Source organism: Triticum aestivum, chromosome 1D (assembly GCF_018294505.1).
Source record: "Triticum aestivum cultivar Chinese Spring chromosome 1D, IWGSC CS RefSeq v2.1, whole genome shotgun sequence".
Classification (NCBI taxonomy): Eukaryota; Viridiplantae; Streptophyta; class Magnoliopsida; order Poales; family Poaceae; genus Triticum; species Triticum aestivum.
The window spans coordinates 57,469,950-57,542,038 of NC_057796.1; positions in this window are offsets into that span (position 1 = coordinate 57,469,950).

Sequence of the window (72,089 nt, forward strand, 5' to 3'; positions counted from 1 at the left end):
ACATCAAGCTACCTATTCTGCACAACTCCAAATGAGCTGAAACTTCACGGAGAATTTTTATGGAATATATAAGAATTATTGGTGCAAATAACTACCAGTGGGGGCCCGACAGCTGGGCACAACCCACCTGGCCGTGCCAGGGCCCCCAGGCGCGCCCTGGTGGGTTGTGCCCTCCTCGGCCCACCTCCGGTGCCCATCTTTTGGTATATAGGTCATTTTGACCTAGAAAAAAAATAAGGGGAGGACTTCCGGGACGAAGCGCCGCCGCCTCGAGGAGGAACTTGGGCAGGAGCACTTTTGCCCTCGGGCGGAGCGATTCCGCCGGGATAACTTCGCTCCCGGAGGGGGAAATCATCATCCTCATCATCACCAACAACTCTCCCATCTTGGGGAGGGCAATCTCCATCAACATCTTCAATAGCACCATCTCATCTCAAACCCTATTTCATCTCTTGTGTTCAATCTTGTTACCGGAACTATAGATTGGTGCTTGTTGGTGACTAGTAGTGTTGATTACATCTTGTAGTTGATTACTATATGGTTTATTTGGTGGGAGATTATATGTTCAGATCCAATATGCTATTTAATACTCCTCTGATCATGAGCATGTTTATCATTTGTGAGTAGTTACTTTTGTTCTTGAGGTCACAGGAGAAATCATGTTGCAAGTAATCATGTTGCAAGTAATCATGATGGAGGTGACTAGATGAAATTCCCGTGTACCCTCAAGAACGCTTTGCTTATCATAAGAGACCGTTTTGGCCTGTCCTTTGCCTCAAAAGGATTGGGCTATCTTGCTGCACTTTTCTTACTACTATCGTTACTTGCTCGTTACAAATTATCTTGCTATCAAACTACTCCGTTACTTACAATTTCAGCACTTGCAGACATTACCTTACTGAAAACTACTTGTCATTTCCTTCTGCTCCTCGTTGGGTTCGACACTCTTACTTATCGAAAAGAGCTACAATTGATCCCTTATACTTGTGGGTCATCACCAGTTGTCGCCTGCCGTGGCCGAAGCTCCATTTGCGCGCGCCCCTGACCACGCTCGTCGCGCCTCTGGCCGAACTGGCCGCACCCGTGCGCGCCGTTGCCCCGCGCCTCGCTCGTGTTCACCTCCGTCCGTGCCCCACCGCGCGAGCCGCGCCCGCCGCTGCCCGCCACTTCCGTCCGTGCTCCCCTGCTATCGCTCTTGCTTAGCTGCCGCTGTTGCTAGGCTTGCGAGCGCCACCCTGCAGCTCCTCACGGCCGCCGCGCTTGGGCCTAGTCCCGCAACGCCAACGGCCACGCCCGCCCCCTGTTGGTTGCGCCCGCACCGCAAGCCACAGTCGTGGCCTCGCTCACCCCAGCTGGTGCCCGCCGCCCCCGCGCCCGTCGTAGGCCCGAGCTCCACCGCCGCCCCGCTCGATGACGCCGCCACCACAGCCCACCACCGGCTCCCCCACGACCACAGTGCGACTTGCCCGGGAGCGCTCATTCGAACGCCACCACTCACGCGAGTTCCCGTGGCCGGAGTCGGCCCGCCGGCGATCGCCGGAGCCGCCGGATTTGTGCCGGTGGTTACGCTGACGTGGCATCATTAGATTAGGTTAATCACGTGCTTAATTACCTCCCGTGTGTATGACAGTGGGACCCGCTGTTTAATTAGAACATTTAATTAAAGCAAATAAACTATTAGTTTTAAACTGTGTCACTGACACGCGGGTCCCACCGAGCTAGCTGACTGGTCAGCCGTGAACCAGTCAACCGCTGAGTCAGCAGTTGACTGGACCCACTGTCAGCCCCTGATGCACCTATGGGTGCACTACACCAGGTGCACCCAGTGTTTAACTGGAATATTTTTGTATTAATATTAATTTCAGAAATTTCAGAAAATGCTTTAAACTTTGATAAATCATAGAAAAAATCCATAACTCGGATGAAAATGTTTTATACATATAAGTTGCTCAGAACAAAGAGACGAATCCGAATATGCAGTCCATTTACCTATCAGATGCCTCTAACTATCTGAACATGGAACATTTCCCCTCCGGTCATTTGTCTAACACAGGTTAGGAACCGAGAAAACATTCCCGGTTGAATTCCCCCTTCACCTATTCGTGTAGACATACATTAGGTCACACCCGACACGTCATATTACCATGTTATGCTTTATGATGCTTTGTTTGCTTTATATTTATTGTTTCTGCCCCCTCTTCTCTCCGGTAGACCCCGAGACCGATGCTGCCACTATGATCGACTACGTCTCTGACAACCCTTCTTCCTTTGCAGCAGAGCTTCCAGGCAAGCCCCCCTTTTGATCATCTTGATATCGCCCATTCCATTCTCTCATGCTTGCATTAGATTTTGCTACTGTAATTGATTGCTCCTATTCTGATGCATAGCCTGTTTTTGCTACCTGCTCTCATACCTTACCTGCTTATTCTAAACTGCTTAGTATAGGCTAGTTAGAGATCCATCGGTGACCCCCGTCTGGTCCCAGTTGCCCCGCTTTATGTTCGATGACTTGATCAACATGATCAATGTCCAGGCCCCGACACCGCACATCACCCCCCTTAGTTGTACGACTCTGCAGAGTTACTATCGAGTGCCGAGGGTGATACCTCATCAGCACTTCTGATGTTAACCATGTAGTGTAGCTATTCGGTCGTGGTCATCGAGGGTGATTCCTCGTTGACCACTCCCGATGATGACTTTGTCGTGCAACCCCTCAAGTGTGGACCAACGAGGGTGATTCCTCCAAGTCCACCTTGATGGTTTCATCGAGAGGGAATCCATCGAGGGTGATTCCTCAGGTTTCCCCCTTGCTGTTTCAGACACACAGTTACTTTGACTTACTATAGAGCCATGATGACATCGGGTCGGCCCCGAGGGGTACCCGCGAGTGATGTGAAGTCAGGTTGATCTGGAGGATACTCGCAAGTTTTCCATGCAGCGCGGCCGGTCATTCTTAGCCCTTGCCGCAAGTCCGTTAGACAGGGCGACGGGGTCACATGATTGTGTCTCTACTCGTTACCGCACACTACCAAGACACTAACGGTTTGGATATTTGATCCGAGTAGGCCTCTGGCCTTTTCACACTAACCACCACGCGGAACAAGTATGGGCACTCTCGTCGTATGTATCAGCCGAAAGCTCAACGGACATCAGCGATGGAGCGGCGCGTGCCGGTTTGGACTGCGTAAGCACCTGCCTTTTTAAGGAGGTAGCTAGGTCTGCTCACCGGCCGCATACGCAACTTGCAGGAGTGCAAAGGGCGATGGGCCCAAGACCCCTGTGCGCTTAGGATGTAGACCGGCGTTATGGCCTCTCTGTTGAGCCCAGGTAGGATTGCGGTGTGTTGATCGGCCGAGGCTGGTCATGACTTGATGGGGTGTCCGGCCTGAGTTGATCGAGCGTGTTGGGTAAGTTGGTGCACCCCTACAGGGAAGATTGATCTATTTGAATAGCCTTGTCCACGGTAACGAACGCTCAGAGTTGTATCCCGATCGATACAACTAGAACTTGATACTGAATGCTGAGGCATGTTATGGATATGTGGCTCCGGGATTGCTTTCTAATTGCTCTCTGACTATAGCGCCAGAAAATCTCCTGTCTGCTAGGACTATGTCAGTATTTCCCCAAAGAGGAAGGGATGATGCAGCACAGCGACGCTAGGTATTTCCCTCAGTGAAGAAACCAAGGTTATCGAACCAGTAGGAGAACCAAGCACCACAACATAAACAACACCTGCACACAAATAACAACACCTCGCACCCGACGTGTTAAAGGGGTTGTCAATCCCTTTCGGGTAACGATGCCAGAAATGTGTAGTAGTTTGAAATAATAGATCGCAAATAAAATAAAGTGCAGCAAAGTACTTTTGTATTTTTGGTTTAATAGATCTGAATAAAAATGCAAAGGAAAAGTAGATCGCAAGCAAATATATGAGAAAGAAGACCCAGGGGCCGTAGGTTTCACTAGTGGCTTCTCTCGAGAAAGATAGCAAATGGTGGGTAAACAAATTACTATTGGGCAATTGATAGAACCTCAAATAATTATGACAATATCCAGGCAATGATCATTACATAGGCATCACGTCCAAGATTAGTAGACCGACTCCTGCCTGCATCTACTACTATTACTCCACACATCAACCGCTATCCAGCATGCATCTAGTGTATTAAGTTCATGGAAAAACAGAGTAATGCAATAAGAACGATGACATGATGTAGACAAGATCTGTTTATCTATTGCATAGATATAGATCTCATCTTTTTATCCTTAGTAGAAACGATACATACGTGCCGGTTCCCTTTCTGTCACTGGGATCAAGCACCGTAAGATCGAACCCACTACCGGGCAGCTCTTCCCATTGCAAGATAAATAGACCAAGTTGGCCAAACAAAACCCAAATATTGGAGAAGAAATACGAGGCTATAAGAGATCATGCATATAAGAGATCAAAGAAACTCAAATAACTTTCATGGATATAAAAAGATATGACTAATCATAAACTCAAAGTTCATCAGATCCCAAAAAACACACCGTAGAAAGAGTTACATCATATGGATCTCCAAGAGACCATTGTATTGAGAATTCAGCGAGAGAGAGAAAGCCATCTAGCTACTAACTACGGACCCGAAGGTCTACAAAGAACTACTCACGCATCATTGGAGAGGCACCAATGGAGGTGGTGAACCCCATCCGAGATGGTGTCTAGATTGGATATGGTGGTTCTGGACTCTACGGCGGCTAGATGAATATTTCGTAGATGTTCTTCGGGTTTCTGGAATATTGGGGTATTTATAGAGCAAAGAGGCTGTCCGGGGGCACCCGAGGTGGGCACAACCCACCAGGGCGCGCCCTGGTGGGTTTTCCCCTCCTCGGGACCCCCTAGGTGCAACCAGGGCCCAATATCTTCCTTCTGGTCCATAAAAAATCTCCGTAAAGTTTCGTGGCATTTGGACTCCGTCTGATAAGGATTTTCTGTGATGTAGAAAACATGGAAGAAACAGCAACTAGCACTTGGCACTATGTCAATAGGTTAGTACGAAAAATGATATAAAATGACTATAAAATGATTATAAAACATTCAAAATTGAGAATTCAGCGAGAGAGAGAAAGCCATCTAGCTACTAACTACGAACCCGAAGGTCTACAAAGAACTACTCACGCATAATTGGAGAGGCACCAATGGAGGTGGTGAACCCCATCCGAGATGGTGTCTAGATTGGATATGGTGGTTCTGGACTCTACGGCGGCTAGATGAATATTTCGTAGATGTTCTTAGGGTTTCTGGAATATTGGGGTATTTATAGAGCAAAGAGGCTGTCCGGGGGCACCCGAGGTGGGCACAACCCACCAGGGCGCGCCCTGGTGGGTTTTCCCCTCCTCGGGACCCCCTAGGTGCAACCAGGGCCCAATATCTTCCTTCTGGTCCATAAAAAATCTCCGTAAAGTTTCGTGGCATTTGGACTCCGTCTGATAAGGATTTTCTGTGATGTAGAAAACATGGAAGAAACAGCAACTAGCACTTGGCACTATGTCAATAGGTTAGTACGAAAAATGATATAAAATGACTATAAAATGATTATAAAACATTCAAAATTGAGAATTCAGCGAGAGAGAGAAAGCCATCTAGCTACTAACTACGGACCCGAAGGTCTACAAAGAACTACTCACGCATCATTGGAGAGGCACCAATGGAGGTGGTGAACCCCATCCGAGATGGTGTCTAGATTGGATATGGTGGTTCTGGACTCTACGGCGGCTAGATGAATATTTCGTAGATGTTCTTAGGGTTTCTGGAATATTGGGGTATTTATAGAGCAAAGAGGCTGTCCGGGGGCACCCGAGGTGGGCACAACCCACCAGGGCGCGCCCTGGTGGGTTTTCCCCTCCTCGGGACCCCCTAGGTGCAACCAGGGCCCAATATCTTCCTTCTGGTCCATAAAAAATCTCCGTAAAGTTTCGTGGCATTTGGACTCCGTCTGATAAGGATTTCCTGTGATGTAGAAAACATGGAAGAAACAACAACTAGCACTTGGCACTATGTCAATAGGTTAGTATGAAAAATGATATAAAATGACTATAAAATGATTATAAAACATTCAAAATTGATAATAAAATAGCATGGAACAATCAAATATTATAGATACGTTGGAGACTTATCACTTTCTCGTAGGGAGTCGAGAAAGGATCTCTGGGAGCTAATGTTACAACATGTTCGCTAAATATAAACTGCTATTCTATACTGTTCTGAATGTTGTAAGATGCTTGGAGCTTCTTGAAGATGCTAGTCTTTGATAGGCTGGGCTTTCCCCTTCTCTCCTGGCATTCTGCAGTCCAGTCCACAGATACTACCCATTTCATTGACACCGATGCATATGTAGTGTAGATCCTTGCTTGCGAGTACTTTGCATGAGTACTCACGGTTGCTTTGCTTCCTCTTTTTCCCCTTTTCCATTCTTCTCAGATGTTGCAACCAGATGGTGGAGCCCAGGAGCCAGACGCCACCTTCGATGGCAACTACTACTACACCGAGGGTGCCTACTACTACGTGGAGGCTGCCGATGACCATGAGTAGTTATGAGGCTTCGTACATCCCCAGTTGTTCATGTGTTTCACAAATTCTTTGGAATAATATTTGATCTTCCGATAATCCTCAGTAGCCTATTGCCCCCGTTCTTCCTTATCATCTTGCATTATGGTTAATTCCATATGTCTAACATTATTCATTAAACTCCTTTGAGATTGTCATTCTTATCCTATTGATTCGACATGTGCGAGAATGCACACATTCGTTAGTTATTCCCTGGTAATTATTTATCCTTGTGGCTCAGACTCCACTCCGGACATGAGCTGGTTCTCGGCAAATCAAACCTTGAATGATTGTCGATCTATGTCTTTTCAACTTGCTTATCTTTTGATTAGAGCATCTGCTTCTGATCCCTCGATTTGGAAATCATAATTCCTTTGCATTTAAGTTTTGAAATTATCCAGATATTTCTATAATTCGAGGCCTTTGCACCATTCCTTCTTCTGCTTGAGCATCAATACTAACATCACATTCTTTGTGGTCCACCATATCCTTTGGTGGATTATTATCTGACTGTTCCTGCCTATGCTCAAATCCTTTAGTTCTTCCCCTGATACATAATGCCTTTATTAAATTGTATCACCTACTTTTGCTAGCCATGCTCTACTTCCGAGCTTGAGTTATTTACTCCTGAACTTTGTGGAATAGATTCCTAAGATGCGCTATGGATTGAACCTATGCCTTCCCTAGTCCGTGTGAACCCAAGAGCTTTCACGAGTCATACTCTTCTGGTGTTTCGTCAGATATAATTTCAACACTACAACTTAATCGAAAGCAAGAAGTGAATGGAAGGTTATGCATTGAAGAAGTGGGAGTCGACCTTGAACTTCGTGTTCATGCCCATGGATCCGATGTGGAACTTAACATGGAAGCTTCTTGTGGTAATAATAATCCCCTTGTTATAAGTTCATCTGGTATCTATGTTTGGTCCTTTGCAACCGTGGTTCTGACCATGATTGTTCCCCTTTGATTCCATTTCTCGGAGAAGTTAAAGTACTTGTCTTCTGCAGATTAATACACCTGTCCAAACTCTATTCTGCCCTATCTTCGTGTATTACCCTCAAGTATCTCGAGAATATCAAACAACTATGTTGCTTCCTATGAGTCTTCTTCTAGTATTGCTTCTCACCCATTTTTAGATTTCTCCCGGGTTCTGAGTTGTTAGTCACTCGAGAACACCGATAGGTGAATCGATCCCGTACTCCGATTGAACAACTCTTAAGTAATTTTCATTGCTTACGAGTTTAATAGTCCTTCAAGTCATTCCTAGCCTGATCGACTATATCATTATAGTGCTAAATTTTAACTGTGCTACCTGGTCCTTCTTCTCGGAGCACAATTTTCTATGATGAGCTAAGCATACGCCGATCTTCCTCGTCATATCATTTCGCCTTGAACAACATGCTTGATTTCGAGTTTGTGTCGTACCCGTGGTTCCAATAACCTTTTGCTTCATCATTCCTTTTAGTTGATGTCATCGCCGATCGATTACATCTTCATGAAACCTCTTGACCAATATGTCGTGACCATCATCAGCATTCAGAGCTCTTCCAGGTTATTAATATGTCTCCAACGTATCTATAATTTTTGATCGTTCCATGCTATTATATGATCTGTTTGGGATGTTTAATGGGCTTTAATATCCTCGTTTATAATATTTTTGGGACTAACCTATTAACCGGAGGCCCAGTGCCAGTTGATGTTTTTTTTGCCTATTTCAGTGTTTCGTAGAAAAGGAATATCAAACGGAATCCGAACGGAACGAAACCTTCGTGAGGATCTTTCTTGGAACAAACGCAATCCAGGAGACTTGGCGTGGAAGTCAGAGACGCAACAAGGTGGCCACGAGGCAGGAGGGCCCTCCCAGGGGGTAGGCGCGCCCCCACCCTCGTGGGCCCCTCGTAGCTCCACCGACCTATTTCTTTCGCCTATATATACTCTTATACCCTGAAAACATCCAGGGGAGCCATGAAACCACTTTTCCACCGCCGCAACCTTCTGAACCCGTGAGATCCCATCTTGGGGCCTTTTCCGGCGATCTGCCGGAGGGGGATTCGATCACGGAGAGCTTCTACATCAACACCATAGCCTCTCCGATGATGTGTGAGTAGTTTACCACAGACCTTTGGGTCCATATAGTTATTAGCTAGATGACTTCTTCTCTCTCTTTGGTTCTCAATAAAAAGTTCTCCTCGATGTTCTTGGAGATCTATTCGATGTAATACTCTTTTGCGGTGTGTTTGCCGAGATCCGATGAATTGTGGGTTTATGAACTTGATTATCTATGAATATTATTTGGTTCTTCTCTGAATTCATATATGCATGATTTGATATCTTTGCAAGTCTCTTCGAATTATCGGTTTAGTTTGGCCTACTAGATTGATCTTTCTTGCAATGGGAGAAGTGCTTAGCTTTGGGTTCAATCTTGCGGTGTCCTTCCCAAGTGACAGCACGGACAGCAAGGCACGTATTGTATTGTTGCCATCGAGGATAAAAAGATGGGGTTTATATCATATTGATTGAGTTTATCCCTCTACATCATGTCATCTTGCTTAATGCGTTACTCCGTTCTTATGAACATAATACTCTAGATGCATGCTGGATAGCGGTCGATGTGTGGAGCAATAGTAGTAGATGCAGAATCGTTTCAGTCTACTTGACACGGACGTGATGCCTATGTTCACGATCATTTCCTTAGATATCAACATAACTATGCACTTTTCCATCAATTGCTCGGTAGTAATTTGTTCACCCACCGTAATACATGCTATCATGAGAGAAGCCACTAGTGAAACCTATGGCCCCCGGGTCTACTTTACATCATATAAGTTTCCGATCTATAATTCTAGTTTACTATTTATTTTGCAATCTTTATTTTGCAATCTATAAAAGAAAAATACCAAAAATATTTATCTTATTATCTTTATCAGATCTCACTTTTGCAAGTGGCCAGAAGGGTTTGACAACCCCTTTATCGCGTTGGTTGCAAGGTTCTTGATTGTTTGTGCAGGTACTAGGTAACTTGCGAGTAGTCTCCTACTGGATTGATACCTTGGTTCTCAAAAACTGAGGGAAATACTTACGCTACTTTGCTGCATCACCCTTTCCTCTTCAAGGGAAAACCAACGCATGCTCACGAGGTAGCAAGAAGGATTTCTGGCGCCATTGCCGGGGAGATCCACGCTCAAGTCAAGACATACCAAGTACCCATCACAAACTCTTATCCCTCGCTTTACATTATTTGCCATTTGCCTCTCGTTTTCTTCTCCCCCACTTCACCTTTGCCGTTTTATTCGCCCTTTTTCGTTCGCCTCCTTTTTCTTTCTTCTTGTTTGCTTGTGTGTTGGATTGATTGTTTGTCACGATGGCTCAAGATAATACTAAATTATGTGACTTTTCCAATACCAACAACAATGATTTTATTAGCACTCCTATTGCTCCTATTACCGATGTTGAATCTTGTGAAATTAATGCTGCTTTGTTGAATCTTGTTATGAAAGATCAATTTTCTGGCCTTCCTAGTGAGATGCTGCTACCCATCTAAACAACTTTGTTGATTTGTGTGATATGCAAAAGAAGAAAGATGTGGATAATGATATTGTTAAATTGCAGCTATTTCCGTTTTCGCTTAGAGATCGTGCTAAAACTTGGTTCTCTTCTTTGCCTAAAAATAGTATTGATTCATGGAATAAGTGCAAGATGCTTTTATCTCTAAGTATTTTCCTCCCGCTAAGATCATCTCACTTAGAAACGGTATTATGAATTTTAAGAACCTTAAACATGAGCATGTTGCACAAGCTTGGGAGAGGATGAAATTAATGATACATAATTGCCCTACACATGGTTTGAATTTTGGATGATTATACAGAAATTTTATGCTGGATTGAATTTTGCTTCTAGAAATCTTTTAGATTCGGCTGCGGGAGGCACTTTTATGGAAATCACTTTAGGAGAAGCTACTAAACTCCTAGACAATATTATGGTTAATTATTCTCAATGGCACACCGAAAGAGCCACTAGTAAAAAGGTTCATGCTATTGAAGAGATTAATGTTTTGAGTGGAAAGATGGATGAACTTATGAAATTGTTTGCTAATAAAAGTGTTTCTTCTGATCCTAATGATATGCCTTTGTCCACTTTGATTCAGAATAATATTGAATCTTTGGATGTTAATTTTGTTGGTAGGAATAATTTTGGTAACAACGCGTATAGAGGAAATTTTCATTCTAGGCCGTTTCCTAGTAATTCCCCTAATAATTATGGTAATTCCTACCACAACTCTTATGGAAATTTTAATAATATGCCCTCTGATTTTGAGACTAGTGTTAAAGAATTTATGAATTCGCAAAAGAATTTCAATGCTTTCCTTGAAGAAAAATTGCCTAAGATACATGAGTTGGCTAGGAACGTGGATAGAATTTCTCTTGATGTTGATTCTTTGAAACTTAGGTCTATTCCACCTAAGCATGACATCAATGAGTCTCTCAAATCCATGAGAATTTCCATTGATGAGTGCAAAGAAAGAACCGCTAGGATGCATGCTAAAAAAGATTGCTTTGTGAAAGCGTGTTCTTCTAGTTTTCATGATAATAATGATGAAGATCTAAAAGTGATTGATGTGTCTCCTATTAAATATTTGTTTTCCAATATGAATCTTGATAAATATGGGACTGGAGATGAGTCAACTTTAGTTAAAAGGCGTCCCAATGATTCGGAGTTTTTAGATCTTGATGCAAAAATTGGTAAAAGTGGGATTGAAGAGGTCAAAACTTTACATACCAATGAACCCACTATTTTGGATTTCAAGGAATTTAATTATGATAATTGTTATTTTATAGATTTTATTTCCTTGTTGCAATCCGTGTAAAATTCTCCTCATGCTTATGATATAAATAAAGATTTTACCAAACACATCGTTGATGCTTTAATTCAATCCCATAAAGAAAAGCTTGAACTAGAAGTTTCTATCCCTAGAAAACTTTATGATGAGTGGGAACCTACTACTAAAATTAAGATTAAAAATTATGAATGCTATGCTTTATGTGATTTGGGTGCTAGTGTTTCCACGATTCCAAAAACTTTGTGTGATGTGCTAGGTTTCCGTGAATTTGATGATTGTTTTTTAAATTTGCATCTTGCGGATTCCACCATTAAGAAACCTATGGGAAGGATTAATGATGTTCTTATTGTTGCAAATATGAATTATGTGCCCATGTATTTCATTGTTCTTGATATAGTTTGCAACCCTACATGTCCTATTGTTCTTGGTAGACCTTTCCTTAGAACGATTGGTGCAATTGTTGATATGAAAGAAGGAAATATTAGATTCCAATTTCCATTAAGGAAAGGCATGGAACACTTTCCTAGGAAGAAAATTAAATTGCCTTATAAATCTACTATGAGAGCCACTTATGGAATGCATACCAAATGTGGCAATACCTAGATCTATTCTTGTTTTTATGCCTAGCTAGGCGCGTTAAACGATAGCGCTTGTTGGGAGGCAACACAATTTTATTTTTGTTCCTGTTTAGTAATAAATAATACATCTAGATTCTGTTTAGATGTGGTTTTATGTTTTAAGTAGTGTTTGTGCCAAGTAGAACCTTTGGGAACAATTGGGTGAAGTCTTTGCGATCTTGCTGTAAAAAACAGAAACTTTTGCGCTCACGAGATTAGATGCCTTTTGTTTTACTGGAGAGTGCTTTTAGGTTGATTCTTTTTGCCGATGATTAATCGAGAAATTCCTCACGTCCAACAATTTATTTCAGAATTTTTGGAGTTACATAAGTATACATTTGATATATATTTCTACAGACTGTTCTGTTTTTGATAGATTCTGTTTTTCCGTGTGTTGTTTGCTTATTTTGATGAATCTATGGCTAGTATCGAGGGGAATGAACCATAGAGAAGTTGGAATACAGTAGGTTTAACACCAATATAAATAAAGAATGAGTTCATTACAGTACCTAAAAGTGGTGATTTATTTTCTTATACTAACGAAGCTCATGAGATTTTCTGTTTAAGTTTTGTGTTGTGAAGTTTTCAAGTTTTTGGGTAAAGATTTGATGGATTTTGGAATAAGGAGTGGAAAGAGCCTAAGCTTGGGGATTCCCAAGGCACCCCAAGGTAAAATTAAAGGACAACCAAAAGCCTAGGCTTGGGGATGCCCCGGAAGGCATCCCCTCTTTCGTCTTCTTCTACCGGTAACTTTACTTGAGGCTATATTTTTATTCACCACATGATATGTGTTTTGCTTGGAGCGTGTTGTATGATTTGATTCTTTGATTTTTAGTTTACCACAATCATCCTTGCTGTACACACCTTTTGAGAGAGACACACATGAATCGGAATTTATTAGAATACTCTATGTGCTTCACTTATATCTTTTGAGCTAGATAATTTTGCTCTAGTCTTCACTTATATCTTTTTAGAGCACAGTGGTGGTTTTATTTTATAGAAATTATTAATCTCTCATGCTTCACTTATATTATTTTTAGAGTCTTTTAGAACAGCATGGTAATTTGCTTTGGCTATAAAATTAGTCCTAATATGATAGGCATCCAAGATGGGTATAATAAAAACTTTCATATAGAGTGCATTAAATACTATGAGAAGTTTGATACTTGATAATTGTTTTGAGATATAAATATGGTGATATTAGAGTTGTGCTAGTTGAGTAATTGTGAAATTGAGAAATACTTGTGTTGAGGTTTGCAAGTCCCGTAGCATGCACGTATGGTAACCGTTGTGTGACAAATTTGAAGCATGAAGTGTTCTTTGATTGCCTTCCTTATGAGTGGCGGTCGGGGACGAGAGATGGTCTTTTCCTACCAATCTATCCTCCTAGGAGCATGCGCATAGTGCTTGGTTTTGATGACTTGTAGATTTTTGCAATAAGTATGTGAGTTCTTTATGACTAATGTTGAGTCCATGGATTATACACACTCTCACCCTTCCATCATTGCTAGCCTCGCCGGTACAGTGCATTGCCCTTTCTCACCTCGAGAGTTGGTGCAAACTTCGCCGGTGCATCCAAACCCCGTGATATGATACGCTCTATCACACATAAGTCTCCTTATATCTTCCTCAAAACAGCCACCATACCTACCTATTATGGCATTTCCATAGCCATTCCGAGATATATTGCCATGCAACTTTCCACCGTTTCATTTATTATGACATGCTCCATCATTGTCATATTGGTTTGCATGATCATGTAGTTAACATCGTATTTGTGGCAAAGACACCTTCATAACTCTTTCATACATGTCACTCTTGACTCATTGCACATCTCGGTACACCACCGGAGGCATTCACATAGTCATATTTTGTTCTAAGTATCAAATTGTAATTCTTGAGTTGTAAGTAAATGAAAGTGTGATGATCTTCATTATTAGAGCATTGTCCCATGTGAGGAAAGGATGATGGAGACTATGATTCCCCCACAAGTTGGGATGAGGCTCCGGACGAAAAAAAGAGGCCATAAAAAAGAGAGGAGAAGGCCCAAACAAAAAAAATGAGAGAAAAAGAGAGAAGGGGCAATGTTACTATCCGTTTTCCACACTTGTGCTTCAAAGTAGCGCCATGATCTTCATGATAGAGAGTCTCTTATTTTATCACTTTCATATACTAGTGGGAATTTTTCATTATAGAACTTGGCTTGTATATTCTAATGATGGGCTTCCTCAAAATGCCCTAGGTCTTCTGAGCAAGCAAGTTGGATGCACACCCACTTAGTTTCTTTTGTTGAGCTTTCATATATTTATATCTCTAGTGCATTCGTTGCATGGCAATCTCTAGTCCTCGCATTGACATAATTGGTGGGCATCTCCATAGCCCGTTGATTAGCCGCGTTGATGTGAGACTTTCTCCCTTTTTGTCTTCTCCACACAACCTCCATCATCATATTCTATCCCACCTATAGTGCTATGTCCATGGCTCGCGCTCATATATTGCGTGAAAGTTGAAAACGTTTGAGAATGCTAAGTATGAAACAATTGCTTGGCTTGTCATCGGGGTTGTGCATGATGGGAGCATTTTGTGTGACGAAAATGAAGCATGGCCAAACTATATGATTTTGTAGGGATGAGATTTCTTTGGCTATGTTCTTTTGATAAGACATAATTGCTTGGTTAGCATGCTTGAAGCATTATTATTTTTATGTCAATATTAAACTTTTTTCTTGAATCTTTCGGATCTAAACATTCATGCCACAACAAATAAAATTACATTGAAAATTATGTTAGGTAGCATTCCACATAAAAAATTCTGTTTTTGTCATTTACCTACTCGAGGACGAGCAGGAATTAAGCTTGGGGATGCTGATACGTCTCCAACGCATCTATAATTTTTTTATCGTTCCATGCTATTATATTATCTGTTTTGGATGTTTAATGGCCTTTAATATGCTCTTCTATATTATTTTTGGGACTAACCTATTAACCGGAGGCCCAGTGCCAGTTGTTGTTTTTTTTGCCTATTTCAGTGTTTCGCAGAAAAGGAATATCAAACGGAATCCAAACGAAACAAAACCTTCGCGAGGATCTTTCTTGGAACAAACGCAATCTAGGAGACTTCGAGTGGAAGTCAGAGACACAACGAGGCGGCCACGAGGCAGGAGGGCGCGCCCAGGGGGGTAGGCGCACCCCCCACCCTCATGGGCCCCTCGTAGCTCCACCGACCTATTTCTTTCGCCTATATATACTCTTATACCCTGAAAACATCCAGGGGAGCCACGAAACCACTTTTCCACCGCCGCAACCTTCTGAACCTGTGAGATCCCATCTTGGGGCCTTTTCCGGCGATCTGCCGGAGGGGGATTCGATCACGGAGGGCTTCTACATCAACACCATATATAGCCTCAGTTTACCATAGACCTTTGGGTCCATAGTTATTAGCTAGATGGCTTCTTCTCTCTCTTTGGTTCTCAATACAAAGTTCTCCTCGATGTTCTTGGAGATCTATTCGATGTAATACACTTTTGTTGTGTGTTTGCCGAGATCCGATGAATTGTGGGTTTATGAACTTGATTATCTATCAATATTATTTGGTTCTTCTCTGAATTCTTATATGCATGATTTGATATCTTTGCAAGTCTCTTCCAATTATCGGTTTAGTTTGGCCTACTAGATTGATCTTTCTTGCAATGGGAGAAGTGCTTAGCTTTGGGTTCAATCTTGCGGTGTCCTTTCCCAGTGAGAGCAGGGGCAGCAAGGCACGTATTGTATTGTTGCCATCGAGGATAAAAAGATGGGGTTTATATCATATTGATTGAGTTTGTCCCTCTACATCATGTCATCTTGCTTAATGCGTTACCCCGTTCTTATGAACATAATACTCTAGATGCATGCTGGATAGCGGTCGATGTGTGGAGTAATAGTAGTAGATGCAGAATCGTTTCGGTCTACTTGACATGGACGTGATGCCTATGTTCATGATCATTGCCTTAGATATCATCATAACTATGCACTTTTCTATCAATTGCTCGGCAGTAATTTGTTCACCCACCGTAATACATGCTATCATGAGAGAAGCCACTAGTGAAACCTATGGCCCCCGGGTCTACTTTACATCATATAAGTTTCTGATCTATAATTCTAGTTTACTATTTATTTTGCAATCTTTAATTTCCTATCTATACAACAAAAATACCAAAAATATTTATCTTCTTATCTTTATCAGATCTCACTTTTGCAAGTGGTCGTGAAGGGATTGACAACGCCTTTATCGCGTTGGTTGCAAGGTTCTTGATTGTTTGTGCAGGTACAAGGTGACTTGCGAGTAGTCTCCTACTAGATTGATACCTTGGTTCTCAAAAACTGAGGGAAATACTTGTGCTACTTTGCTGCATCATCCTTTCCTCTTCAAGGGAAAACAACGCATGCTCAAGAGGTAGCAGTTATCAATCGAATTCATGATGAGAAATACCATCCTTGCCCCCTCGATGAATTGTTGCTGAGCCCATGGGGCCCATCCTCATCTTTTCCTTGAAAAGATTGTACGACTTATTCTATAAGTTGTTGATGGATCCTTGTGTATCCAAAGTCCGATCTTTATTGGAGACCATGTCAATGCTATCTCAAAGCATGTCTGTGGTAATCCGACCTTCAATAAGAACATTTCGAGCTCAATGCTAAATTTTCATTATCAATTATCCAAAAACCATTGTATGGGTAATGTCATGAAATTCCTCTCCCCTTACCTAAATGGTTTTCTACTTTTATCCTGTCATGGATATCATGCTCTGCTTGTCCTTGGGAACTATATACCCCTGAAATATGTGTTTAAACACATTTTCCTTTCCATTGTTCTGTTTAAGCTGATAATTGCATCTTCCTTTCCATTGTTTTGATTAACCTTTCTTGTGACCTATATGATCTAAGCAGTAATATTTTCCTACTTATGCAAACACCTCGGCGTACAACTCTATCAGTAAGACCCTGTTACTATTGTCGATGACATTCCAGTAGCCACCGATGGACGAGAACTTTGCCTATTGGTCCGCCTTGTCATAATGAGCAGGAAAATGGTTCTCTTCGTCCCTCGCCCTTGGTACCAACATTGTTGCCAACATAACTGACAGACTATCCTCTGACATACCTTGCTATCATAACCGGGCTAGATGTCACTGCTCTTTCTACATTTAACCCACGTGGTGGGCCATAACCCACAGTTCCACGGGATCGAAACCTGACTCTCCTGTACAACCTTGATGTCGAAATATTCTTTACACTTGGCTTCGTATGTAACTCACGAGCTAACTTCCTCACCATGTTTCATTCCGGCTTCAGAGGCAACATTATTCTTCATTGCTCTGAAACCCTTCACCACCTATTTTAGGCATTAGCTGGATGCCTACCTGATTGAAACTTGTTGAACCTCCTTATAGCACTCTCAATATGTTTCCTGGTGCTTCTAGGATCTCCTTCCTTGAGATAATTACCGGATGCCAATCCTTTCGGACATCCGTGCTTATAGTTTCCCCTTTTACCCTATTCGTAAGTACGATGGAGTTTCTGAAGAAAGGGTGATGACTTCATCATGATGCCCTGATGCAGCGCATTGAAGACATCAACGATATGGATCAACCTCTTTGATGAGAGCAACAAGAACAAGAAGATCCGTTAGATTTTCGTAACCAAAACTTCCCCCTTTACTCCCCCTCTTAAATCTCAGGACGAGATTTCTTGTAGTAGAGGAGATTTGTAACACCCCCAGTGTCATGCTACAGAAACCCTCTGTGATTAAGCTAATCATTTTACTGAACAATGCTTGATCACCTTCGATTCAAATATCCTTTGAAATTTCTACTTTCAAATCAAATTCAATTTGCAAGTGAAATATGGAGTTGCACAAAAGTTGCTGCAAAGTAGTTCATCATTTAGCCTAAATTCCATAACAAATGATTGTTAAGGAAAACAACATCACCTCGAAGCCAAGATGGACTATAGCAAACAAAAGAGTGCGTTTTCAGCATTTTAAAATGCTATTTTTACTTGTGAAAAATCCAAATGGATTCAGTTGCCCCTCAAACTTTTTATGGCAGTGCCAAACAGTACAAGGAATTTAAGTGGCCTAGTCCCACAATTTTTCAAAGTATTTTGGTAGCCCAAACTTTTCCCTAGTTGTCTCTGTTTTAAATAAAAAGAAAAAACAGAAAACCAGAAACAAGCAAGGGCCTACTTGGCCTCTGGCCTATGGCCTAGCCCACCTACTCCTCATCTCCTTTCTCCTGCACACAGGGGAGGGCGTGTCGCTCATCCACCGGCACCTTGTGCGGCGATGCGCACACGTCAGGCATCCACCCGAGCTTCAGAGGAGATAAGGCCGACCCCAATCCCCCCTTGCACCCAAACCCTAGCCCACCGTTTTCCCCTCTCCATCGCTCGTTCTCTCCCTCTGCATTTCGTTGACGATGTTGTCGCCGTGCACTGCTCAATCCCGCGGCCACTGGCACCCCGAGCACTGAGACCTTGACTAAGAGGTACACCGCCCACTGCTTCTTCCTCCTGGACCACCAGCTGGAGCAGGGAAGCTCTCCTCCACTGGATCGCCTCGCTCCACCACCGTCGGCATCGCCGCTGCCGTCGCCCTGACCTGCAACACCGGTGCCCCCCGACCTCTCTAAGCACGCACCAACCTCACTGTGAGCCCCCCGACCGATTCCTCTCTTTTCCCCCTCGTATCCATCACCGTAGATGCCGCCCCACGCGCGTCGCTGCTCACCATGGTCGAAACTCGTCTGCGCATGCACGCTCTCTGCTTTGCCTCTGGCGGTTGCTCCTGCGTACTTGTATTGCTCTATTACTGCTGCTACTTGCCGTCACTGGCCACCACCGCTGTCGCCGCGGTTGCCGTCGCTGCGCGCCGTGTTGGCCCCCTGTCGGTGTCAAAACTAGCAGATCTCTGGTAGGGGGTCCCGAACTGTGCGTCTAAGGTCGATGGTAACATGAGACAGGGGCCCGATGTTTACACAGGTTCGGGCCCTCTCTATGGAGTTAATACCCTACTTCCTGCTTGATTGATCTTGATGAATATGAGTATTACAAGAGTTGATCTACCACGAGATCGTAATGGCTAAACCCTAAAAGTGTAGCCTGTATGACTATGGTAATGAATATCTCCTCCTGACTAAGTCCTCCGGTTTATATAGACACCGGGAGGATCTAGGGTTACACAAGGTCGGTTACAAAGAAAGAAATCTACATATTTGATTGCCAAGCTTGCCTTCCACGCCAAGGAGAGTCCCATCCAGACAAGGGTGCAGTCTTCGGTCTTCGTATCTTCACTGCCCATCAGTCCGGCCCATGGCTAACAGGGCGGACGCCCGAGGACCCCTTAGTCCAGGACTCCCTCAGTAGCCCCTGAACCTGGCTTCAATGACAAGGTATCCGGCGCGTGGATCTATCTTCGGCATTGCAAGGCGGGTTCCTCCTTCCAAACTCCAAGATAGAATTCGGACGTATTGTACGTGTCCGGACCTGTAACACAAGTTTTGTATACTTCCACAGAGGGCACAATAATTTATAAATCCAATCCACCGACAACTGGTCATAGCATGACGCCACATCACCGCCGGTACATTATTTTAAACCCTTTGTTAGCCTGCAGCCCCGGTTTTGAGGCGCGGCTTTATTAGCACGTCTTATCCAAGCCAAGATCGTGTCCCACTTATTAAGGGATTCCTATCAACACGGACGTGGGTAACCCAACCGTCTCTAGGGTACGACTCCTTGGAAACAGGCCAGTTTTAAGGCTCAGGAGTAGGCGTTTAGATACTCACGACCTTTATAAAGGGGTACAAACCCGTCTCACTCTCTTCCACTTTTGCTTCTTCCTCAGCCCTTGCTATCTCGAGTTCTAAAACCCAAGTTTCGACCACCACAAGCCTTAGTCATGTCCGGATCCAGCCTTCCCGGTCGGTGGGTGGTTTCTTCTGTTACGGAGGAGGATATTGCGAAGCTTAGGATGGCGAGATATCTGACCGCAGAAATTCTCCATCGGCACCCTGCCGAAGGGCAGGTTATCCCTATCCCCAGATCCAGCGAGAGGGTCGTGTTCATCTCCCACTTCCTCCGAGGGTTAGGCTTTGCCCTCAATCCCTTTGTTCGAGGGCTCATGTTCTACTACGGGCTGGATTTTCACGATCTGGCCCCGAACTCTGTTCTTCTTATCTCGGCGTTTATCATCACGTGCGAGGCCTTCCTTTGAATCCCTCCACGCTTCGGCTTGTGGCTCAAGACCTTCAATGTGAAGCCGCAGATGATAGGGGGGAAGCAGGCGGAGTGTGGTGGCACCACCGTGAGCAAGCTAAATAGCGCTCTTTGGCTAAAAGGATCCTTCACCGAGTCCTCTGACTTATGGCAACGGGAGTGGTTCTATATCACCGAGCACCATGGTTCCAAGTGGGCGGCTGCGCCTGTGTTTCAACCCAGCTCTCCGGTTCAGCTCGCATCATGGATTAATAAGGGGTTGGACTAGGGATCAATTGATGAGGTATAGACTCTGCAGATCCGCATCCGGAGCCTCCTCGAGAGGTACATTGATCTTATCAACGTTATTCAAGTAATGCTGGTTCGTCGAAACTTGCCGTGCCAGAGGCGACCTCTCTGCATGTGGGAGTTTAATCCCGAAGGACCGCGAACACTCCAACACTTCTTCGGCACTACGCACAAAGGGATGTGGAAATTAGTTTTCGGGAAACGAAAACAGTGGCCGGATACTACCGAAGACATCGGCCTTGACTGTAACCATCCGGATACCACGGTAAGTACCCGTCCGCGAACATTTCCTAATCAGGTATCCAGTGGTAAGACACTGAGCAAACCATCTCTTTCCAGGGCTGGATAAACAAAGCGGAACAAATTAGGTGTCCGGCCCCCCTTCCCGAAGACTCAGCGGACCCTGTGCTAACAAGGATGCTGGCACCGGCACCGTACCAGGCGCCGGTGGAGGAGGGCAAGGTGGAGAGCGGGAAGACCAGGGGTGGCCTTCGTTCCGGAGGTAAATTAGACACCGGGTCCGGAGAAATCGACATTTCTTCGCCCGAAGACAAAGGCGAAGGAGAAGCAAGCATCCCTTCTCCATATATGAGGAAAAGGGTCGCCTCCGAAGGTTGGGAGGAACTGACTCCCAAGAGGGGCAAGATGCTGTCGTCGGGCGGCTCGGGATTGGAAGGCGACGCTGTTCCACCGCTCCGTCGTGAGGACAAGGCGTCGACCAAATCGTAAGTGAATCTGGGGTGCTTTAATCACATCCGGTTCTTTTCCTGTTACCGAAGTGATATGTACCATTCATGTGTGTCTTTAAAGTTCGGCATAAAGTGTTCCTGAGCGGTCCTCTTCTTCAGGAGATCTTCTCCCAGAGATGATGGAAAGCGAGACGCCTCCCCCGGCCTCCTTGCCCAATAAGGCGGACGACTCCGAAGTGTCGTCTCAGAGGGTTTGTCTTGATCAACAAGTGGCGAGAGGGATGAAGGAGGCATTACCCGAAGGTGAACCCCCGATCGTCCGGGATTCGGGGGCCAACAATGAAGGCCCCGGACTATCCGGTTTTCAACCAGCGATGATTCTAGAGACGAGTGAACAGGTTCCTTCAAAGGATGGTCGTGCTCCTACAGCGGCTTCCAGAGACCCGGCGGCGCCGGATATGCTGAGGGATATGCTACAAAAAGCATCTGTCTTGGAGGAACAAAGTACCTTGATGGGTACGGTGGTTGAGAGGATTCTGTCCGCGAAGATTGGATTGAATGAAGCCTTCATGAGCCTACTAAGAGGCTTCGAGGTTTCTGATGTAATACTTTGGACTGTATTTTATTTTCAAAATGCACCTGTGTATAGGTAGTAGCCCCTGAGACTCGGGTTGGCTTCCCATGGGAGGCGATCCGAGGATCAAGAAGAGATGCTCAGGGAATAATCCGGTTAATTGGAACACAGGCTGTTTCTCCCCAGACGACTGCCCGGACTACGAATATTGCCGAGCTGCAGCGGAAGCTTGATGTGGCAGGGGATGACATTGCATTAATCAATAGGCGTCTTGACGAGTCGCAAGGTATGTATTCGGAGTAGTCGCTACACATACATGTTTGTAATACAAGCGTGATGCTGAAAATTGTATACTGGGATATACATGGCTGCAGATGGTGCCGCCGCCGTTGAGATTCTTCGAGCGGAGCTAGCCCGGGCCAAGGAGCAGGCCCGGTTTAGTGATGCAGCCGCCGAAAAGGCGTCGGCCGACTTGAAGGCCGAACAAGCTGCTCGGCCCCAAGACGAGGAGAAAATATCCACGATGGCGATTGAACTAAAAAATGCTGCTAGCCGCTGTGAATTCCTTGAGAAGGAGAATAAAGCCAAAACGACTGATCTTGACAAGGCCTTGCGAGAGGCGAGAGAAGCGCGGTCTGAATCTAGAGCAGCCCATGAGGAGATCCGGCAAGCTGGGGGGATTGCGGCCAGTAAATTTTTACTACAGTCTATGTTCGGCGATCCGAACTATGCTCAGCTTAACCAAGTGTGGAGTTCTCCAGATGTGTTTTTGGACTTGCCGAAGAGTTCTTCCGATGCAGCGCAGTTTTACCAAGCGCAAGAGGGATATGCAATAGAGAAGCTTTTCTGGTCACAGTTTAGCGCATCAAAGCGCCCTTTGCTGCTGAATGAACAGATGTCCCAATGGGCCGAGCTTCACAGGGTATCCGGCGCTGCCATGAAGAACGTCATAATCCGGTTGTGGCCGACTGAGCCTATTCCGAATAGCTACTTCGGCTTGGTGTAGCGGCTTGTTGATGCGGCGCCATGTATCGACGCCTTGAAGCGGTTGGCGTGCATTGAAGGTGCACGGATGGCCTTTGCCCGTGTCAAGACATACTGGGAAAGATGAAGGCCATCGATGTTGCGGCGAAGAGTCCGCCCTAGGGCAAGGACCGTCACGAACTAGAGCATTATTTTGAAGACGTCTTAGAGGCTGCCCGCTTGATAGAGGGTCAATGTTCAAAAGGCATAATATTCGAGTGAAGTGTATGCGAATTGTAAAAGACAATTTTTATAATCAGACTATGTTTTAGTTTTGCCTAAAGGCTTTTGTTCCTCCTGTGCGGCCGTTTGTATATGATCTGAAAGTTTTCTAGTCGTCGGCTTCAGCCCCCTCGTAGGAAATACGGGGGTGTTCGGTAAGGCATCTGATCACTCTTGACCCAACGTCTTGGTCCGTGAAGGAGGTGTCAGTGTGGCGAACCAGGCAACAGGACTATAGGGCGTTAACACTTTCACTTAGCCATAGGAGTTTTACGGTGGGTCTACGATATAGCCCCTGGTATGTACACAGCTTATTCTAATACGATGCATTTACATATTTGACCGGAAAGAGGTCCTTCGTGTGACACGGAGGGAATCGCGAAAGATTCCAATAAGTCATCGAGTGGTTGACCAGCTCTCGCCACATCATGACAGTCAGTTTTCGGCTTTCTCTACTCAGGTGCTTAACCAGGTTAACCGGAAGCACAATCGCAGTAGTTCTCCCTTTACTACCCTAGCCGATAGAGCGGAACATAAGGTAGCAAGCACAGGAGCCGGGCAACCCAACTTTTGACCCAAGACATGATTCAGAGCTGATGCATATAAGGCCAAAACTCGCGATGCAGAAGTACGCTATAGAGCTGTTTGGACTTTGTCGGCAACTCGTTTGTTCTCATACCGAGCCCCTGGCAAGTTATGCTGAGGTGTAAGTTTAAACCAACCGTAAGGGCAAAACTCGATTCGAACCGGACATAGTTCGGCTGTGAGTCCCCCGCCAAGGACATGTTTTTTAATGAGTTTATAACATCGCCCAAGGGCGAGTGCTGGAAGATGTCTGCGGCGCTGAATTCGAAGATCGATAAGCGATCAAGTTCGGCGTCCGCGGACTCACGTGATTCGGAACTATTAACCAGAGACGAGTCCGGAGTTCCGGTGACACAGATATCGTGTGAGGTTAAGTCTATGTGCGGCTCCGACGCCGGGGAATCTGTGGCCTCCATGGTGGGGTTGGGCCTCCCATACTTGGGTGGCACAGTATGCTCCGGATCTAAGGATAGAGCAGTTACAGGAGCTATCTCCTGGATGCGGTCCGATGACAGATTTAGGTCATGTTCATCGAGGTGACCAAGGAAAGAGAGGTAGAGGGAGAAGGAAAGGGGGGGCCGCGCCCCCACCCCTTGTCCAATTCGGTTTGGGCAGGCGGGAGGCGCGCGCCACCTCTTGGCCCTTCTCCCCTCTCTCCACTAAAGCCCAATAAGGCTCATTACTTCTCCCGGCGAATTCCCGTAACTCCCCGGTATTATGAAAAATACCCGAATCACTCGGAACCTTTCCGATGTCTGAATATAGCCTTCAAATATATGAATCTTTACCACTCAACCATTTCGAGAATCCTTATCACGTCCGTGATCTCATCCGGGACTCCAAACAACCTTCGGTCATCAAATCACATAAACTCATAATACAAATCGTCATCGAACGTTAAGCGTGCGGACCCTACGAGTTCGAGAACTATGTAGACATAACCGAGACTTGTTTCCGGTCAATAACCAATAGCGGAACCTAGATGCTTATATTGGCTCCTACATATTCTACAAATCTCATTATTGGTCAAACCGCATAACAACATACGTTGTTCCCTTTGTCATTGATATGTTACTTGCCCGAGATTCGATCGTCGGTATCACCATACCTAGTTCAATCTCGTTACCGGCAAGTCTCTTTACTCGTTCTGTAATGAATCATCCCGCAACTAACTCATTAGTCACATTGCTTGCAAGGCTTATAGTGATGTGCATTACCGAGAGGGCCCAGAGATACCTCTCCGACAATCGGAGTGACAAATCCTAATCTCGATCTATGCCAACTCAACAAACACCATCGGAGACACTTGTAGAGCATCTTTATAATCACCCAGTTACGTTGTGACATTTGATAGCACACTAAGTATTCCTCTGGTATTCGGGAGTTTCATAATCTCATAGTCATAGGAACATGTATAAGTCATGAAGAAAGATAGGGAATGACTTTTCATTTTGTTTCTATTTTCTGCCATGTTCGGGTTTTTGAGTCATTACTCAACTTCACACCTTGCAACATAGGCAAGAACTCCTTCTTTGATTGTTCCATTTTGAACTACTTGAAAATCTTTTCAAGGTATGTACTCATTGAAAAACTTATCAAGTGTCTTGATCTATCTCTATAGATCTTGATGCTCAATATGTAAGCAGCTTCACCGAGGTCTTTCTTTGAAAACTCCTTTCAAACACTCCTTTATGCTTTCCAGAAAATTCTACATCATTTCCAATCAACAATATGTCATTCACATATACTTATTAGAAAGGTTGTAGTGCTCCCACTCACTTTCTTGTAAATACAGGCTTCACCGCAAGTATGTATAAAACCATATGCTTTGATCACCTTATCAAAGCATATATTCCAACTCCGAGATGCTTGCACCAGTCCATAGATGGATCACTAGAGCTTGCACACTTTTTTAGCACCTTTAGGATTGAAAAAACCTTCTTGTTGCATCATATACAATTCTACTTTAAGAAATCCATTAAGGAATGTAGTTTTTGACATCCATTTGCCAGATTTCATGAAATGTTGCAATTGCTAACATGATTCGGACAGACTTTAAGCATCGATACGAGTAAGAAAATCTCATCGTAGTCAACATCTTGAACTTGTCAAAAAACCCTTTTCGACAAGTCGAGCTTTGTAGATAGTAACACTACTATCAGCATCCGTCTTCCTCTTGAAGATCCATTTTATTCTCTATGGCTTGTGATCATCGGGCAGGTCAACCAAAGTCTATACTTTGTTCTCATACATGGATCCTATCTCAGATTTCATGGCCTTAAGCCATTTTGCGGAATCTGGGCTCATCATCGCTTCCTCATAGTTCATAGGTTCGTCATGGTCAAGTAACATGACCTCCAAAACAGGATTGCCGTTCCACTCTGGTGCGGACCTTACTCTGGGTGACCTACTAGGTTAGGTAGTAACTTGATCTGAAGTTTCATGATCATCATCATTAGCTTCCTCACTAATTGGTGTAGGCATCACCAGAACTGATTTCTATGATGAACTACTTTCCAACTCGAGAGGAGGTACAATTACCTCATCAAGTTCTACTTTCCTCCCACTCACTTCTTTCGAGAGAAACTCCTTCTCTAGAAAGGATCCATTCTTAGCAAAAAATCTTGCCTTCGGATCTATGATAGAAGGTGTACCCAACAGTCTCCTTTGGGTATCCTATGAAGATGCATTTCTCCAATTTGGGTTTGCGCTTATCAGGTTGAAACTTTTTAACATAAGCGTCACAGCCCCAAACTTTAAGAAAGCTTAGGTTTCTTGCCAAACCACAATTCATATGGCGTCATCTCAACAGATTTAGATGGTGCCCTATTTAACGTGAATGCAGTTGTCTCTAATGCATAACTCCAAAACAATAGTGGTAAATCGGTAAGAGACATCATAGATCGCATCGTATCTTATAAAGTACGGTTACGATGTTCGGACACACCATTACGCTGTGGTGTTCCAGGTGGCGTGAGCTGTAAAACTATTTCACATTGTTTCAAATGAAGACCAAACTCGTAACTCAAGTATTCGTCTCCGCAATCAGATCGTAGAAACTTTATTTTCTTGTTACGATCATTTTGATTAGAGCATCTGCTTCTGATCCCTCGATTTGGAAATCATAATTCCTTTGTATTTAAGTTTTGAAATTATCCAGATATTTCTATAATCTGAGGCCGTTGCACCATTGCTTCTTCTGCTTGAGCATCAATACTAACATCAGATTCTTTGTGGTCCACCATATCATTTGGTGGATTATTATTTGATCATTCCTGCCTATTCTCAATTCCTTGAGTTCTTCCCCTGATACATAATGCCTTTATTAAATTGTATCCCCTACTTTTGCTAGCCATGCTCTACTTCCGAGCTTGAGTTATTTACTCTTGAAGTTTGTGGAATAGATTCCTAAGATGCCCCTATGGATTGAACCTATGCCTTCCCTAGTCCATGTGAACCCAAGAGCTTTCACAAGTCATACTCTTCTGGTGTTTCGTCAGATATAATTTCAACACTACAACTTAATCGAAAGTGAGAAGTGAATGGAAGGTTATGCATTGAAGAAGTGGGAGTCGATCTTGAACTTCGTGTTCATGCCCATGGATCCGATGTGGAACTAATCATGGAAGCTTCTTGTGGTAATAATAATCCCCTTGTTATAAGTTCATCTGGTATCTATGTTTGGTCCTTTGCAACCGTGGTTCTGACCATGATTGTTCCCCTTTGATTCCATTTCTCGGAGAAGTTAAAGTACTTGTCTTCTGCAGATTAATACACCTGTCCAAACTCTATTCTGCCCTATCTTCGTGTATTACCCTCAAGTATCTCGAGAATATCAAACAACTATGTTGCTTCCTATGAGTCTTCTTCTAGTATTGCTTCTCACCCATTTTTAGATTTCTCCCGGGTTCTGAGTTGTTAGTCACTCGAGAACACCGATAGGTGAATCGATCCCGCACTCCGATTCAACAACTCTAAGTAATTTTCGTTGCTTACGAGTTTAATAGTCCTTCAAGTCATTCCTAGCCTGATCGACTATATCATTATAGTGCTAAATTTTAACGGTGCTACCTGGTCCTTCTTCTCGGAGCACAATTTTCTATGATGAGCTAAGCATACATCGATCTTCCTCGTCATATCATTTCTCCTTGAACAACAAGCTTGATTTCGAGTTTGTGTCGTACCCGTGGTTCCAAAAAACTTTCGCTTCATCATTCCATTGACTTGATGTCATCGCCGATCAATTACATCTTAAGGAAACCTCTCGACCAATATGTCATGACCATCATCAGCATTCTGAGATCTTCCAGGTTATTGATACGTCTCCAACGTATCTATAATTTTTGATCGTTCCATGCTATTATATTATCTGTTTTGGATGTTTAATGGGCTTTAATATGCTCTTTTATATTATTTTTGGGACTAACCTATTAACCGGAGGCCCAGTGCCAGTTGATTTTTTTTGCCTATTTCAGTGTTTCGCAGAAAAGGAATATCAAACGGAATCCAAACGGAATGAAACCTTCGCGAGGATCTTTCTTGGAACAAACGCAATCCAGGAGACTTGGAGTGGAAGCCACAGATGCAATGAGGCGGCCATGAGGCAGGAGGGCGCCCCCCTCGTGGGCCCCTCGTAGCTCCACCAACCTATTTCTTTCACCTATATATACTCTCATACCCTGAAAACATCCAGGGGAGCCATGATAACCCACAAGTATAGGGGATCACAACAGTTTTCGAGGGTAGAGTATACAACCCAAATTTATTGATTCGACACAAGGGGAGCCAAAGAATATTCTCAAGTATTAGCAGTTGAGTTGTCAATTCAACCACACCTAGATAACTTAGTATCTGCAGCAAAGTATTTAGTAGCGAAGTAGTATGATAGTAACGGTAACAGTAGCAAAAGTAATATTTTTGGGTTTTGTAGTGATTGTAATAGTAGCAACAGAAAAGTAAATAAGCGGAGAACAATATGTAGAAAGATCGTAGGCATTGGATCGGTGATGGAGAATTATGCTAGATGCGGTTCATCATGTAACAATCATAACATAGGGTGACACAGAACTAGCTCTAATTCATCAATGTAATGTAGGCATGTATTCCGAATATAGTCATACGTGCTTATGGAAAAGAACTTGCATGACATCTTTTGCCCTACCCTCCCGTGGCAGCGGGGTCCTAACGGAAACTAAGGGATATTAAGGCCTCCTTTTAATAGAGTACCGGACCAAAGCATTAACACATAGTGAATACATGAACTCCTCAAACTATGGTCATCACCGGGAGTGGTCCCGATTATTGTCACTTCGGGGTTGCCGGATCATAACACATAGTTGGTGACGAGACTTGCAAGATAGGATCAAGAACTCACATATATTCATGAAAATATAATAGGTTCAGATCAGAAATCATGGCACTCGGGCCCTAGTGAAAAGCATTAAGCATAGCAAAGTCATAGCAACATCAATCTCAGAACATAGTGGATACTAGGGATCAAACCCTAACAAAACTAACTTGATTACATGATAAATCTCATCCAACCCATCCCCGAACGGACTCCAGATCAGCCCTCCCGAGAGAGTTTAGGGCTTGGCGGCAGCTCCGTATCGTAAAACGCGATGAATCTTTCTCTCTGATTTTTTCTCCCCGAACACGAATATATAGAGTTGGAGTTGAGGCCGGTGGAGCTCCAGGGGGCCCACTGTTGGGGAACGTAGTAATTTCAAAAAAATTCCTACGCACACGCAAGATCATGGTGATGCATAGCAATGAGAGGGGAGAGTGTTGTCCACGTACCCTCGTAGACCGAAAGCGGAAGCGTTATCACAACGCGGTTGATGTAGTCGTACGTCTTCACGATCCGACCGATCAAGTACCGAACGCACGGCACCTCCGAGTTCTACACACGTTCAGCTCGATGACGTCCCTCGAACTCCGATCTAGCCGAGTGTTGAGGGAGAGTTTCGTCAGCACGACGGCGTGATGACGATGATGATGTTCCACCGACGCAGGGCTTCGCCTAAGCTCCGCAACGGTACTATCGAGGTGTAATATGGTGGAGGGGGGCACCGCACATGGCTAAGAGATCTCAAGGATCAATTGTTGTGTCTATGGGGTGCCCCCCTGCCCCCGTATATAAAGGAGCAAGGGGGAGGCAGCCGGCCAAGGGGAGAGGCGCGCCATAGGGGGGAGTCCTACTCCCACCGGGAGTAGGACTCCTCCTTTCCTTGTTGGAGTAGGAGAAGGGATGGGGGAGGGAGAAAGAAGGAAGGGGGCGCCCCCCTTCCCTAGTCCAATTCGGACCAGACAATGGGGAGGGGCGCGGCCACCTTTTGAGGCCTTTCTCTCCTTTCCCGTATGGCTCATTAAGGCCCAATACGAATTCCCGTAACTCTCCGGTACTCCGAAAAATACCCGAATCACTCGGAACCTTTCCGATGTCCGAATATAGTCGTCCAATATATCGATTTTTACGTCTCGGCGATTTCGAGACTCCTCGTCATGTCCCCGATCTCATCTAGGACTCCGAACTCCTTCGGTACATCAAAACTCAATAAAACTGTCATCGTAACGTTAAGCGTGCGGACCCTACGGGTTCGAGAACTATGTAGACATGACCGAGACATCTCTCCGGTCAGTAACCAATAGCGGGACCTGGATTCCCATATTGGCTCCCACATATTCTATGAAGATCTTTATCGGTCAGACCGCATAACAACATACGTTGTTCCCTTTGTCATCGGTATGTTACTTGCCCGAGATTCGATCGTCGGTATCTCGATACCTAGTTCAATCTCGTTACTGGCAAGTCTCTTTACTCGTTCCGTAACACATCATCCCACAACTAACTCATTAGTCACAATGCTTGCAAGGCTTATAGTGATGTGCATTACCTAGTGGGCCCAGAGATACCTCTCCGACAATTGGAGTGACAAATCCTAATCTCGAAATACGCCAACCCAACAAGTATCTTTGGAGACACCTGTAGAGCACCTCTATAATCACCCATTTACGTTGTGACGTTTGGTAGCACACAAAGTGTTCCTCCGGTAAACGGGAGTTGCATAATCTCATAGTCATAGGAACATGTATAAGTCATGAAGAAAGCAATAGCAACATACTAAACGATCGAGTGCTAAGCTAACGGAATGGGTCAAGTCAATCATGTCATTCTCCTAATGAGGTGATCTCGTTAATCAAATGACAACTTATGTCTATGGCTAGGAAACATAACCATCTTTGATTAATGAGCTCGTCAAGTAGAGGCATACTAGTGACACTCTGTTTGTCTATGTATTCACACATGTATTATGTTTCCGGTTAATACAATTCTAGCATGAATAATAAACATTTATCATGATATAAGGAAATAAATAATAACTTTATTATTGCCTCTAGGGCATATTTCCTTCAGTCTCCCACTTGCACTAGAGTCAATAATCTAGTTCACATCGCCATGTGATTTAACATGAATAGTTCACATCACCATGTGATTAACACCCATAGTTCACATCGTCATGTGACCATCACCCAAAGGGTTTACTAGAGTCAGTAATCTAGTTCACATCGCTATGTGATTAACACCCAAAGAGTACTAAGGTGTGATCATGTTTTGCTTGTGAGATAATTTTAGTCAACGGGTCTGTCACATTCAGATCCGTAAGTATTTTGCAAATTTCTATGTCTACAATGCTCTGCATGGAGCTACTCTAGCTAATTGCTCCCACTTTCAATATGTATCTAGACCGAGACTTAGAGTCATCTAGATTAGTGTCAAAACTTGCATCGACGTAACCTTTTACGACGAGCCTTTTGTCACTTCCATAATCGAGAAACATATCCTTATTCCAGTAAGGATAATTTTGACCGCTGTCCAGTGATCTACTCCTAGATCACTATTGTACTCCCTTGCCAAAATCAGTGTAGGGTATACAATAGATCTGGTACACAGCATGGCATACTTTATAGAACCTATGGCCGAGGCATAGGGAATGACTTTCATTCTTTTTCTATCTTCTGCCGTGGTCGGGTTTTGAGTCTTACTCAATTTCACACCTTGTAACACAGGCAAGAAACTCTTTCTTTGACTGTTCCATTTTGAACCACTTCAAAATCTTGTTAAGGTATGTACTCATTGAAAAAACTTATCAAGCGTCTTGATCTATCTCTATAGATCTTGATGCTCAATATGTAAGCAGCTTCACCGAGGTCTTTCTTTGAAAAACTCCTTTATGCTTTGCAGAATAATTCTACATTATTTCCGATCAACAATATGTCACTTACATATACTTATCAGAAATGTTGTAGTGCTCCCACTCACTTTCTTGTAAATACAGGCTTCACCGCAAGTCTGTATAAAACTATATCCTTTGATCAACTTATCAAAGCGTATATTCCTACTCCGAGATGCTTGCACCAGTCCATAGATGGATCGCTGGAGCTTGCATATTTTGTTAGCACCTTTAGGATTGACAAAACCTTCTGGTTGCATCATATACAACTCTTCTTTAATAAATCCATTAAGGAATGCAGTTTTGTTTATCCATTTGCCAGATTTCATAAAATGCGACAATTGCTAACATGGTTCGGACAGACTTAAGCATCGCTGCGAGTGAGAAAATCTCATCGTAGTCAACACCTTGAACTTTGTCAAAAACCTTTTTCCGACAAGTCTAGCTTTGTAGATAGTAACACTACTATCAGTGTCCGTCTTCCTCTTGAAGATCCATTTATTTTCTATGGCTTGCCGATCATCGGGCAAGTCAACCAATGTCCACACTTTGTTCTCATACATGGATCTCATCTCAGATTTCATGGCCTCAAGCCATTTTGCGGAATCTGGGCTCACCATCGCTTCTTCATAGTTCGTAGGTTCGTCATGGTCTAGTAACATAACCTCCAGAATAGGATTACCGTACCACTCTGGTGCGGATCTTACTCTGGTTTACCTACGAGGTTTGGTAGTAACTTGATCTGAAGTTACATGATCATCATCATTAACTTCCTCAGAAATTGGTGTAGGAGTCACAGGAACAGATTTCTGTGATGAGCTACTTTCCAATAAGGGAGCAGGTATAGTTACCTCATCAAGTTCTACTTTCCTCCCACTCACTTCTTTCGAGAGAAACTCCTTCTCTAGAAAGGATCCATTCTTAGCAACGAATGTCTTGCCTTTGGATCTGTGATAGAAGGTGTACCCAACTGTCTCCTTTGGGTATCCTATGAAGACACATTTCTCCGATTTGGGTTTGAGCTTATCAGGATGAAACCTTTTCACATAAGCATCGCAACCCCAAACTTTTAAGAAACGACAACTTTGGTTTCTTGCTAAACCTCAGTTCATAAGATGTCGTCTCAACGGATTTAGATGGTACCCTATTTAATGTGAATGCAGCTGTCTCTAATGCATAACCCCAAAACGATAGTGGTAGATCGGTAAGAGACATCATATATCTCACCATATCTAATAAAGTACGATTACGACGTTCGGACACACCATTACACCGTGGTGTTCCAGGTGGCGTGAGTAGTGAAACTATTTCACATTGTTTTAACTGAAGGCCAAACTCGTAACTCAAATACCCTTCTCTACGATCAGATCATAGAAACTTTATTTTCTTGTCACGATGATTTTTCACTTCACTCTGAAATTCTTTGAACTTTTCAAATGTTTCAGACTTATGTTTCATCAAGTAGATATACCCATATCTGCTCAAATCATCTGTGAAGGTCAGAAAATAATGATACCTGCTACGAGCCTCAATATTCATCGGGCCACATACATCTGTATGTATGATTTCCAACAAATCTGTTGCTCTCTCCATAGTACCGGAGAACGGCGTTTTAGTCATCTTGCCCATGAGGCACGGTTCGCAAGCATCAAGTGATTCATAATCAAGTGATTCCAAAATCCCATCAGTATGGAGTTTCTTCATGCGCTTTACACCAATATGACCTAAACGGCAGCGCCACAAATAAGTTGCACTATCATTATTAACTTTGCATCTTTTGGCTTCAATATTATGAATATGTGTATCACTACGATCGAGATCCAACAAACCATTTTATTGGGTGTATGACCATAGAAGGTTTTATTCATGTAAACAGAACAACAATTATTCCTTTATTTAAATGAATAACCGTATTGCAACAAACATGATCAAATCATATTCATGCTCAACGCAAACACCAAATAACACTTATTTAGTTTCAACACTAATCCCGAAAGTATAGGGAGTGTGCGATGATGATCATATCAATCTTGGAACTACTTCCAACACACATCGTCACCTCGTCTTTTACTAGTCTCTGTTTATTCTGCAACTCCCGTTTCGAGTTACTACTCTTAGCAACTAAACCAGTATCAAATACCGAGGGGTTGCTATAAACACTAGTAAGTACACATCAATAACATGTATATCCAATATACCTTTGTTCACTTTGCCATCCTTCTTATCCACCAAATACTTGGGGCAGTTCCGCCTCCAGTGACCAGTCCCTTTGCAGTAGAAGCACTTAGTCTCAGGCTTAGGTACAGACTTGGGCTTCTTCACTTGAGTAGCAACTTGCTTGCCGTTCTTTTTGAAGTTCCCCTTCTTCCCTTTGCCCTTTTCTTGAAACTAGTGGTCTCGTCAACCATCAACACTTGATGTTTTTCTTGATTTCTACCTTCGTCGATTTCAGCATCACGAAGAGCTCGGGAATTACTTTCGTCATCCCTCGCATACTATAGTTTATCACGAAGTTCTACTAACTTGGTGATGGTGACTAGAGAATTCTGTCAATCACTATTTTATCTGGAAGATAAACTCCCACTTGATTCAAGCGATTGTAGTACCCAGACAATCTGAGCACATGCTCACTAGTTGAGCGATTCTCCTCCATCTTTTAGCTATAGAACTTGTTGGAGACTTCATATCTCTCAACTCGGGTATATGCTTGAAATATTAACTTCAACTCGTGGAGCATCTCATATGGTCCATGACGTTCAAAACGTCTTTGAAGTCCCGATTCTAAGCCGTTAAGCATGGTGCACTAAACTATCAAGTAGTGATCATATTGAGCTAGCCAAACGTTCATAACGTCTGCATCTGCTCCAGCAATAGGTCTGTCACCTACCGGCGCATCAAGGACATAATTCTTCTATGCAGCAATGAGGATAATCCTCAGATCATGGATCCAATCCACATCATTGCTACTAATATCTTTCAACATAATTTTTCTCTAGGAACATATCAAAATAAACATAGGGAAGTAACAACGCGAGCTATTGATCTACAACATAATTTGCAAAATACTATCAGGACTAAGTTCATGATAAATTTAAGTTCAATTAATCAAATTACTTAAGAACTCCCACTTAGATAGACATCCCTCTAATCCTCTAAGTGATCACGTGATCCATATCAACTAAACCATGTCCGATCATCACGTGAGATGGAGTAGTTTCAACGGTGAACATCAATATGTTGATCATATCTACTATATGATTCACGCTCGACCTTTCGGTCTCCGTGTTCCGAGGCCATATTTGTTATATGCTAGGCTCGTCAAGTTTAACCTGAGTATTCCGCGTGTGCAACTGTTTTGCACCCGTTGTATTTGAACGTAGAGCCTATCACACCTGATCATCACGTGGTGTCTCAGCACAAAGAACTTTCGCAACGGTGCATACTCTGGGAGAACACTTATACTTTGATAATTTAGTGAAGGATCATCTTATAATGCTACCGTCAAACAAAGCAAGATAAGATGCAAAAAGGGTTAACATCACATGCAATCAATATAAGTGATATGATATGGCCATCATCATCTTGTGCTTGTGATCTCCATCTCCGAAGCACCGTGCTTGATCACCATCGTCACCGGCTCGACACCTTGATCTCCATCGTAGTATCGTTGTCGTCTCGCCAAATAATTGCTTTTACGACTATCGCTACCGCTTAGTGATAAAGTAAAACTATTACATGATGATTGCATCTCATACAATAAAGCGACAACCATATGGCTCCTGCCAGTTGCCGATAACTCGGTTACAAAACATGATCATCTCATACAACAAAATATATCACATCATGTCTTGACCATATCACATCACAACATGCCCTGCAAAAACAAGTTAGACGTCCTCTACTTTGTTGTTGAAGGTTTTACGTGGCTGCTACGGGCTTAGCAAGAACCATTCTTACCTACGCATCAAAACCACAACGATAGTTTGTCAAGTTCGTGCTGTTTTAACCTTCGCAAGGACCGGGCGTAGCCACACTCGGTTCAACTAAAGTGAGAGAGACAGACACCCGCCAGTCACCTTTAAGCAACGAGTGCTCGCAACGGTGAAACCAGTCTCGCGTAAGCGTACACGTAATGTAGGTCTGGGCCGCTTCATCTCACAATACCGCTGAACCAAAGTATGACATGCTGGTAAGCAGTATGACTTATATCGCCCTCAACTCACTTGTGCTCTACTCGTGCATAGCATCAACGCATAAAACCAGGCTCGGATGCCACTGTTGCGGAACGTAGTAATTTCAAAAAAATTCCTACGCACACGCAAGATCATGGTGATGCATAGCAACGAGAGGGGAGAGTGTTGTCCACGTACCCTCGTAGACCGAAAGCGGAAGCGTTATCACAACGCGGTTGATGTAGTCGTACGTCTTCACGATCCGACCGATCAAGTACCGAACGCACGACACCTCCGAGTTCTACACACGTTCAGCTCGATGACGTCCCTCGAACTCTGATCCAGCCGAGTGTTGAGGGAGAGTTTCGTCAGCACGACGGCGTGATGACGATGATGATGTTCCACCGACGCAGGGCTTCGCCTAAGCTCCGCAACGGTATTATCGAGGTATAATATGGTGGAGGGGGGCACCGCACACGGCTAAGAGATCTCAAGGATCAATTGTTGTGTCTATGGGGTGCCCCCCTGCCCCCGTATATAAAGGAGCAAGGGGGAGGCAGCCGGCCAAGGGGAGAGGCGCGCCATAGGGGGGAGTCCTACTCCCACCGGGAGTAGGACTCCTCCTTTCCTTGTTGGAGTAGGAGAAGGGAAGGGGGAGGGAGAAAGAAGGAAGGGGGCGCCCCCCTTCCCTAGTCCAATTCGGACCAGACAATGGGGAGGGGCGCGGCCACCTTTTGAGGCCTTTCTCTCCTTTCCCGTATGGCCCATTAAGGCCCAATACGAATTCCCGTAACTCTGCGCTACTCCGAAAAATACCCGAATCACTCGGAACCTTTCCGATGTCCGAATATAGTCGTCCAATATATCGATCTTTACGTCTCGGCCATTTTGAGACTCCTCGTCATGTCCCCGATCAAATACGGGACTCCGAACTCCTTCGGTACATCAAAACTCAATAAAACTGTCATCGTAACGTTAAGCGTGCGGACCCTATGGGTTCGAGAACTATGTAGACATGACCGAGACATCTCTCCGGTCAATAACCAATAGCGGGACCTGGATGCCCATATTGGCTCCCACATATTCTACGAAGATCTTTATCGATCAGACCGCATAACAACATACATTGTTCCCTTTGTCATCGGTATGTTACTTGCCCGAGATTCGATCGTCGGTATCTCGATACCTAGTTCAATCTCGTTACCGGCAAGTCTCTTTACTCGTTCCGTAACACATCATCCCGCAACTAACTCATTAGTCACAATGCTTGCAAGGCTTATAGTGATGTGCATTACCGAGTGGGCCCAGAGATACCTCTCCGACAATTGGAGTGACAAATCCTAATCTCGAAATACGCCAACCCAACAAGTACCTTTGGAGACACCTGTAGAGCACCTTTATAATCACCCATTTACGTTGTGACGTTTGGTAGCACACAAAGTGTTCCTCCGGTAAACGGGAGTTGCATAATCTCATAGTCATAGGAACATGTATAAGTCATGAAGAAAGCAATAGCAACATACTAAACGATCGAGTGCTAAGCTAACGGAATGGGTCAAGTCAATCACGTCATTCTCCTAATGAGGTGATCTCGTTAATCAAATGACAACTTATGTCTATGGCTAGGTAACATAACCATCTTTGATTAATGAGCTAGTCAAGTAGAGGCATACTAGTGACACTCTGTTTGTCTATGTATTCACACATGTATTATGTTTCCGGTTAATACAATTCTAGCATGAATAATAAACATTTATCATGATATAAGGAAATAAATAATAACTTTATTATTGTCTCTAGGGCATATTTCCTTCACCCACGAGGCAGGGGGCGCGCCCTGGGGGCAGGCGCGCCTCCCACCCTCATGGACAGGGTGTGGGCCCCCTGGCCTTGATTCTTTCGCCAATATTTTTTATTATTTCCAAAAATAATCTCCGTGAAGTTCCAGGTCATTCCGAGAACTTTTGTTTCTGCACAAAAATAACACCATGGCAATTCTGCTGAAAACAGCGTCATTCCGGGTTAGTTCCATTCAAATCATGCTAGTTAGAGTCCAAAACAAGGGCAAAAGTGTTTGGAAAAGTAGATACGACAAAGACGTATCAACTCCCCCATGCTTAAACCTTTGCTTGTCCTCAAGCAATTCAGTTGATAAACTGAAAGTGATAAAGAAAAACTTTTACAAACTCTGTTTGCTCTTGTTGTTGTAAATATGTAAAGCCAACATTCAATTTTCAGCAAAGATTATGAACTAACCATATTCACAATAACACTTAGGTCTCATGTTTGCTCATATCAATGACATATTCAACTAGCGAGCAATAATAATAAATCTCGGATGACAACACTTTCTCAAAACAATCATGATATGATATAACAAGATGGTATCTCGCTAGCCGTTTCTGAGACCGCAAAACATAAATGCAGAACACCTTTAAAGATCAAGGACTGACTAAACATTGTAATTCATGGTAAAAGAGATCCAGTCATTGTCATACCCAATATAAATTAATAGTAATGGATGCAAATGACAACGGTGCTCTCCAGCTGGTGCTTTTAATAAGAGGGTGATGACTCAACATAAAATTAAATAGATAGGCCCTTCACAGAGGGAAGCAGGGATTTGTAGAGGTGCCAGAGCTCGATTTTGAAATAGAGATAAATAATATTTTGAGTGGCATACTTTCATTGTCAACATAGCAAACGAGAGATGGCGATATCTTCCATGCTACACACATTATAGGCGGTTCCCAAACAGAATGGTAAAGTTTATACCCCCCTCCACCAACAAGCATCAATCCATGGCTTGCTCGAAACAACGAGTGCCTCCAACTAACAAGAGTCCCGGGGGACTTTTGTTTGCAATTATTTTGATTTGGTTTGCATAAAGCATGGGACTGGGCATCCCGGTGACCAGCCATTTTCTCGTGAGTGAGGAGTGGAGTCCACTCCTCTTGAGAATAACCCGCCTAGCATGGAAGATACAGACATCCCTAGTTGATACATGAGCTATTCGAGCATGCAAAACAGAATTTCATTTGAAGGTTTAGAGTTTGGCACATACAAATTTACTTGGAACGGCAGGTAGATACCGCATATATAGGAAGGTATGGTGGACTCATATGGAATAACTTTGGGGTTTAAGGGATTGGATGCACAAGCAGTATTACCGCTTAGTACAAGTGAAGGCTAGCAAAAGACAGGGAAGCGACCAACTAGAGAGTGACAACAGTCATGAACATGCATTAAAATTAATAAACATTGAGTGCAAGCATGAGTAGGATATAATCCACCATGAACATAAATATCATGAAGGCTATGTTGATTTGTTTCAACTACATGCGTGAACATGTTCCAAGTCAAGTCACTCGAATAATTCAAAGGAGGATACCGCCCTATCATACCACATCACAACCATTTTAATAGCATGTTGGCACGCAAGGTAAACCATTATGAACTCCAAGCTAATTAAGCATGGCATAAGCAACTATAATCTCTAATTGTCATTGCGAACATGTTTATTCATAATAGGCTGAATCAGGAATGATGAACTAATCATATTTACAAAAACAAGAGAGGTCGAGTTCATACCAGCTTCTCTCATCTCAATCAGTGCATCATATATCGTCATAATTGCCTTTCACTTGCACGACCGAACGATGTGAATAATAATAATAGTGCACGTGCATTGGACTAAGCTGGAATCTGCGAGCATTCAATACAAAGGAGAAGACAAGATAATATGGGCTCTTGGTTAAATCAACAATAATGGAGATAAGAGCCACTTCAACATTTCATTATGGTCTTCTCCTCTCGACCCCCAAAGAAAAGAAATAAAACTATTTACACGGGAAAGCTCCCAACAAGCAAAACAAGAACGAGAAATCTTTTTGGGTTTTATTTTTAATTATTACTACGACAGGCAAGGAAAGTAAACTAGCTAAAAGCTGCAACTAATTTTTTTGGTTTTCTTAAGGTTTTTCAAACACACAAGAAGAAAGCATGAAAAATGAAAATAAACTAGGTGAAAAATTATGAGCACCGACAACTAGCAATGAGTGTGTAAACATTAATGTAATGTCAATGAGAGATACATACTCCCCCAAGCTTAGGCTTTTGGCCTAAGTTGGTCTATTGCCACGGTTGGCCTGGCGGATATCCAAAGTTATAGTTGGGGTCGTACTGAAATGAAGCCTCGGGTTGCCATTGGTTGGCACCCTCCTCCGGATTCCACTGGTAAACAGACTGGCGTGGGGGAACAAATTGTGGTTCCGGATCTGGTTCTGAAGCTGATGTGGGGTTCCGGTAGGCATGAATAGCCTCCAACAGAACAAGATACTCGCCTGTAGTTCAATCAAACAAGGAAGGAGCAGGCAAGGTAATAGTCTCAGGGTGATTTTTATCAAATAACAATTTATAGTTAAGCTCCTTTTTTCCTGTTCTTAACAATGAAATCATGTGCAACCATACTCTTGTAATCTAGAAGAACAGTAGGCAACAATTTTTCTTCCTTCTCATAATGCCTAATAGGTATGTTGTAGTATGCAGCGAGGCGTGAGGCGAAGATGCCTCCCAAGATGGGGGCCTTAGTATGGTTAAGATTTAACCGCTTTGCAACAATAGCGCCCATACTAAATGAGTCATCACGAAACAAGGCATGGCACAAAATAACAATATCAGGGGCACTAAGGTTCCACAGTTTCCGCGACCAATTAAGCATCTACTAGCAAATAATGCAAAGTAACGTAAAACAGGAAAATGGATGCTAGTGATTCTTGCATCGGAAAGTTTCCTAGTTTCCCCTACAGCAATTGTATCAATAAACCCCTCCACATCGTCACGATGTGGTTCCTCTATGCTGCCCGTAAAAGGCAACTTGCAAACCTCAAAAAATTCACGAAGGGTCATCTCCTTATACTCATCATATAAATAGAAATCCACCGAAGGTGGAGACCTCCTAGAATGGAAATGAAAATTTTCCACAAAGATATTGGTGAGTAAGAGATACTGTTCGCGTTGGTCGTGGAGGAAGTCGGTGAGGCCTGCATTCTCAGCCAATTCATAAAAGCATCATAAATCCCGGCTGCTCTCAAGAAATCATCACAAGGCCATTCACACGGCCGAACTTCCGTGATGCGAGGGAGATTATACCTGGGCCTCTCTTCTTATTCACTTTGCTTATCCTTCGAGCTTCGGCTCGAAGAGCCCCTCAAAAACTTCTTCATTATTTTCAAGGAACAATCCCCCAAAGCAGTTTTGTGAGAGGTGCTTTGAGCAAGGAGATCGAAAATGGCAGCAAGATGAGCTAGAACTCGTGCTTGTGCTGGTTGGAGATTTTTTTGGGAGGAAGAAGGAGTGTGTGGTTGCTGGAATAATTGGAGGGGAGCCACCATGGGCCCACGACGCAGGGGGCGCGCCCAGGGGGGTGGGCGTGCCCTGGACCCTCGTGGCCAGGTGCTTGCTCCCCCTACTGTGTTCTCAGTGCCAGATATTCTCAAATATTCCAGAAAAATCATATTTCAATTTCGGGGCATTTGGAGAACTTTTATTTTCGGGGTATTTTTTTATTCCACGGATAAATCAGAAAACAGACAGAAAATACTATTTTTGCTTTATTTATTCTAAATAACAGAAAGTAAAAAGAGGGTACAGAAGGTTGTGCTTTCTAACTTCATCCATCTCATGCTCATCAAAAGGAATCCACTAACAAGGTTGATCAGGTCTTGTTATCAAACTCATTTCGAATAACATGGAACCGGAGAAATTTCAAATAACACTATGTTACCTCAACGGGGATATGCACGTCCCCAATAATAAGAATATCATATCTCTTTTTGATAGTAGGAAGAGGAAATTCAAAACCTCAAATAATAATCGATGGAATTTTTCCAATAGAACTGATACTGTGGACTTGAGGTTGTTTCCTCGGAAAGTGTACCGTATGGTCATTACCATTAACATGAAAAGTGACATTGCCTTTGTTGCAATCAATAACAGCCCCTACAGTATTCAAAAAGGGTCTTCCAAGAATAATAGACATACTATCGTCCTTGGGAATATCAAGAATAACAAAGTCCGTTGAAATAGTAACGTTTGCAACGACAACAGGCACATCCTCGCAAATACCGACAGGTATCACAGTTGATTTATCAGCCATTTGCAAAGATATTTCAGTAGGTGTCAACTTACTCAAATCAAGTCCACGATATAAAGAGAGAGGCATAACACTAACACCGGCTCCAAGATCACATAAAGTAGTTCTAACATAATTTCTTTTAATGGAGCATGGTATAGTGGGTACTCCTGGATCTCCAAGTTTCTTAGGTATTCCACCCTTAAAAGTATAATTAGCAAGCATGGTGGAAATTTCAGCTTCCGGTATCTTTCTCTTATTAGTAACAATTTCTTTCATGTACTTAGCATAAGGATTCATTTTGAGCATATTAGTTAATCGCATACGCAAGAAGATAGGTCTAATCATTTCAGCAAAGCGCTCAAAATCCTCATCATCCTTTTTCTTGGATGGTTTGGGAGGAAATGGCATGGGTTTCTGAACCCATGGCTCTCTTTCTTTACCGTTCTTCCTAGCAACAAAGTCTCTCTTATCATAACGTCGATTCTTTGATTGTGGGTTATCAAGATCAACAACGGGTTCAATTTCTACATCATTATCATTGCTAGGTTGAGCATCAACATGAACATCATCATTAACATTATCACTAGGTTCATGTTCATTACCAGATTGTGTTTCAGCATCAGAAACAGAAATATCATTGGGATTCTCAGGTGTGTCTACAACAGGTTCACTAGAAGCATGCAAAGTCCTATCATTTTTCTTTTTCTTCTTTTTAGAAGGACTAGATGCATCAACATTATTTCTTTGAGAATCCTGCTCAATTCTCTTAGAGTGGCCTTCAGGATACAAAGGTTCCTGAGTCACTTTACCCCTTCTATTTGCAACTCCAACAGCAAAGTCATTATTCTTACTATTCAATTCATTGAGCAAATCATTCTGAGCTTTAAGTACTTGTTCTACTTGAGTGGCGACCATAGAAGCATGTTTACTAATGAGTTTAAGTTCACCTTTAACTCTAGACATATAATCACCCAAGTGTTCAATCATATAAGAATTTTGTTTTAATTTTCTACCAAAATAAGCATTAAAATCTTCTTGCTTAACCATAAAGTTATCAAACTCATCCAAACATTGGCTAGCAAACTTAGTAGGAGGGATTTCAGCTTTATCATATATAGAGAGAATTCACCTTTACTACCTGTGTCGGGTTATCAAGACCATGTGTTTCTTCAATAGGTGATGAATTAAGATCATATATTTCTTCAACAGGTGGTAAATTAAGACCATGTATTTCTTCAATAGGAGGTAAATTCTTAACATCTTCAGCTTTAATACCTTTTTCTTTCATAGATTTCTTTGCCTCTTGCATATCTTCAGGACTGAGAAATAGAACACCCCTTTTCTTCGGAGTGGGCTTAGGAGTTGGTTCAGGAAGTGTCCAATTGTTTTCATTGGTCAACATATTATTCAATAGAATTTCAGCTTCATCAGCTGTTCTTTCCCTGAAAACACAACCAGCACAACTATCCAGGTGGTCTCTGGAAGCATCGGTTAGTCCATTATAAAAGATATCAAGTATTTCATTTTTCTTGAGAGGATGATCAGGAAAAGCATTAAGTAATTGGAGAAGCCTCCCCCAAGCTTGTGGGAGACTCTCTTCTTCAATTTGCACAAAATTATATATATCCCTCAAAGCAGCTTGTTTCTTATGAGCAGGGAAATATTTAGCAGAGAAGTAATAAATCATATCCTGGGGACTACCCACACAACCAGGATCAAGAGAATTAAACCATATCTTAGCATCACCCTTTAATGAGAACGGAAATATCTTAAGGATATAGTAGTAGCGAGTTTTCACATCATTAGTGAACAGGGTGGCTATATCATTTAATTTAGTAAGATGTGCCACAACAGTTTCAGATTCATAGCCATAGAAAGGATCAGACTCAACCAAAGTAATTATATCAGGATCAACAGAGAATTCATAATCCTTATCAGTAACAAAGATAGGTGAAGTAGCATAAGCAGGATCATATTTCATTCTAGCATTCAAAGTTTTTTGTTTCAGCTTAGCTAGTAATTTCTTAAGATCACTCCTATCATTGCAAGCAAGAAAGTCTCTAGCAGTTTCTTCATCCATAACATAGCCCTTAGGCATAACAGGCAATTCATATCTAGGGGGAGAATCTTTATCATCACTTTCATCAATATTATCAGTTTCAATAATTTCATTCTCTCTAGCCCTAGCAAGTTGTTCATCAAGAAATTCACCAAGTGGCACAGTAGTATCAAGCATAGAAGTAGTTTCATCATAAGTATCATGCATAGAAGAAGTGGCATCATCAATAACATGCAACATATCAGAATTAATAGCAGAAGCAGGTTTAGGTGTCGCAAGCTTACTCAAAACAGAAGGTGAATCAAGTGCAGAGCTAGATGGCAGTTCCTTACCTCCCCTCGTAGTTGAGGGATAAAATTTTGTTTTCTCGTCTTTCAAGTTCTTCATAGTGACTAGTAGATATAAATCCCAAGTGACTCAAAGAATAGAGCTATGCTCCCTGGCAACGGCGCCAGAAAATAGTCTTGATAACCCACAAGTATAGGGGATCGCAACAATTTTCGAGTGTAGAGTATTCAACCCAAATTTATTGATTCGACACAAGGGGAGCCAAAGAATATTCTCAAGTATTAGCAGTTGAGTTGTCAATTCAACCACACCTGGATAACTTAGTATCTGCAGCAAAGTATTTAGTAGCAAAGTAGTATGATAGTAACGGTAACAGTAGCAAAAGTAATATTTTTGGGTTTTGTAGTGATTGTAACAGTAGCAACGGAAAAGTAAATAAGCGGAGAACAATATGTGGAAAGCTCGTAGGCATTGGATCGGTGATGGAGAATTATGCCGGATGCGGTTCATCATGTAACAATCATAAAATAGGGTGACACAAAACTAGCTCCAATTCATCAATGTAATGTAGGCATGTATTCCGAATATAGTCATACGTGCTTATGGAAAAGAACTTGCATGGCATCTTTTGTCCTACCCTCCCGTGGCAACGGGGTCCTAACGGAAACTAAGGGATATTAAGGCCTCCTTTTAATAGAGTACCAGACCAAAGCATTAACACATAGTGAATACATGAACTCCTCAAACTATGGTCATCACCGGGAGTGGTCCCGATTATTGTCGCTTCGGGGTTGCCGGCTCATAACACATAGTAGGTGACTATAGACTTGCAAGATAGGATCAAGAACTCACATATATTCATGAAAACATAATAGGTTCAGATCTGAAATCATGGCACTCGGGCCCTAGTGACAAGCATTAAGCATAGCAAAGTCATAGCAACATCAATCTCAGAACATAGTGGATACTAGGGATCAAACCCTAACAAAACTAACTCGATTACATGATAAATCTCATCCAACCCATCACCGTCCAGCAAGCCTACGATGGAATTACTCACGCACGGCGGTGAGCATCATGAAATTGGTGATGGAGGATGGTTGATGATGATGATGGCGACGGATTCCCCTCTCCAGAGCCCCGAACGGACTCTAGATCAGCCCTCTCGAGAGAGTTTAGGGCTTGGCGGCGGCTCCGTATCGTAAAACGCGATGAATCTTTCTTTCTGACTTTTTTCTCCCCGAACATGAATATATAGAGTTGGAGTTGAGGTCGGTGGAGCTCCAGGGGGCCCACAAGGCAGGGGGCGCGCCCTGGGGGGGGGGGGGGCAGGCGCGCCTCCCACCCTCGTGGATAGGGTGTGGGCCCCCTGGCCTTGATTCTTTCGCCAATATTTTAGATTATTTCCAAAAATAATCTCCGTGAAGTTTCAGGTCATTCCGAGAACTTTTGTTTCTGCACAAAGATAACACCATGGCAATTCTGTAGAAAACAACGTCAGCCCGGGTTAGTTCCATTCAAATCATGCAAGTTAGAGTCCAAAACAAGGGCAAAAGTGTTTGGAAAAGTAGATACGACGGAGACGTATCAAGCCACGAGAACACTTTTCCACTGCCGCAACCTTCTGTACCCGTGAGATCCCATCTTGGGGCCTTTTTCGGCGATCTGTCGGAGGGGGATTCGATCATGGAGGGCTTCTACATCAACACCATAGTCTCTACGATGATGTGTGAGTAGTTTACCACAAACCTTTGGGTCCATAATTTTTAGCTAGATGACTTCTTCTCTCTTTGGTTCTCAATACAAAGTTCTCCTCGATGTTCTTGGAGATCTATTCGATGTAATACTCTTTTGCGGTGTGTTTTCCAAGATCCGATGAATTGTGGGTTTATGAACTTGGTTATCTATGAATATTATTTGGTTCTTCTCTGAATTCATATATGCATGATTTGATATCTTTGCAAGTCTCTTCGAATTATCGGTTTAGTTTGGCCTACTAGATTGATCTTTCTTGCAATGGGAGAAGTGCTTAGCTTTGGGTTCAATCTTGCAGTGTCCTTCCCAAGTGACAGCACGGACAGCAAGGCACGTATTGTATTGTTGCCATCGAGGATAAAAAGATGGGGTTTATATCATATTGATTGAGTTTATCCCTCTACATCATGTCATCTTGCTTAATGTGTTACTCCGTTCTTATGAACTTAATACTCTAGATGCATGCTGGATAGCGGTCGATGTGTGGAGTAATAGTAGTAGATGCAGAATCGTTTCGGTCTAATTGTCACGGACGTGATGCCTATGTTCATGATCATTGCCTTCGATATCATCATAACTATGCACTTTTCTATCAATTGCTCGGCAGTAATTTGTTCACCCACCGTAATACATGCTATCATGAGAGAAGCCACTAGTGAAACCTATGGCCCCCGGGTCTACTTTACATCATATAAGTGTCCGATCTATAATTCTAGTTTACTATTTATTTTGCAATCTTTATTTTCCAATCTATACAACAAAAATACCAAAAATATTTATCTTATTATCTTTATTAGATCTCACTTTTGCAAGTGGCCGTGAAGGGTTTGACAACCCTTTATCGCGTTGGTTGCAAGGTTCTTGGTTGTTTGTGCAGGTACTAGGTGACTTGCGAGTAGTCTCCTACTGGATTGATGCCTTGGTTCTCAAAAACTGAGGGAAATACTTACGCTACTTTGCTGCATCACCCTTTCCTCTTCAAGGGAAAACCAACACATGCTCAAGAGGTAGCAAGAAGGATTTCTGGCGCCGTTTCCGGGTAGATCTACACTCAAGTCAAGACATACCAAGTACCCATCGCAAACTCTTATCCCTCGCATTACATTATTTTCCATTTGCCTCTCGTTTTCCTCTCCCCCACTTCACCTTTGCTGTTTTATTCGCCCGTTTTCGTTCGCCTCTTTTCGCTTGCTTCTTGTTTGCTTGTGTGTTGGATTGATTGTTTGTCACGATGGCTCAAGATAATACTAAATTATGTGACTTTTCCAATACCAACAACAATGATTTTATTAGCACTCCGATTGCTCCTATTACCGATGTTGAATCTTGTGAAATTAATGCAGCTTTGTTGAATCTTGTTATGAAAGATCAATTTTCTGGCCTTCCTAGTGAAGATGCCGCTACCCATCTAAACAACTTCATTGATTTGTGTGATATGCAAAAGAAGAAAGATGTGGATAATGATATTGTTAAATTGAAGCTATTTCCGTTTTTGCTTAGAGATCGTGCTAAAACTTGGTTCTCTTCTTTGCCTAAAAATAGTATTGATTCATGGAATAAGTGCAAAGATGCTTTTATCTCTAAGTATTGTCCTCCCGCTAAGATCATCTCACTTAGAAACGATATTATGAAATTAATGATACGTAATTGCCCTACACATGGTTTGAATTTATGGATGGTTATACAATTTTTTTATGATGGATTGAATTTTTCTTCTAGAAATTTTTTAGATTCGGCCGTGGGAGGCACTTTTATGGAAATCACTTTAGGAGAAGCTACTAAACTCCTAGCCAATATTATGGTTAATTATTCTCAATGGCACACCGAAAGATCCACTAGTAAAAAAGTTCATGCTATTGAAGAGATTAATGTTTTGAGTGGAAAGATGGATGAACTTATGAAATTGTTTGCTAATAAAAGTGTTTCTTCTGATCCTAATGATATGCCTTTGTCCACTTTGATTGAGAATAATAATGAATCTATGGATGTTAATTTTGTTGGTAGGAACAATTTTGCTAACAACGCGTATAGAGGAAATTTTAATTCTAGGCCTTTCCTAGTAATTCCTCTAATAATTATGGTAATTCCTACCCCAACTCTTATGGAAATTTTAATAATATGCCCTCTTATTTTGAGACTAGTGTTCAATAATCTATGAATTCGCAAAAGAATTTCAATGCTTTGCTTGAAGAAAATTTGCCTAAGATTGATGAGTTGGCTAGGAACGTGGATATAATTTCTCTTGATGTTGATTCTTTAAAACTTATATCTATTCCACCTAAGCATGACATCAATGAGTCTCTCAAAGCCATGAGAATTTCCATTGATGAGTGCAAAGAAAGAACCGCTAGGATGCGTGCTAAAAAAGATTGCTATGTGAAAGTGTGTTCTTCTAGTTTTCATGATAATAATGATGAAGATCTAAAAGTGATTGATGTATCTCCTATTAAATCTTTGCTTTCGAATATGAATCTTGATAAATATGGGACTGGAGATGAGTCAACTTTAGTTAAAAGGCGTCCCAATGATTCGGAGTTTTAGATCTTGATGCAAAAAATGGTAAAAGTAGGATTGAAGAGGTCAAAACTTTACATAGCAATGAACCCACTATTTTGGATTTCAGGGAATTTAATTATGATAATTTTTCTTTGATAGATTGTATTTCCTTGTTGCAATCCGTGTTAAATTCTCCTCATGCTTATGATCAAAATAAAGCTTTTACCAAACACATCGTTGATGCTTTAATGCAATCCCATAAAGAAAGCTTGAACTAGAAGTTTCTATCCCTAGAAGATTTTATGATGAGTGGGAACCTACTATTAAAATTAATATTAAAGATTATGAATGCTATGCTTTATGTGATTTGGGTGCTAGTGTTTCCACGATTCCAAAAACTTTGTGTGATGTGCTAGGTTTCCGTGAATTTGATGATTGTTTTTTAAATTTGCATCTTGCGGATTCCACCATTAAGAAACCTACGGGAAGGATTAATGATGTTCTTATTGTTGCAAATAGGAATTATCTGCCCATGTATTTCATTGTTCTTGATATAGATTGCAATCCTACATGTCCTATTATTCTTGGTAGACCTTTCCTTAGAACGATTGGTGCAATTATTGATATGAAAGAAGGAAATATTAGATTCCAATTTCCATCAAGGAAAGGCATGGAACACTTTCCTAGGAAGAAAAGTAAATTGCATTATGAATCTATTATGAGATCCACTTATGGATTGCATACCAAAGGTGGCAATACCTACATTTATTCTTGTTTGTATGCCTAGCTAGGCGCGTTAAACGAAAGCGCTTGTTGGGAGGCAACCCAATTTTATTTTTGTTCCTTGATTTTTTTCCTGTTTAGTAATAAATAATTCATCTAGACTCTGTTTAGATGTGGTTTTATATTTTAATTCGTGTTTGTGCCAAGTAGAACCTTTAGGAACACTTGGGTGAAGTCTTTGCGATCTTGCTGTAAAAAACAGAAACTTTTGCGCTCACGAGATTAGATGCCTTTTTTCCTAGAGAGTGCTTTATGTTGATTATTTTTGCAGATTATTAATTTACAAATTCCTCACGTCCACCAATTTATTTCAGAATTTTTTGAGTTACAGAAGTATACGTTTGATACATATTTCTACAGACTGCTCTGTTTTTGACAGATTCTGTTTTTTGTGTGTTGTTTGCTTATTTTGATGAATCTATGGCTAGTATCGGGGGGTATGAACCATAGAGAAGTTGGAATACAGTAGGTTTAACACCAATATAAATAAAGAATGAGTTCATTACAGTACCTAAAAGTGGTGATTTATTTTCTTATACTAACGGAGCTCATGAGATTTTTTGTTTAAGTTTTGTGTTGTGAAGTTTTCAAGTTTTTGGGTAAAGATTTGATGGATTTTGGAATAAGGAGTGGAAAGAGCCTAAGCTTGGGGATGCCCAAGGCACCCCAAGGTAAAATTCAAGGACAACCAAAAGCCTAAGCTTGGGGATGCCCCGGAAGGCATCCCCTCTTTCGTCTTCTTCTATCGGTAACTTTACATGAGGCTATATTTTTATTCACCACATGATATGTGTTTTGCTTGGAGCGTCTTGTATGATTTGACTCTTTGCTTTTTAGTTTACCACAATCATCCTTGCTGTACACACCTTTTGAGAGAGACACACATGAATCGGAATTTATTAGAATACTCTATGTGCTTCACTTATATCTTTTGAGCTAGATAATTTTGCTCTAGTGCTTCACTTATATCTTTTAGAGCGCGGTAGTGGTTTTATTTTATAGAAATTATTGATCTCTCATGCTTCACTTATATTATTTTTAGAGTATTTTAGAACAGCATGGTAATTTGCTTTGGCTATAAAATTAGTCCTAATATGATAGGCATCCAAGATGGGTATAATAAAAACTTTCATATAGAGTGCATTAAATATTATGAGAAGTTTGATACTTGATAATTGTTTTGAGATATAAAGATGGTGATATTAGAGTTGTGCTAGTTGAGTAATTGTGAAATTGAGAAATACTTGTGTTGAGGTTTGCAAGTCCCGTAGCATGCACGTATGGTAACCGTTGTGTGACAAATTTGAAGCATGAGGTGTTCTTTGATTGCCTTCCTTATGAGTGGCGGTCGGGGACGATCGATGGTCTTTTCCTACCAATCTATCCCCCTAGGAGCATGCGCGTAGTGCTTGGTCTTGATTACTTGTAGATTTTGGCAATAAGTATGTGAGTTCTTTATGACTAATGTTGAGTCCATGGATTATACGCACTCTCACCCTTCCATCATTGCTAGCCTCTTCGGTACCGTGCATTGCCTTTCTCACCTTGAGAGTTGGTGCAAACTTCGCCGGTGCATCCAAACCCCGTGATATGATACACTCTATCACACATAAGTCTCCTTATATCTTCCTCAAAACAGCCACCATACCTACCTATTATAGCATTTCCATAGCCATTCCGAGATATATTGCCATGCAACTTTCCACCGTTCCGTTTATTATGACACGCTCCATCATTGTCATATTGCTTTGCATGATCATGTAGTTGACATCGTATTTGTGGCAAAGCCACCTTCATAACTCTTTCATACATGTCACTCTTGATTCATTGCACATCCCGGTACACCGCCAGAGGCATTCACAGAGAGTCATATTTTGTTCTAAGTATCGAATTGTAATTCTTGGGTTGTAAGTAAATGAAAGTGTGATGATCTTCATTATTAGAGCATTGTCCCATGTGAGGAAAGGATGATGGAGACTATGATTCCCCCACAAGTCGGGATGAGACTCCGGACGGAAAAAAGAGGCCATAAAAAAAAAGAGGAGAAGGCCCGAACAAAAAAAATGAGAGAAAAAGAGAGAAGGGGCAATGTTACTATCCTTTTTCCACACTTGTGCTTCAAAGTAGCACCATGATCTTCATGATAGAGAGTCTCTTATTTTATCACTTTCATATACTAGTGGGAATTTTTCATTATAGAACTTGGCTTGTATATTCCAATGATGAGCTTCCTCAAAATGCCCTAGGTCTTCGTGAGCAAGCAAGTTGGATGCACACCCACTTAGTTTATTTTGTTGAGCTTTCATATATTTATAGATCTAGTGCATTCGTTGCATGGCAATCCCTACTCCTCGCATTGACATAATTGATGGGCATCTCCATAGCCCGTTGATTAGCCGCATTGATGTGAGACTTTCTCCCTTTTGTCTTCTCCACACAACCTCCATCATCATATTCAATTCCACCTATAGTGCTATGTCCATGGCTCGCGCTCATATATTGCGTGAAAGTTGAAAAGTTTGAGAATGCTAAGTATGAAACAATTGCTTGGCTTGTCATCGGGGTTGTGCATGATGGGAGCATTTTGTGGGACGAAAATGAAGCATCGCCAAAATATATGATTTTGTAGGGATGAGCTTTCTTTGGCTATGTTATTTGATAAGACATAATTGCTTGGTTAGCATGCTTGAAGTATTATTATTTTTATTTCAATATTAAACTTTTGTCTTGAATATTTCGGACTAAACATTCATGCCACAATAAATGAAATTACATTGAAAATTATGTTAGGTAGCATTCCACATCAAAAATTTTGTTTTTATCATTTACCTACTCGAGGACGAGCAGGAATTAAGCTTGGGGATGCTCATACGTCTCCAACGTATCTATAATTTTTTATCGTTCCATGCTATTATATTATCTGTTTTGGATGTTTAATGGGCTTTAATATGCTCTTTTATATAATTTTTGGGACTAACCTATTAACCATAGGCCCAGTGCCAGTTGCTGTTTTTTTGCCGATTTCAGTGTTCCGCAGAAAAGGAATATCAAACGGAATCCAAACGGAACGAAACCTTCACGAGGATCTTTCTTGGAACAAACGCAATCTAGGAGACTTCGAGTGGAAGTCAGAGACGCAACAAGGAGGCCACGAGGCAGGAGGGCGCGCCCAGGGGGGTAGGCGTGCCCCCCACCCTCATGGGCCCCTCGTAGCTCCACCAACCTCTTTCTTTCGCCTATATATACTCTTATACCCTGAAAACATCTAGGGGAGCCACGAAACCACTTTTCCACCGCCGCAACCTTCTGTACCCATGAGAACCCATCTTGGGGCCTTTTCCGTCGATCTGCGGGAGGGGGATTCGATCACGGAGGGCTTCTACATCAACACAATATATAGCCTCTCCGATGATGTGTTAGTAGTTTACCATAGACCTTCGGGTCCATAGTTATTAGCTAGATGGCTTCTTCTCTCTCTTTGGTTCTCAATACAAAGTTCTCCTCGATGTTCTTGGAGATCTATTCGATGTAATAAACTTTTGCGGTGTGTTTGCCGAGATCCGATGAATTGTGGGTTTACGAACTTGATTATCTATGAATATTATTTGGTTCTTCTCTGAATTCTTATATGCAGGATTTGATATCTTTGCAAGTCTGCTCGAATTATCGGTTTAGTTTGGCCTACTAGATTGATCTTTCTTGCAATGGGAGAAGTGCTTAGCTTTGGGTTCAATCTTGCGGTGTCATTTCCTAGTGGCAGCAGGGGCAGCAAGGCACGTATTGTATTGTTCCATCGAGGATAAAAAGATGGGGTTTATATCTTATTGCTTGAGTTTATCCCTCTACATCATGTCATCTTGCTTAATGCGTTACCCCGTTCTTATGAACTTAATACTCTATATGCATGCTGGATAGCGGTCGCTGTGTGGAGTAATAGTAGTAGATGCAGAATCGTTTCGGTCTACTTGACACGGACGTGATGCCTATGTTCATGATCATTGCCTTCGATATCATCGTAACTATGCACTTTTCTATCAATTGCTCAACAATAATTTGTCCACCCACCGTAATACAGTCTATCATGAGAGAAGCCACTAGTGAAACCTATGTCCCCCGGGTCTACTTTACATCATATAAGTTTCCGATCTACAATTCTAGTTTACTATTTATTTTGCATTCTTTATTTTCCAATCTATACAACAAAAATACCAAAAATATTTATCTTCTTATCTTTATCAGATCTCACTTTTGCAAGTGGCCGTGAAGGGACTGCCAACCCTTTATCGCGTTGGTTGCAAGGTTCTTGATTGTTTGTGCAGGTACTAGGTGACTTGAGAGTAGTCTCCTAGTGGATTGATACCTTGGTTCTCAAAAACTGAGGGAAATACTTGCGCTACTTTGCTGCATCACCCTTTCCTCTTCAAGGGAAAACCAACGCATGCTCAAGAGGTAGCAGTTATCAATCGAATTCATGATGAGAAATACCATCCTTGCCCCCTCGATGAATTGTTGCAGATCCGATGGGGCCCATCTCATCTTTTACTTGCAAAGATTGTACGACTTATTCTATAAGTTGTTCCTGATGGATCCTTGTGTATCCAAAGTCCGACCTTTACTTGGAGACCATGTCAATGCTATCTCGAAGCATGTCTGTGGTAATCCGACCTTCAATAAGAACATTTGAAGCTCAATGCTAAATTTTAATTATCAATTATCCAAACACCATTGTCTGGGTAATGTCATGAAATTCCTCTCCCCTTACCTAAATGGTTTTCTACTTCTATCCTATCATGGATATCATGCTTTGCTTGTCCTTGGGAAGGATATACTCCTGAAGTATGTGTTTAAACACATTTTACTTTCCATTGTTCTGTTTAATCTGATAATTGCATCTTCCTTTCCATTGTTTTGATTAACCTTTCTTGTGATCAATATGATCTCAGCAGTAATATTTTCCTGCTTATGCAAACACCTCGGTGTACAACTCTATCAGTAAGACCCTGTTACTATTGTTGATGACATTCCGATAGCCACCGATGGATGAGAACTTTGCCTATTGGTCCGCCTTGTCATAATGAGCAGGAAAATGGTTCTCTTCGTCCCTTGCCCTTGGTACCAACGTTGTTGCCAACATAACTGACAGACTATCCTCGGACATACCTTGCTATCATAATCGTGCCAGATGTCACTACTCTTTCTATGTTTAACCCACGTGGTGGGCCCATAACCCACAGTTCCACGGGATCGAAACTTGACTCTGCTGTACAACCTTGATGCCAAAATATTCTTTACACTTGGCTTCGTATGTAACTCACGAGCTAACTTCCTCACCATGTTTCATTCCGGTATCAGAGGCAACATTATTCTTCATTGATCTGAACCCCTTCACCACCTGTTTTAGGCATGGATGCCTACCTGGTTGAAACTTGTTGAACCTCCTTATAGAACTCTCAATATGTTTCCTGGTGCTTCTAGAATCTCCTTCCTTGAGATAATTACCGGATGTCAATCCTTTTAGACATCCGTACTTATAGTTTCCCCTTTTGCCCTATTTGTAAGTACGATGGAGTTTCTGAAGAAAAGGTGATGACTTCATCATGATGCCCTGATGCAGCGCATTGAAGACATCAAAGTTATGGATCAACCTCTTTGATGAGAGCAACAAGAACAAGAAGATCTGTTAGATTTTTGTAACCAAAACTTCCCCCTTTACTCCCCCTCTTAAATCTCAGGACGAGATTTCTTGTAGTAGAGGAGATTTGTAACACCCCGGGTGTCATGCTACAGAAACCCTCTGTGATTAAGCTAATCATGTTACTAAACAGTGCTTGATCACCTTCGATTCAAATATCCTTTGACATTTCTACTTTCAAATCAAATTCAATTTGCAAGTGAAATATGGAGTTGCACAAAAGTTGCTGCAAAATAGTTCATCATTTAGCCAAAACTCCATAACAAATGATTGTTAAGGAAAACAACATCACCTCCAAGCCAAGATGGACTATAGCAAAAAAAACAATGCCTTTTCAGCATTTTAAAATGCTATTTTTACTTGTGAAAAATCCAAATGGATTCAGTTGCCCCTCAAACTTTTTATGGCAGTGCTAAACAGCACAAGGAATTTAAGTGGCCTAGTCCCACAATTTTTCAAAGTATTTTGGTAGCCAAACTTTTCCCTAGTTGTCTCTGATATAAATAAAAAGAAAAAACAGAAAACCAGAAACGAGCAAGGGCCTACTTGGCCTCTGGCCTATGGCCTAGCCCACCTACTCCTCATCTCCTTTCTCCTGTACATAGGGGAGGGCGTGTCGCTCATCCACCGGCACCTTGTTCGGCGATGCGCACATGTCGGGCATCCACCCGAGCTTCAGAGGAGATGAGGCCGACCACAAGCCCCCTTGCAACCAAACCCTAGCCAACCGCTTTCCCCTCTCCATCGCTCGTTCTCTCCCTCTGCATCTCGTTGACGCTGTCGTCGCCGTGCACCCCTCAATCCCGCGGCCACCGGCACCCCGAGCACCGAGACCTTGACTACGAGGTGCACCGCCCACTGCTTCTTCCTCCTGGACCACCAGCTGGAGCTGGAAAGCTCTCCTCCGCCGGATCGCCTCGCTCCACCGCCGTCGGCATCGCCGCCGCCGCCGACCAGACCTGCAACACCGGCGCCCCCAGACCTCACTAAGCACGCCCCAACCTCACTGTGAACCCCCCCGACCGATTCCTCTCTTTCCCCCCTCATATCCATCACCGTAGATGCCGTCCCATGCGCGTCGCCGCTCACCATGGTCGAAACTCGTCCGCGCATGCACGCTCTCTGCTTTGCCTCTAGCGGTTCGTCATGCGTACTGATATTGCTCTATTACTGCTGCTGCTTGCCGTCGCTGGCCACCGCCGCGGTTGCCGTCGCTGCGCGCCGTGTTGGCCACCTGCTCGCCGGTCGTCGCCCACCGTGGCCGAAGCTCCATTTGCGCGCGCCACTGACCTTGCTCGTCGCGCCTCTAGCCGACCTGGTCACACCCGTGCGCGCCCTCGCCCCACGCCTCGCCCGTGTTCACCTCCGTCCGCGCCCCGCCCCGCCGCGCGAGCCGCGCCCGCCACTGCCCGCCACTTCCGTCCGTGCTCCCCTGCTACCGCTGTTGCTTTGCTGCCGCTATTGCCAGGCCTGCGAGCGCCACCCCGCCGCTGCTCCTGGCCGCCGCGCTTGGGCCTAGTCCCGCAACGCCTCCGGCGCGCCCGCCCCCTGTTGCTTGCGCCCGCACCGCACGCCACATTCGTGGCCTCGCTCACCCCGGCTGGCGCCCGCCGCCCCCACGCCCCCCACAGGCCCGAGCTCCACCGCTGCCCCGCTCGGTGAAGCCGCCGCCATAGCCCACCACCGTCTCCCCCACGGCCATCATTCGACTCGCCCGGGAGCGCTCGTTCGAACGCCACCACTCACGCGAGCTCCCGTGGCCGGAGTCGGCCTGCCGGCGATCGCCGGAGCTGCCGGATTAGTGCCAGTGCATACGCTGACGTGGCACCATTACATTAGGTTAATCACGTGCATAATTACCTCCCGTGTGTTTGACAGTGGGACCCGCTGTTTAATTAGAACCATTTAATTTGAGGAAATAAACTGTTAGTTTTAAACTGTGTCACTGACACGCGGGTCCCACCGAGCCAGCTGACTGGTCAACCGTGGACCAGTCAACAGCTAGTCATTTTCAGTCAATAACCAATAGCGGAACTTGGATGCTCATATTGGCTCCTACATATTCTACGAATATCTTTATCGGTCAAACCTCATAACAACATACGTTGTTCCCTTTGTCATCGGTGTGCTACTTGCCCGAGATTCGATCGTCGGTATCACCATACCTAGTTCGATCTCGTTACCGGCAAGTCTCTTTACTCGTTCTGTAATGCATCATCCCGCAACTAACTCATTAGTCACATTGCTTGCAAGGCTTATAGTGATGTGCATTACCGAGAGGGCCCAGAGATACCTCTCCGACAATCGGAGTGACAAATCCTAATGTCGATCTATGCCAACTCAACAAACACCATCGGAGACACCTGTAGAGCATCTTTACAATCACCCAGTTACGTTGTGACGTTTGATAGCATACTAAGTGTTCCTCTAGTATTCGGGAGTTGCATAATCTCATAGTCATAGGAACATGTACAAGTCATGAAGAAAGCAATAGCAATAAACTAAACGATCATAGTGCTAAGCTAACAGAAGGGTCTTGTCCATCACATCAGTCTCTAATGATGTGATCCCGTTCATCAAATGACAACACATGTCTATGGCTAGCAAACTTAACCATCTTTGATTAACGAGCTAGTCTAGTAGAGGCATACTAGGGACACTCTGTTTGTCTATGTATTCACACATGTACTAAGTTTCCGGTTAATACAATTCTAGCATGAATAATAAACATTTATCATGATGTAAGGAAATATAAATAACAACTTTATTATTGCCTCTAGGGCATATGTTCTTCAGTCTCCCACTTGCACTAGAGTCAATGATCTAGTTCACATCGTCATGTGATTTAACACCAATAGTTCACATCTTTATGTGATTAGTTCACATCTCCATGTGACTAATACCCAAAGGGTTTACTAGAGTCAATAATCTAGTTCACATTGCTATGTGATTAACACCCAAAGAGTGATCATGTTTTGCTTGTGAGAGAAGTTTAGTCAATGGGTCTGCCACATTCAGATCCGTATGTATTTTGCAAATTTTCTATGTCTACAATGCTATGCACGGAGCTACTCTAGCTAATCGCTCCCACTTTCAATATGTATTCAGATTGAGACTTAGAGTCATCCGGAGTAGTGTCAAATCTTGCATCGACGTAACCCTTTACGACGAACTTTCTTTGTCACCTCCATAACCGAGAAACATGTCCTTACTCCAGTAAGGATAATTTTGACCACTGTCCAGTGATCCACTCCTGGATCACTATTGTACCCTCTTGCCAAACTCATGGTGAGGTACACAATAGGGGTACACAACATAGCATACTTTATAGAACCTATGACTGAGGCATAGAGAATGACTTTTCATTCTTTTTCTATTTTCTGTCGTGGTCAGGTTTTTGAGTCTTTACTCAACTTCACACCTTGCAACACAGGCAAGAACTCCTTCTTTGATTGTTCCATTTTGAACTACTTCAAAATCTTGTCAAGGTATGTACTCATTGAAAAAACTTATCAAGTGTCTTGATCTATCTCTATAGATCTTGATGCTCAATATGTAAGCATCTTCACCGAGGTCTTTCTTTGAAAAACTCCTTTCAAACACTCCTTTATGCTTGCTAGAAAATTCAACATCATTTCCGATCAACAATATGTCATTCACATATACTTATCAGAAAGGCTATAGTGCTCCCACTCACTTTCTTGTAAATACAGGCTTTACCGCAAGTATATATTAAACCATATGCTTTGATCACCTTATCAAAGCATATATTCCAACTCCGAGATGCTTGCACCAGTCCATAGATGGATCGCTGGAGCTTGCACACTTTGTTAGCACCTTTAGGATTGACAAAGCCTTCTGGTTGCATCATATACAACTCTACTTTAAGAAATCCATTAAGGAATGTAGTTTTTGACATCCATTTTCTAGATTTCATGAAATGTAGCAATTGATAACATGATTCGGACAGACTTTAAGCATCGATACGAGTAAGAAAATCTCATCGTAGTCAACATCTTGAACTTGTCAAAAAACCCTTTTCGACAAGTCGAGCTTTGTAGATATTAACACTACTATCAGCGCCCGTCTTCCTCTTGAAGATCCATTTTATTCTCTATGGGTTACCGATCATCGGGCAAGTCAACCAAAGTCCATACTTTGTTCTCATATATGGATCCTATCTCAGATTTCATGACCTCAAGCGATTTTGTGGAATCTGGGCTCATCATCGCTTCCTCATAGTTTGTAGGTTCGTCATGGTCAAGTAACATGACCTCCAGAACAGGATTGCTGTACCACTCTGGTGCGGACCTTACTCTGGTTGACCTACGAGGTTAGGTAGTAACTTGATCTGAAGTTTCATGATCATCATGATTAGCTTCCTCACTAATTGGTGTAGGCATCACCAGAACTGATTTCTGTGATAAACTACTTTCCAACTCGAGAGAAGGTACAATTACCTCATCAAGTTCTACTTTCCTCCCACTCACTTCTTTCGAAAGAAACTCCTTCTCTAGAAAGGATCCATTCTTAGCAAAAAATCTTGCCTTCGGATCTATGATAGAAGGTGTACCCAACAATCTCCTTTGGGTATCCTATGAAGATGCATTTCTCCGATTTGGGTTTGAGCTTACCAAGTTGAAACTTTTTCACATAAGCATCACAGCCCCAAACTTTAAGAAATGATAGCTTAGGTTTCTTGCCAAAACACAGTTCATATGGTGTCTTCTCAACGGATTTAGATGGTGCCCTATTTAACGTGAATGCGGCTGTCTCTAATGCATAACCCCAAAACGATAGTGGTAAATCGGTAAGAGACATCATAGATCACACCATATCTAATAAAGTACGGTTACGACGTTCGGACACACCATTACGCTGTGGAGTTCCAGGTGGCGTGAGTTGCGAAACTATTCCACATTGTTTCAAATGAAGACCAAACTCGTAACTCAAATATTCGTCTCCGCGATCAGATCGTAGAAACTTTATTTTCTTGTTACGATGATTTTCCACTTCACTCTGAAATTCTTTGAACTTTTCAAATGTTTCAGACTTATGTTTCATCAAGTAGATATACCCATATCTACTCAAATCATCTGTGAAGGTTAGAAAATAACGATACCCGCCGCAAGCCTCAACACTCATCGGATCGCATACATCAGTATGTATTATTTCAAATAAGTCAGTTGCTCGCTCCATTGTTCCGGAGAACGGAGTCTTAGTCATCTTGCCCATGAGGCATGGTTCGCAAGCATCAAGTGATTCATAATCAAGTGATTCCAAAAGCCCATCAGCATGGAGTTTCTTCATGCGCTTTACACCAATATGACCTAAACGACAGTGCCACAAATATGTCGCACTATCATTATCAACTTTGCATCTTTTGGCATCAATATTATGAATATGTGTATCACTACGATCGAGATTCAATAAACCATTCACCTTGGGTGTATGACCACATAAGGTTTTATTCATGTAAACAGAATAACAATTATTCTTTGACTTAAATGAATAACCATATTGCAATAAACATGATCCAATCATATTATGCTCAACGCAAACACCAAATAACATTTATTTTAGGTTCAACACTAATCCCCAAAGGTAAAAGGGAGTGTGTGATGGTGATCTTATCAACATTGGAATCACTTCCAACACACATCGTCACCTTACCCTCAACTAGTCCTTGTTCATTTTGTAACTCATGTATCAAATTACTAGTCATAGCAACTGAACCAGTATCAAATACCCAGGGCCTACTATGGACACTAGTAAAGTACACATCAATAACATGTATATCATATATACTTTTGTTCACTTTGCCATCCTTCTTATCCGCCAAGTATTTGGGGCAGCTCTGCTTCCAGTGACCTTTTCCTTTGCAGTAGAAGCACTCAGTTTCAGGCTTGGGTCTAGTTTTGGGTTTCTTCATGGGAGTGGCAACTTGCTTACCATTCTTTTTGAAGTTCCCTTTCTTTCCCTTGCCATTTTACTTGAAACTAGTGGTCTTGTCAATCATCAACATTTGATGCTTTTCTTGATTTCTACCTTCATTGATTTCAGCATCATGAAGAGCTCGGGAATCGTTTTCGTCATCCCTTGCATATTATAGTTCATCACGAAGTTCAAATAACTTGGTGATAGTGACTAGAGAACTCTGTCAATCACTATTTTATCTGGAAGATTAACTCCCACTTGATTCAAGCAATTGTAGTACTCAGACAATCTGAGCACATGCTCACTGGTTGAGCTATTCTCCTCCATCTTGCAGGTAAAGTACTTGTCAGAGGTCTCATACCTCTCGACTCAGACATGAGTCTAAAATACCAATTTCAGCTCTTGGAACATCTCATATGCTCCATGGTGTTCAAAACGTTTTTGAAGTCCCGGTTCTAAGCCGTAAAGCATGGTGCACTAAACTATCAAGTAGTTATCATACCGAGCTTGCCAAACGTTCATAACGTCTGCATTTGCTCCTGTAATAGGTCCGTCACCTAGCAGTGCATCAAGGACATAATTCTTCTGTGCAGCAATGAGGATAATCCTCAGATCACGGACCTAGTCCGCATCATTTCTACTATAATATTTCAACATAGTTTTTCTCTAGGAACATATTAAAAATAAATGGGGAGATACATCGCGAGCTATTGATCTACAACATAGTTATGCAAATACTATCAATGATAAATTAAAGTTCAATTAATCATATTACTTAAGAACTCCCACTTGGATAGACATCTCTCTAATCATCTAAGTGATCACGTGATCCATATCAACTAAACCATGTCCGATCATCACGTGAGATGGAGTAGTTTTCAATGGTGAACATCGCTATGTTGATCACATCTACTATATGATTCACGCTCGATCTTTCGGTCTCAGTGTTCCGAGGCCATATCTGCATATGCTAGGCTCCTCAAGTTTAACCCAAGTATTCTGTGTGTGCAAAAATGGCATGCGCGCATTGTATGTGGACGTAGAGCTTATCACACCCGATCATCACGTGGTGTCTCGGCACGACGAGCTGTAGCAATGGTGCATACTCAGGGAGAACACTTATACCTTGAAATTTAGTGAGAGATCATCTTATAATGCTACCGCGGTACTAAGCAAAATAAGATGCATAAAAAGATAAACATCACATGCAATCAAATAAGTGATATGATATGGCCATCATCATCTTGTGCCTCTGATTTCCATCTCCAAAGCACCGTCATGATCACCATCATCATCGGCTTGACACCTTGATCTCCATCGAAGCATCATTGTCGTCTCGCCAACTATTGCTTCTACGACTATCGCTACCGCTTAGTGATAAAGTAAAGCAATTACATGGCGATTGCATTTCATACAATAAAGCGACAACCATATGTCTCCTGCCAGTTGCCGATAACTGTGTTACAAAACATGATCATCTCATACAACAATTTATATAATCACGTCTTGAGCATATCACATCACAACATGCCCTGCAAAAACAAGTTAGACGGCCTCTACTTTGTTGTTGCAAGTTTTACGTGCCTGCTACGGGCTTAGCAAGAACCGTTCTTACCTACGCATCAAAACCATAACGATTTTTCGTCAAGTTTGTTGTTTTAACCATCAAGAAGGACCGGGCGTAGTCACACTCGATTCAACTAAACTTGGAGAAACAGACACCCACTAGCCACCTGTGTGCAAAGCACGTCGGTAGAACCAGTCTCGCGTAAGCGTACGCGTAATGTCGGTCTGAGCCGCTTCATCCAACAACACCGCCGAATCAAAGTATGACATGCTGGTAAGCAGTATGACTATGATCGCCCACAACTCTTTGTGTTCTCACTACAAAAAATACACTTCCGTGATGATATGTGTTTGTCACATTAGGTCACGTTTTCTGTCATGCATGTACATCCATGACAAATTTATGACAGAATCAAGATAGTCATACCTGTGCTGTCGTAGAAATGTTCCATGACATTACCAAAATTATCATCACGGAAGTGTCCACTTCCATGACGATAAATCGCGCATCACAGAAGTGCTTTTGTCAAGGGTGACCGACACGTGGCATCCACCGTAACGGAACGCCATTAAGCTATCGGGTCTGGTTTTGGATCCGATAACCCGTTAACAGCCCCGACCAATGGGGATTTTCCAAGTGTAAAATCATCATTGGCTCACCGTTGGGACAGATGTGATCCAATCATTGGACCCAAAGCGCCTATGATACGTCGACACGTGGCACGGCCCAACAGAGGCCCATATAGGTTAAAAAGGCCGGCCCAGTCAAAGGCCCGTAGTACTTACTCAGGTACTAGTGGGCCAGCCCAATAATGGCCTGCTTAATAAAGGCCCATTAACGGCCCAAAGCCAGATCTGGCCCGTTAATTGTTCGCCGAATATTTGGGCCCATTTACGGCCCGAAGCCAGATCTAGCCCATTAATTGTTCACCGAATATTTGGGACCAATTACAGCCCAGTGACTTTCGGCCTGTTAGAGGCCCGATGTAAACATGGGCCCATTTCAACCCGGTGTGACTTTCGGCCTGGGAATGGCCCGTGCTGCCCATGGGCCATATATGGTCCGATGGGACATCGGGCCCACTAACGGCCCGTGATAAAGGTGGCAACAGTTAAGCCCAACGTGACTTTGGGCCTGTTAAAGGCCTGTCACATAATTCGGCCCGTTGATGTCTGTACTAAGCTTTCGGCCTCTTAAAGGCCCATGATATCAGTGGGCCAACTAAGGCCCGAGATATGTTTCGGCCTGGTAACTGCCTGTGATATAACTGGGCCCAAAAAGGGCCGGTTTACATTTCAGCCTTCTGAAGGCCCGTCGACGACTAGTGAAAATTGAAGCCCAATATGCATTTCGGCCTGCTAAAGGCCCATGGTTTCATCTGGGTCGTAACATGCCAGTACAATATTCAGCCTATTAATGGCCCAATGCTACCTGGGCCAAACTAAGCGCTGGGTCCACAAAAGGCCCAACTAAAATATAGGTCGGTATAAGTTGTGGGCCTCGCGCAAAGTGTGAAGGCCCCAATCATTCGGGCCCAAGAATGATGCAGGCCGGCCCAATTGTGGCCCGCTAAGCACCAGGCCCGTTAGAGGCAAATGTTTCAGCCCGGTCGACTACATCTGATTTTTTTTCAGATAGCGAATGATGGCAGTAACTAGTAGGAATTAAGAACAAACCTACTCTATACAATAAAGAAATTACGGCATAGTAACTAAGAATAAACCTACACTATACAATAAAGGATTTATGGTATATTACATCCACTGGGCATCGAAGTTCGCCACCAGTGATCATAAAGCGCAACGAAGAAGCAGATTACAAAAACTAGGCACCATTGAAGTGTAACAAAATAATACTGAACTGAGACCACTTCTAAGACAGTTCAAGAAAGGTTAGCCTTGCACGGGAACTGCTGCGCAAGCTGCTGAGCAAGGCTGTGAGACCGGCCTAGCATGTCGGTCATAGCTTACAGGTGTAGCTTTTTGGCGATGAGGTTCTCATTGGTGTTCTCCGCAATCTTACTTAGAGATAGGACTTCAAGTCGAAGTTGAGTTGTAGAATGCCTTTCTGCTAGAACTTGGGACTGAAGAAGTCGAACTGATTCAGACAACGAATTCTGTGAGCTTGTCTGACTGCTAGTCTCAAGTAACTTGAACACTGCATCAAGACAAGACTTTGGGGTTGTCTCGCTATCTTCAAGATGTCTTGCCTTCTTTGCTGCAATATATGTTGGGTTTGTCGCACAGCCTTCAGTAGACTTGTGCATGCCATCAGGCATATCACCCTGAAACAAAGCAGAGAGATGACAGGTTTTGCACGTGTATAAACAAAGATGATAAATGTGCTGTCAATTCCATCCAATTTCAAATTAGAAAATAAAGAGTAAGTTCAAAATATCAATAGCATAATTTGGCAATATTCATAATGCGGGGAGCTTCACCACACTATTGGATTACCATGTCAACATAACAAGCATAGATGAAGGGCAAAGAAAATCATTGTATCTATTTTGGTTAATGTGCATAGCATGTTGTTCATATCATCAGCCACATCAGTAAGATAAAACATGAGATGACAAGGTGCAAACGTGGGCTGCTTCACCACACACTGGATTATAGATCCACAAAAACAAGCATACATATAGGGAGTATTGAGTAATGTGCATGGTATGAATAACGAATTTGGTTTTACAAGTAAAACTTAGAACTTACGGTTCTTGCGAACATGCATTTTGGTAGAAACAGCAAACTAAACAGCAGTTGAGGATAAAGGCTTTAGAAGGACTGACTTACATTAACAGTTAACACCGGCTTTATAATGCCCTTCTCCATGTCAAGGGAACGATAACTCAAGAATTTCAGCACAGAATCTTCTTCATAAGCATTGCCTGTACTCTACATTTTGTAGAGAGTAATTATAGATATGATAATACTCGAAGGGATAGAGGATAATGAAGATAAGATGCAGATTGATGCTACATAATCAACTACCAATCCTTGGAAGTACAAGCATTACAGGACAAAATGCACTAACAAGAGCAATGGGCTACACTTCTGCACTGGCATTGTCTGTGTATTCTACTTTTTGGTAAGATTAAATATATATCTGATCTTTTTTAGTAAATGGTGGGCGAGGGAGATAAGATGCAGAATGCTACACAATGAACCAATCCCTCTTCCCATAATACAAGAGTGTTTTGAACACTGGTGTACTGTACAACATGTTCTTATATTATGGGATGGAGGGAGTAGCTGTTAATGTAAGTACAGTCATAGACGACGTTCAGTCCTTACAAGAGGACTGCAGAGCTAAACCTCTTCAAAATCATTGGGTTGATTCTAAATTTATGTAAGAGTCCATACGGATCTTATAATGTCCACCAAATGGACGATAACGAGGCTAACATGTGCAGTGATGCTACATAATCAAACAACTATGAAAGTAAGTATGGTCATACAGGGCAAGAGGTACTCACAAGAGCAATGCAGTGTCCAGTATAGTTGCGAGATTCTGTGGTCCCTTGAGAACGAATGTTCTCCTGCTAATAGTTTTCGTACAAGTGAGACGTTAAGGCAAATGCAGAAATGTCGTTCAAATTGTGATGTGATATCATAGATAGTACCTTAAGCTGCAGCCGAGACCAATGTGTAACAAGATTATTCCAGTCACCGTCGGATAAATGTAGCACCGGAGACATTACAGAAATTTCGCTTAGAGGCTTGCCATCGAAGTGCGCTTGCCTCAGGTAGGAACGATACTTCATCAACGAGTGCTTGAAAAGCGCAACCAACCCTTGCTCGTCTTCACAATCCAGTTTGGTCCTCGCCTATTTAAAAGAATGAAATCTTGTGTCTTCTGTCAGCAGAAACATATGCAGTAATGACCATGAATAACATTAGTACATTACTTACGCGTAAGTTGCGGAGGAAGACTGGAAATTGTTGTGTGTCTGCGGTATAATCTTTCCATGAAGGAAAGATGCGCACAAAGTTCCTGACAACAATATAAGCTTTGTCTTCTAAACTAGGAAGAAATGGAACAGGGGTCCTATTTGCTGCAATTGGGGCTCTCTCTGGTGCGAAAAGGGATTTGGCAACTGGATTTGGTGGACTCTTTGCTGGAATGGGGGTTTTGCGTCGTAGAGCTGGTGCTATGTCAACTGGCATAATCATAATGTGTGCTGCAGTTGGGGTCTGCTGAGTTGGGGCATCATAAATGACCAGTGTAGTAGGGCTAGAGTCTACTAGAGTTGGGGTGTTTTGTGGGTCAGGTGATATTGCAACTACACCTAATGGGTTATTTGATTTATCAGGTGCCACTATCTTTTCCAAATACTTTGCTTGCGCTCCTCCACGATCAGCAATCACCCTCTTCCTTTTGAATGTCTGATACACAAGAACATCATTTGAATGGATAAATATGGTATGATGACAGATGGAATATATACTGAAAATGGATAGGCAGGCCGTATTCACATACACGATGTGTAAACTAAGCTAATGGCAGTTCAACAAAGTAGAAGCAATGCAAAGCATCAGTTGCAAGATATGTGCGACAAATATAACCTTGGAAAGTTAGAGCAAGCACCTTGATGGGTGAATAAGATAGGGCATCTTCCTCTGACTCCTCCACTAGGGAGCTACATTAACTTAGGTCTCCCTCTAGCTCAGAATCACTGTTAGGATCATATTCTGAGCATGAATCTGTAGGTGGAGAGCGTTTGCATTGCATTGCATCCAGACTTGATTTCAGTCCCTTAATGCCAAGTTTGACAGCCATGGCATTGTTCTGCTTTATTCTTTTCATGCGCGCAAGCTCATAATCATTATGATGCTGTTCAGAATCTGAGATTCATGAAAACATAAAAAGTAGTCAGATTATCTATGGAATGCATTGCGGATTAACCTCTAAGAGTGTCTCCCTATAAACCCCTGCATATGCAAAGTTCACCCCCCAACCGTGCTGACTAGACCACACACAGAAATACAAACCCCTTATGTCTCTACAACAGGCAGACACACATTTCAAAACTGAAGTAGGAACATTAGAATTATATGAAATTCGTATTTGAACAAATAAACTAAGGAATTATGAGTGGCATAATGTTTAGCTTCAAGGGTGGAGTGTTGGTAGTGCGACACAAAGAAAGTAGTCAGATTGTATTCCCTGTAAAAGATCGAAGCCTATGTAAAAGCTGGAAATGACACTTTCTTTCTATACAATGCAGTGTTCGTTGCCCACACATGATGGAAGAGATCACATAGAGAAATACTATTCACTCATGTCTACGGTTGCAGTATTTAGAAATAGGGTGGTCCACCCTAAAAGAATATTGACAACAAATATGACAAGGCAAGCATAGATGTAGTGAATCAATCATTTACTTGTGAGCTCACTAGGAAAAGTATGAAGAATTGTAATTGCAGTAAGAGACCGTCCAAAATCTGAATCAAGAAGTTTGTATAGCACTTATTGTTTGCAACTTATCGACGTGAATAATTGGATATTATGTCGAATGAGTAAGAAAGACAAGTAAAATTTTCAACAAACCTGGCTTGCAGTAGTAATCTGGGTCAATGTCACTACGACCAACAATCCAAAATGACTAGTGTATGTTCCTAGGGCCGGAATTTTGAAAACCCTGTGAACTTTACAGGTACTAAAGATTACCGAAATACATCTGAACCATTAAGTGTAGGTAGCACTGAGCACTCAACAAACCCTAGTGACAGTCCTGCCTAATGAGTAATGAATCAATTAGAAAATGGGTGATGAGGAGTGGCTGCTGAGTGTTGAGGACTTATCTCAGGATAAATCGGGTTGGCTTAGTGGGTGCTGCACGCCTGAGCCCTGAACGGACTGGGAAGGTAGGCATGGCGGCGGGCCCGAGCAGCGGTGATGCTGTTGGGCGAGCGGCTCCTGACCTCCTGTTAGTCCGGCATCTCCTCCTAGAGTCATGCCGTCCGGGGACGGCAACTTGCCGGCGAGGCAGGCTGCTGGGGGCGAGTAGAGATCGGAAGCGCGCAGCAGAATGGAGGGGAATCGGGGCCTGGGACGACCCAAAATCGCAGGGTGGGCCGGCCCACCGTGGGCACCCTGTAGAGATACACACCCGAGCGGCGAAGATGCATTTTCGAAACTAATTTAGGAACATTTAGCCGACCAATTAAATGAATCTGTTTTAATAATATCAGATTCGTATTTGAACAACTAAGCTTGTTTAGCTTGATGGGTCGAGCAGTGCTATTATGACACGAAGCACGTATTGTGATCGTATAGTGATCATAAAAGGGGGAAACCGGAGAAATGATATTTAGCAGCCATTGTTTGCTTCGAACTAAGAACTAAATTCTAAGAGCTGAAAAGAAAGTAGAGTAACCAAGTTAAGATCTATTTTCTGGTTGAGATCAAAAAGTTGAGGAGATATGAAGTACCACCTCTCTTGCGGCGCCGTGTAGGCATCGGGGGTGTGATGGCTATCGGTGGCGTTGAAGCAGATCTGCGACGGTAGATGGGTGCATCGGGGGATAAGTCCCGTTGCGGTGGAAGAGAAGGTCGTGTGAGCGGCCCCGACAAAGAGGACGACGGCACCGATGAAGCGAGAGGACGTGATGCAAGGCTCTTGGTCCGTCGCCGTGGATGAGAAACGTCCATCTCTAGCAGTGGACAACGTGGTCTTGGTAGGCGCTCCAGCATGATGGAGGACGGTGGCGATGGATGTGGTGGAGGACGGCGTCGATGGATGTGGTGGAGGACGGTGGCGATGGATGGGGTGGCGGACGGAGGCTGGTGTGGGGATGCTGTTCTAGTGCGGATGGTGTATGAATGGGAAAATGGAGGGAGAGGTACGGGGAACCATGTTTTTGGGATGCGCCTGTCTGAAATATGGGAAAGTTACGAACTTAGCCCCCGTTTAAAATTTGGACGTCTCGTCGGTTGGGGATACGACGGTAATCTCGCATCTCGCCAATATTTGCCCAGAGCAATTTCGGGCGAGGAGAGGGTGGTTGGCGCCCATGGTTTGCGCCCACGGTGTATGAACGGGGCTGACAGGTAGGGCGGTTGTGTCACGTCTGAGTGAAGTTACAAACCTGCCCCTATTGAAAATATTTGCCTACATCGATTTCGGCCGAGTCGAGTTTGTTTTGCCGCCCACCATGTATGAATGGGGAAATGGAGGGAGAAACAGAGGTCTTTCAGATGGGATTGAATCAAATGTGTTTTGCCGCCCATGTTTGGCGCCCACCGTGTCGGAGTGGGCTCAGAGGCGGTCGTGTCACGTCTTATTGAAGTTACTATCCTACCCCTATTTAGAGCAGTGGAAATCGGGCCGATGGTCCGTGTAATGGGTAGACAGTAATTTCCATCTCCCAAACACTTGGCTTCGGGAAGCCGACGTGGGAGTGGACATTGCCGCTTCTTTCGAATTTTGGGACAATAAGCATCCACGTTTACCCTGGCAACTAAATTCGAATCCATTTTGTATTCCTATACGAATCTCTATAAATCATTCTATGTGTTTTTATATATCTTCAAAAGGACGACAAAGATGTATTCCACTGTCATATATGAATATGGTTTACAAATCCTGATACTCAAATTCATAAGCTAGAATCCAATTTAAGGTGAATTCGAATATTTGGAACACTTCATGTCCAACTCAAATGTCACACGCAGCATAATGTGTACTCCCATTTAGATATGTACACAAGCTATGTATCAAAATTCAAATACCGAGTGAATCAACCAAAAATGTACAGAACTAACAGACATATAAACACTTATAGAGTATATGGATCAATAATATCAACTAACATACATAAGCCAGGCCGCTGTACTTTTCTTTGCTACAATAGCATCCTTTTTTTAGCCAAGCTACTACAGCATCTTGGCCCTTTCCGATGTGTGCCACTTATGGTCCATCTATACTACTATTATTGCTGAATGCACATTCAGCCCGATTTGGCATATTTGTAGGTCTGGCACAACAATCAAAATGAATTGTCTCCGAGTCTTATCAATTAATACAGACTTGTGCTCAAATGAAATTACAAACCAAAAAACAAAAAACAAAAAACAATTATTACATGATCTCTAAAACAAATGGTTTGATTGATTACATGAACAAACAACACAAAGGTTATTCAGCGATGGAAAGAACATTTCACCTATGATTTACCAAGTGGGAATTTAATTTCCTTTTTTCCTTCAGGACCTTAACAATGTGGTCAGTCTCAGCTTGCTTCCTTTTGAAATCCACCAAATATTTAATGGTTGTCTTGAGTACTGCTATTGATTGTGCTGTTTGCTTCCTCAACATGTCAACTTCATCTCTAAGTGCTGAAGCAGAATCTCTTTCTACCACTAGTTTAGCCTCTAGAGCATCAGTAGTTGGCAATTCATAATGCACGATTGGGCCGGTGCCACTGCTGTGGGATGATACAACGTCCATGGGGACCTCGCTCTTTGATCTTGGGCTAACCTGTTTTGCCATTAAAGTTCCGATTGGATTTAGAAAAGCTGAAGTTAGCAAAACATCTCAACTGGAGTTATAACAGCAAGCCAGTTAAACAAACAAGGAATTAAAGAGTTCCAATTCGATGCTGAAAAGTAGTTATTAACATCATTGTTACCCGTTGTTGCAGCAGCAAAGCAGTTAAACAAACAAGTAGCTATTTAAGTTCAGGCAAACAGGTAATTCTTAACAGTAAGTATCAAACACATAGATAGGTGAAGTCTATAATAGGATTAACAGGCTGTGGCATTATGTATGTAATCAGTAGCAAACTAAATTAAGCCAAGCAACATAATTGAACAATTTTGCAATAAGTGGCTAACTAAAATTCCGAGAAGCAGGTAACTGAACTTACGCTAGTTCTTTGTACAGGCACACCGCAACTTCTTTTTCGCTTATAAGGTTGTACGAAGGAGTCCATGGCATCAATTGCTTGGATACGCAGTCCCAATACTTCTTTCTTCCCACACAGCATTGGTAAGTCGAATGGTTAATCTCGTAAGATGGTGCGTCCTTGATATGTTATATGAGGATGTGTAGTCAGACTAGTTGTAGCCACACACATCACACTGGCTTTTACTGTATATTCCATGTGATTACTTTTGGCATATCGAAATCTAAGCAATCTACAATAGGATGAAAAGATTGGCGTCCTTCACATTATTGGCGAACTCAGTTCTTAGAAACAAGCAATTCAACCATTCTGTGGGTAAATTAAAAGCGCCACTGGAATATTTTTCACTACCCCTATTATACACGCAAAAAGGGGCGACGCCACC